General features: G+C 40.1%; 2 protein-coding genes and 1 non-coding gene across 3 annotated transcripts; 2 read left to right on the top strand and 1 right to left on the bottom strand.

Annotated features, from left to right (window-relative positions):
- Window positions 1-14,230: 14,230 nt before the first annotated feature.
- Window positions 14,231-34,563, top strand: LOC104609636 (UDP-galactose transporter 1-like). Its single transcript, XM_010276003.3, has 5 exons — window positions 14,231-14,894; window positions 28,875-29,124; window positions 29,210-29,417; window positions 33,866-34,097; window positions 34,191-34,563. The coding sequence occupies exons 1-5, from the start codon at window positions 14,784-14,786 to the stop codon at window positions 34,410-34,412; spliced, it is 1,023 nt and encodes a 340-aa protein (XP_010274305.1). The 5' UTR covers window positions 14,231-14,783; the 3' UTR covers window positions 34,413-34,563.
- Window positions 34,564-36,787: 2,224 nt separating this feature from the next.
- LOC104609637 (uncharacterized) lies at window positions 36,788-38,647 on the bottom strand. Its single transcript, XM_010276004.3, has 3 exons — window positions 37,843-38,647; window positions 37,319-37,440; window positions 36,788-37,215 (listed from the first exon to the last, which is right to left on the bottom strand). Exons 1-3 carry the CDS (start codon window positions 38,236-38,238, stop codon window positions 37,065-37,067), a joined length of 669 nt encoding a protein of 222 aa, XP_010274306.1. The 5' UTR covers window positions 38,239-38,647; the 3' UTR covers window positions 36,788-37,064.
- Window positions 38,648-43,105: 4,458 nt separating this feature from the next.
- On the top strand, window positions 43,106-43,179 carry TRNAN-GUU (transfer RNA asparagine (anticodon GUU)). The gene has a single exon. It is a non-coding gene; the product is annotated as a tRNA-Asn (tRNA).
- Window positions 43,180-72,089: the final 28,910 nt, after the last annotated feature.

Raw genomic sequence — 72,089 nt, forward strand, 5'->3', positions numbered from 1 at the left:
GACTTGCTTTATTAGAAAAAAAGGTTTTTACATAGTCGAAAGAAGTTGAGCTCTTGTGGTCACATGGTTCGGCCTGCGGATGCAACCGAGGTAGAGGTGATGGCAATGACTGATTACGGCAATGGCCATTGAGATAGGGTGATGAGATCGGTTTCAGTAGCGCCGAGCTGCTTCCCGTTGTCATTGTCATCATCGTGGTTGTCCTGTCATTGGTGATCGCCATGGTCGATATCGGCGTTGATGTTGACGTCGGCCTCTCCACTTGGGCGTTCGCCGGCCGAGGCTTCTTCGGCAGCAATATACTTCTATGCCTTTTCCATAAATTCTGCTTTGGTTTTGGGCGGCATTTTGGCAACAGAGTTCTTAAGGGCCAACCCAGGGAGGAGGCCTTGGATCGCTATGTGCACGGAGACCATGAGGTCGAGGTCACAGACCTCCATTTCTTCTTTCTTGAAACGGTCAATGTAGGACCGTAGGCTCTCGCCACGTCGTTGTCGGATGGCCATGAGTGAGACGATGCTCTTCTGGTGCCGCCGGCTGCTGGTGAAGTGGGCGAGGAAGAGATGGGTGAACTGGTCCCAGGAGCTGATGGAACAGGGCGGGAGCTTGGAAAACCTTCGTCGAGCTGCCCCCCTGAAGGTCACCTGGAAAGCTCGGCACTTCGATGCATTGGAGTACCCATAGAGGAGCATGAGTGTCTGGAAGCTCTCCAAGTGTTCGTCTGGGTTCGAGGTGCCATCGTAAGTTTCCAACATGGGAGCTTTGAAATGATGTGGAAGAGGTTCCGAGGTGATGGCAACGGTGAAGGCGTCCGTCCTGGTGGAAGGGTGTTAACGGGTCGAGGCGTCGCCTTGACTCTCCTTGACTCGTCGAATTTTGTCCTTCATTGCCTCGATCTGTGCTCGTATGTCAGCGATCTGCTGGCCGACGAGTACTCTGGCTTTGTCTTGGTCTTCGCGGTAGCGGGACGGTTCGGCTGCGTCTCGGTTCCTTTTGGCCCGTTGGTTGTTGAGGTAGTCTCGGAGGTCCGAGGTGTGAGGCTGTTGGAGGGTCCTTGGCGGCTGACTCACACTTTGGCTGCTTCTGTTGGACATTGAGGGGTCAACCTTGAGGGGCGTGACAGGGTGCTTAGTCGGCCGAGCTCGCGAAGGGCGTCTGTGGTGATACCCCCGGTTTTCAGCGGGGCAGCCACCCTATGGGCGGCCTCTTGCTGGTTGCCGCACCTCGTCCAGCCTCTATGTGAGGTTGTCGAGCCGGTCAAGGATTGTCTGGAATTGGTCCCTGGTGACCAAGTTCTAAGTAACTTTCCTATGCCTAGCCATTTCGTTGGAAGCTGAGTCGTTGGGGGGAGGGCTTAGTAGTCAGTTCCCATAGACGGCGTCAATTGTTGGTGCTCGGATTGGCTGAGGACAACAAGGTAAATTTGCTCCGCTTCCTAGACGAGCTGACTAGGAGGATCTGAGGTGTGGTCGACGAGGTAGAGTCGAGGCCGAGGGCCGGTGTTGTCTGAAGAAGGTTGAGGCCGAGGATCGGTGTGTTCGAAGAAGGCCGAGGCCGAGGACCAGTGGGATCTGTGGAGTGTCGAGAACCCGCGAAAGAAGGAATGTTAGAGGCCCTGGGTGAAGACCCAGGGCGGGGACTCTGACGGTCAAGTTAGTAGGGCGTAGTAGAGAGGGCGGACGAGGTCCAAAGGGTTTGGACGAGGTCGCTTGGAAATTGGGGAGGTAGAGTGCAAGTTTTGGGTCTGGATCCTAAAAAATTGTTCCAAAGAAAGACCTCTTACCTTGGGGGAGTGATGCCCTATTTATACTTGAGGTCGCCTGATGGCGGACGCTGCGGACGATCAGGATGTGATCCATCCTTGAGCGGGCCATCCAAACTCGTCATATGTAGTCGTGCCATTGGTCCCTAGTTGGGCACTGACCCCTGCCTTGTTTGACGTGCTGATTCGCTCCGAACCCAGCCACATGTCGACGCGCGAAAGGCCCGCCAAATGCGCCTACATCAGGCCCCAACAGCCAAAGTTAACCCCGTTGCCATTACTACCAAAAAGCGTATAATCTCATTCTAGAGTGTTTAATTAGGGTAACAAGCAGTTGTTAACCCGATCACCTGAATTCCATCCCAGAGTAACACAATTACCCAAACACGTTTTTTTCTCTTCATTCCGAGTTCTTTCTTTCTTTTTTCTATCTTTTCCTGGGCAGCCGTTCAGTCCAGAAGTCATCCAGGCATCCGTTCCATTTTATTCCTTCATCATTCTTTTGCCACAAATCATAAACTTGGTCAACAATCTGGTTGAATCATCAACCTATTCAACCCGGATGACATTTCTTAACCATTTTTTATTTTAATTATATTTTTTAAATTACAACAGGCCATCTGTTCGGATTAAACAGTTAAATTTCAGAAATCAGTGGCCAAAGCTATTCTCGTATCCGGTTGGTTTCTAAAACATTGTCGTTACCAACCAACCAACCTGTATCACGTTCTAAAACCTAACAAGCGGGTTGACCCAAAAAGCTTCTTGGTGGAAAGTTGAAGTTGAACGGCTCAACCAAATCCCAGGGCTAAGTCAGCTGTCCGGGTCTCCGGTTTGACTGATAGAGTCAAAACCGGTTTGAAAGGAAAAACTAATAATGAGCTGCCGGGCTGCCAGACTTTTTTAAGCACAAATGATTCCAACCTGTCCAAATCGTTAGGTCTTAAGTCTGGACTTCCCAAGTTCCCAACCCCAACCAACCTTTGACCTGTTGCTATCCTGCGTGTGCATTTTGAGCAGCTAAAAAATCTATAATATTTGTACAGCCATAAATATACGTTTGTGGTTCTTCCTTCTTTCATATTAAATAAAAAATTTAGTGAAACAGTTACGACTATCCTATTTAAATTTACGGACAGGCCCTGTAGATTTGTGAATCCTACTGCAGAACTATAGACAGTCAAAATGTCAAATACTCCCATTCTATACGAATTGGCATCAATTCCGAGGTAATACCTACCGCAAATATATTTTATGACTAAAAATTCTGATCCTGGACTGAACCATCATTCTCTCTTAAATTTATGTCATTTATATAAACACTAAAAGATCATTTAGGCTGTGTTTGTTTTGAAAGAAAAGGCAAGGAAAGGAAGGAAAAGACAGAGAAACCTATACAAGGTTTATACATGTTTTCCTTCATTTCCTTTCTTTTTCATACCTTTTCCTTCAAACCAAACATGGCCTTAAAGAATAAGGATTGAACAATTAATGGACCCATAATGGACTTTATTAACTAATTAACCAACCGATCGATAAAAATAAAAAGAAAAAACAAAACTGAAACATGGGCTGAAAACCATCTGGTGATGCTAGTTTTCAGTGTAGGTTCTCTATATATTATTAATTTAATTGGATAATAGTTTACCTCAAAGCAGGTGGATGACAGTGCTTAGAGAGAAAAAGGGACAAAATAGTAATATTTAAAGAAGGAGACAAGGAAAAAATAGGAATTTTAACTGATTTATTTATTTGCAAAATAATACAATGTTCTATAAGCTTTAGCACTCCACACGCTTTGTAACTATATTTTATAGAGTGGTTGTTGGCTCGAGACTTGTGTTGTTTAAAATTAATTAGGCTGTATGCGCATGACGTGAAACCCTAGCAATGGAATTTCTTTTTTTTTTTTTTTATTTCATGATTTTCAAATTTTAAATAAGACTTGGGGGACCAGACAGTGAATTTAGTGAAATCTCTTTGGGAGCAGAATTATGACAGCTGGAAGGGATTAAAAAGAAATGTAGGCATTCCATCAGTTTTACTTGGGAAAAATAATAAATTAATATAAGTAAACAAGAATGTATTTTAAACTTTATTTTATTAATGATAATTAAATTGGTTAACAAAAATTACTAATAATTTGATAGTAATTTGTTAAATCATTCGTCCCATTCAATAATTTTTTACTGTTTTTAAAATTTTAATTATTTTTTTTAATTTATTGTGTCAAAATGGGCCATTCATTCGGACCGAGCGATTAAACCATCGATCCAAAAACCGATGGACAAAACATTAGGTGGGCCAATGTACACTGACCTGACTCAATCAAGGTAGGGTTGGGCCAATCTTAATTGGGTTTTGGGTCAAGGTCAGGTTGGAATGAACCACACTGAACACACCCCATTATCCTTACAACCTTGAAATATATGAATTGAGTATATATACCTATAGTATATATATGAGGTGTGGATGCGGGGCGAGGTGGGTTTAGTACCCTATCTGCATTTATTCAGGTTGGGTCAGGTTTAGGTTGCTTTAGATCGGGTTGGATTGAGTTAAAACCACACTAAACCGGACTTGTTGACATCCTAAGTACAGTCCAACTCAAACATTGCTTTTTTCAACATTTTTACCCACTGAGAGTGGGCAATTTCTTATATCCTATTCAATAATTATTTATTTTTATTATCTTGAATAGTTTTTAAAAAGAAAAATCTAGATTAATATAACTCAATTTAAAATTAGAATAGAGCATAAATAAGAGAGAGAAATTGATAACGACTGAACTTGCTCAACCAAAAGACTTGTTGCTTTATTCTTTTAGTTGTTAAATAATCAAGTAAATAAAATTTTCGAGGGATATAACGATATACTTATTTGCTATTAAGACTCCTTAAAAACTTATTTGTTGAAAGGCAAAGCAATAAGATTTGCTCATGAACTAGCTGTATGGTGTCACCGGTCGGTCAGAACATTTTTTAATGAAGTATTGTCTTTTCACAGCAAAAAAAAAAGTTGGGTTAGGGTTATATTCAAATTTGAGGTCTTAATTAACTTTGGATTGGGTTAAAATTGAGGTTTTGATTAATTATATTTTGCCCAGCTTGAACCCAATTTAGCTTCAGACTTGTATGTATGTGCATATAGCACGTATGTATATGTGTAACTACACATCCATAAATAATGTATATATACATTTATGTATGTCAACTATTTTATGTTTAAAGAAAGTTTTTAAAAAGCATGATCTTATGCATATGCATACGTATATAGCAGGTATCCTTTACACCAGTATATAATAATGCTGAAACTAAATTTGTCTCGGCTCTTCATTTTAGAAAATAAGAGCATTAGCAAAGGTAAAAAAATCGGACCAACCTAACTCAAAAACTTCAGGTGGGGTTAGGGTTGACCTCAACCTGACCTTATTTGAACTGATTTAAACCCATAATTTTAACTGTTTAATTTGTAAATTATCTTTAGGTTCTATTTGATTTGAAGGAAAAGATAGGAAAATCTATACAAGATTTGTTTTATTAAGTTTTCTAACTTCATGTATATTTACTTGTTTTGTAATTTTTAGACCGAATGCCATTGAACATAGTTGGAGTTTGGTTTGTTGGTTTGAAAGTATCTCTCAAGTAGTCAAGCTGGGCCCATTTGATGATGTTGGTGGTTGGCTTATTAACTTGTCTTGTTTTGTTTTCTAATTTCTGCCAAATCCAAGTGATTGTCTTAAAAAGACAAATCTAGGTCCTTCTAAGCTCTAACTTCACTTGGTGAAGGTAACACCCTGTGTACTTTTGTACATATCTTGATAGGACAAGGAAAATGTAGATAAGATCAATTATTGGGTGGTAAGCTACCAAAGTTGGTATTTAGATAGGTGGAAATTCAGGGCAGAAAAGGCTTCCCTCCCCCCCACACCCCCCCACCCACCCCCACCCTAGAATTTTAGGGTGCATTTGGTGTGAATAGAATTGGAATCAAAATCTCTCATAATCAAAATTAGAATTGAGTGCCTGTTTGGTTCATAGGAACAAGGGTTTGGAATTGGAATCAGAATAGCCTATTCTGATTCCAACTGTTTGGTTGGGTGGAATTATAATTCTATTCTCATTCTTGATGGAATAGCATTTTCCAATTTGAGGGAAATCCCATTCCAGCTGATTCTAATTCCCATTTTGCTTCTTGTTTGAACTAAACAGACTATGGGAATGGACCATTCAATTCTATTTCCAATTCGATCTGTTTGTGAACCAAATGGATCTTGATTGGAATGGATTCTCATTTTCAAGAGGGGAAGGCAATGGCCATTTCGTCAAATTAGAGAATGCTATTCCACCAAAAATGAGAATTGGATTCTGATCCTATCCAACCAAACAGTTCCAATTCTGATTCCATATTTTAGTGTTTTAACTGAATTTAAAATCCCTCAATAAAAAAATTGGAAAACCATGATAAGGGCGCAGTCATTGAAAATCCATCTTTTCAAAGGAATTAAAATATATATGGAATTTAATTCCTGTTTCTACATCATAACCCAAACAAAAGGCAGAGAGATCCGAATCAACCGAAGAGAAATTCTGCTTCATAAGCTAAACTGTTAAAAAGAAAAGTTTCAAATCATTGTTTAAATCTCCTATCAGTATTTTCAATTATCTTCTTCAAATTCATATTTTAACATGTTCGTAATTTGAACAAAGGCTGCAACTTGGGCTGGGTTGGCCTGAAAAAGTCAAATTGGGTTGGGTCGGGTTGATGTTCGGGTTAGGGTTAGGGTTGAAATTCATGAACCCAATTTTACTTCGAGTTGGGTTAGGGTTGACCCCTCAAGCAACCCGACTCACTCAACCCAAACCTGACTCTATAGTACATGTCATATATAAATATATGTTATACATATGATATATCATACATTGATTTGTTTAGATTCATGATAGCTGTATAGCCTCCCACCACATACTCTTATGCCTTTCTTTTAAGATAATCACTTCACTTAATCCTTATCGGAAAGATAAAACCTTATTAACATATTTTATGTTTCTTTGGATATTTTATTCTTCATCTCTTCTATGTTATTAACTACCCACCAAAGATCTATCATAAGTCATATTCATAATAAACTATAGTCATATCATTATTTTTTCTGAATTTTGTACTAAAAATATCAACAGACAAATACTAATAATACATAAGATTAGTATATGTAGTGAAAATTGAGTTAAGATCTTAGATTGAGAAGTCTTACAAGGTTTTAAGGGATGGAAAGAAGGTTGGGTTGGGTTAAGGTTAAAACTTAAGATTGGCCTCAACCCATCCTAACCCGACCCGACTTGCAGCCCTACTTTGAACTGTCTAAAATAATAAGAATCAGAGCTCTAGAAAAAATAATTATTATTTATTTCTTGGGCAAACCATTTGATTCATATTATTTACTAGTTAAGCCCTCCATATTATGATCATTATAACCATCCATGCATCATCCCAACTATATAGGGTCGGCTACGCAAATTTTGTTTCACTAATATGTTTTATTTAAATCCATATCCACCATTAAATTATTAGAATCCAAAGAGAAGAGAGGTGGGCTGATGGTCTAGTAGTTGAGATGGTAAGTTGGCATCCCGCCAAATATGGAGGCACACGATCAAACCCACAAAGCCATAGCCTTTCCATAGTAAGGTCAATGTGCCTCAAGTGCACCCCTGCTCTGACCCCACTTTCTTCCTAAAAAGTGGTATACAAGAGGCCTTTGGTTTTCGCCATTTCAATGTAACTGAAATTGAAGTTAATTGGTAAATGATATCAAGGTTAGGTTAGGCTGGTGATATTAAAAAGAGAAAATTCCACTTTACTACACTAAACTTTGGGGTAGTGTCAACTTAATACCCGAACTTTCAGATATGTCACTGCGGTATCTAAATTTTCAAAAAGTGTCAAGTTGGTTGTCCCTGTTGTTAACCGACTGTTAGCTATTTATTGAAAATGTCAAAATTACCCTTCAAAAGAAGACACTGTTCATTGTCTTCTACCTTGAGACTGAACCAATTATCTTTAAAGAAAAAGAGAGAAAAAACATGAAATATGATGGACGGAAATAATAACTGAAAGAAAAGAAGTAACTAGACAAGAATGTGTTTCAGATCTAAAGGTAGAAGACAATGACTTCATTAGTTTAGAATCTCAAACACCTCAATCGGTTCAGTCTCAAGGTAGAAGACAATTGATGGTGCACGATCTGGCTACTCCTAGTTGGAGGGCGATCCGAACTCCAAATGGGCGGCAAGCTGAATCAATATGCAAAACAGTGAATCAGAACCCGGGGTAGCTAACCCGGCGAGGTCGCTCCGATGCTTAAGTTAGTACTTATGCTGTGAATGCGAGCTGAATGCTTGAGAGCTTGAGTGCTAGTGAGTAGAATAATCACACGTACCTTTGCCTTGAGATTTCAAGTCTTTATATACTGGAGTAGTCGTGGGCCCTATGAAAGAGCTCCAGGATCTTCGGGCTGTAGAGATAAGGTTGGTTCCGTTTTTGAAGGAGAGCAGTATGTTATTGAGGTTTATCATCTACCTCCGATTTAGGCGGAACCAGGATGAGTTCTTATCGTGATCTTGGGAAATTTGGGATATGTTGGCTCATCATGACCTCAAGAGATTTGGGACCTGTTGGGGAGGTGCCTCTACACCGAGGTGGGTTTTGGGTCGAGGTGGCTGAATACCCAAACTTCGAATGTTGCGAACTAGCCTTGCCTGGATGAGTTGTCATCCTTCGATCAGATCGTGCCTATGTGTCCCCTTCTTGCTAGGTCGTGCCAAATCACCCTTCATCAATTGCCCCCACTCCTTGTGCCAGGGGTCCTAACCCTGTGCGGAGAGTTCATGAAAAGTCCAGGTGGATTTGACATTTTCAACTGGTTCATGAAGAGTCCTAACTGAAAGCAAAGAAGTAAGTAGACAAGAATGTGTTTCAGATCTAAAGGTAGAAGACAATGACTTCATTAATCTAAAATCTCAAACACCTCAACCGGTTCAGTTTGAAGGTAGAAGACAATGAACAATGTCTTCTTTTGAAGGGTAGTTTTGACATTTTCAACAGATAACTAATAGTCAGTTAACGAGACAGGGACCAACTTGACACTTTTTGAAAGTTTAGGTATTGCAGAGACACATTTGAAAGTTCAAGTACTAACTTGACACTACCCCCAAAGTTCAGGGTACTAAAGTGGAATTTTTCCTATTAAAAAAGGCCCCAAATGCTATAACTTTTCCATAGAAGTTTTTGAAGTGAAAGGTTTTCAGAAAATCACTTCATATCAAGCAACATAGGTGAAAGCATTACTTAGCTCTTACCATGGTTCCAACCACCTATTGTTTTTTACATTTAAACCTTAAATCCAAAACCCTAAACTCTAAATCCCTAAGCCTCAAACCCTAAAGCCCTAAATTCCTCGACCCTGACCCTAAACGCTAAAATTAACATGTAAAATGCATTTGATTGGATGCTTGTCCTCCAACAAGGTAGGAGGCAAATATTTCTCCATTGGTTATACATGTATTTTTCATCTTCAATAATATTTATTTTATTTATTCTAGGTCCATTAGTATTGTCTTACTTGTGGGGCCTCTGATGCCTTCAATGAGCTTTCCCTGTTTGCATGCTAGATGAAGACAATTCATCTGATGGTGGACCTTTTGGGTTATTAGCCAACATTGTAGCATCTGTGTCTTTCTCCCAAGGTAAAAAAAAAAGGTTCTTGAGCTATATGTGCTTAATTGGTTATAGGCGTTAGTGTTTGTCTTTGGACTTGCCCTCTTTTTTCTAAATGAATGAATCTTTTTCCATAAAAAAAGGGCTATAGTAGGTGGAAAATTACTGCTTCATGGAAGTATTATGGCAGTATAAATGTGGATCACTTGGGCTGCCATTCATCTTTCCTATGTCAAAATTTTGAATAAATAGGATTCTAGACCTCTCCTATGACTGTTGGTTTAGTAGTCTCTTTTGTTGTTAGAATAAGGTTTTGCTAAATGAGGCATTTAGATAGAGAACCCAAACAATCCTAAACAATTGCCAAATCTTAATTTGGTAACATAGTTTGAGGTGGGGTGTGATTTCCACTCCAGTCTCCACCCACAATTCAATGGAGAAGTTTCAGCCTAGCAGCCCCTTTCACATGGACAAACCAGTCCTCTTCCTTGAGCAATTTTTAAGTTAAACAAGATATTGAAATTTTCAGAAAGTGATTTGGGGAAAGCTTTCTTATTTAATGGATGGATTGATATTGCCTCCCATGTATAGATCAATGGTTTCATGTAGAGAGGCAATACACGTGCACATGAGCATATTTCATGCCTCATCATGTGATTTTTCTTAAGTTGTGTTTGGTTGCAGTATAAATTTTATTTGCACTGGTGTAAATAAATGGGAATGCATAATGGATGAGTGTAAATTTTGGTTTGCTTTTGTCTTGGATTTGACTGTCTGTAGAAAGTAAAGCATGAAGAAAATGAAGTGATCTCCACTTTAAATGAGCCAGAATGGAGAGAGGAAGAGGGTTATGATGCAAGGTGATGTGATCCCAACATTATATGAAAAAGATTTGAGGTAGGAGGAAAGTGGTGCAAATACTGCCAGTGAGTGTAAGAGACAAAGAATATAAATTTTGTATCAAATAGAAATGCAAATCATAATTACAAACAAATGAAAGCAAAACTGGACCAAATACAAATTTTCCACCTGATCAAGATTTACACTACACCCAATATTCTTGTTCATGAGTAATAAAGTATGAATACGGGAAATGTTCCCAATGCATGGTGAGATGTTCCTGTGAAATCGATGTGAGGAGAAGATCCAATCTCCTAATTACAATCCCCCAAGCTAGGGGTTGTGAACCAAGGATTAAAAATTTGCAACTATCAGGCATATCAGCTGATACGTATTGTATCAGCGACCCCCCATATGTCTATTACAGTTGTTTTGGGGTCTGACCTGGTTTAAGGGGTAGATATGCCTTATTATCCCTATCCCGAGTCAATTAAAAAAAAGAAAAATTAAGAAGAAAAAAAACATAAAATGCAGCATGATATAGGCCAATACGCTCCTAATAATCAATGTATCAGCCGATATCGATATTTAGAACTAACTTGGAACCAGACCAGATATATAAACTGGGTTTTGGGTTTAATAATTCCAACTCAAAAACAGTGTTTTAAAGCAGACCTGAAAATATAATTACTCTTTTTTTTTCCTAAACAATAGATCAATGATTTAATTATCTGAATTAAATGGGTCAAATAAAATGATCCATCACACGATGAACACATTACGAAATACCACTTTAATTGAACCAATTTAAAATAAAGAAATGTTCTGTCACAGACTCACAGATCATAAAGGACGAGACCCTACGCTCATTTATTTACGGTTATAATGGTTGTAATGTCCGCTACAAACCGATTACCCTTTTTCTTTCGACTGATTCATCAAACATAATTAATATACTTTACAAATATTAAACTGAGGAATGTGTTCAGCTCTTGGGTCTAGAGCTCTAAAACCCAGAATCTAGGGCTTCAATCATCACAAGTTTTCTCCTATTTAATGGATTGTGACCCACACTGAATGTTTCTGGCTAACAAATTGCCTGCACCAAAAACCATCATCACCAGATCAATTATAACCATGTGGACTGTAATCTCTACATTTTTATGGGGCTGTGTTTTGAGCAGTATTAGTAGTCTTTGTCCATTGTCCCAAGAGAATTTTAGCTTCTATAGCTGATTCTTAGACTTAGAGTACATTTGGTTCATATTTGGAATCGGAATTGAAATTCTTCGAATTGGAATGAGAATGGTCTAAAAGGGATTTCATTTCCAAGAGAGGAGGAGGGATAGCCGGATAGGGAGAGAAGGGGAATGCGTTCCTTCAAATAAGAGAATGACATTCCATCCAATTCTGTCCAACCAAATAGTTGAAATGGGATTCCAATTCCTTTTTTCTGTAAACTAAACGGGACCCTTAATTTAACTAATCTTTTAGGGCCCGTTTGGAATGGCTGAAGCTTTGGTTAAATTGCTTTGGAGAAGCCACTAAAAAAAGCTGCAATAGAAAACCATTCCTTTTTTTTTTTCTTTCAAATTTGGATGAAAGAAAATCAAATTTGGATGTTAAAACTGATACCCAACTCAACATCCGATCCGATCATATTGGATGTTAAAACTTGCATCCATTTGATAAATTGATCTGCTCAAATAAACATCGGAGTCTGATTAATATAATATATAGGAGCTACTCACCATGAAATACATGGCGATTTGTTAAGGTATAAATCATTTAATTGATGAACAGCCATTGATAAAGAAATTGCTTTTTATAACAATTTCTACTGTGACGTAGAAAAACAAAATGAAGAAACAGTACAAATAGGTAGGCTAGGCCCCTTGAATCAAGCTCATAGAGTCATGTTGAATTTGGACCAGGAACATCTCTCTTGGTGTTAGGTGAAGATCCACAGAAGAGGCAATTCCTTGACTTTCCCTGGTGTCCCACATGACTCTTCTCTCCATTCATAGTACCATCCATTATTAGCTTTGGTAAAACTCCATTCAACCCTATAAAAAACACAAAAAAAAAGTTGCAGAGAAGCTATTTCAAATTTATTGTGATCTGTGTGCCTTAAGAAAACAATTGAATCCACTTTTGAAATATTGTGGTGTAATGCACTAATCGTTTTAAAAATCAGACCGGATATGAAACCGTTTTGTAGAGGTGGGAATGAGTCAAGCTTTTCATGAATTGTTCGACTTTGGCTCAGTTCGGTTTTAATCGAGTTTCGAGTCAAGTTCAAATATATATATAATTATAAAAAATAATATATATAATAAAAATATTATAATTCATATTTTTTAAATATCAAATGAAAAATATTTTTTATATATATTTTTTTAATTTTATAAAATATTTTTCCTCAAATCAAGCTCGAGCTTATGAATTTTTGATTTGAGCCGAGCTCGAGCCTTATACAACCTTGGCGAGCCGAGCTCGAGCCTCATACTATTCGGTTCGGCTCGGCTCGAATCCACCCCTACCGTTTTGGCCACTGGTTCCCGGGTCAAACAGTCTGAACATCTAGTTTGAACAGACAGTTTGTTCTGATTTAAAAAAAAAAAACTAAAAAGTTAAAATGAAAAACAGCCAAAAACTGTCATCCGGGTCAATAGGCTGACGGTTTGACCACCTAGATCAGCGGGTCACTGATGAAATCAACAGTTTTTGACCCCAAAACAGTTTTAAGGTGAAACCAAACCGATTGCATAATCGGTTCCTGGGTCAACCGGTCCGACCGTCCGATTTTCAAAACCATGGCATTAAGACCAGGTTATTCTCTCTCTACCTGGGATGCCAGCCTTCTCCTTTATTGCTTATTATTCAACTCTTGACTCATTCAAAGGAGACGGGGATCCCCACGAGTAGGGAAGAGCTTCCTTTGATTGAGACTCACATAAAGGGCCCTTCCCTTGTTTCCCAAGGGTCCTACACCTTCCATCATGTGCCCTCAACCTCAAGCTTTGCCCCAACAAGGGACAACCTAAGCTACTGAATGGCTTTGATTGAAAGCATTCTTTATCTTAGTACATGACCAATTATATTTGGATAATGTGTGGCCCCACACCCACAATGAATTTAACTTATGAACATGCTGTTACCCTCTGATTTCTATCAGATGGTAATCAGTCTACACTGGCAATTAATCAAAGATTGTTGGGCCCCATTCCATGTATGGCCTCAAGGGTCATCATGATTTAGAATGGGTCAGGACTGATCCAAATCGGACTGCATTTCTGCATCATGGAATGGTCTCTTTTGGTGGCTTTCGTTCCATTTCCATTTGGAAGGGAACCGGGGAAGGGCCCCACACATGGAAAGAATTGGATTTGGGATCAATGATTTCAAAACGCCATTGACCCGGATGGCTGAACCATTCCACCCGGGAGCCCGTCACCTTGTCAGATCTATTTATTGCAAAAATCCGTTGATTTGGTAAACAAACCATTAACGCAGACAGTTACACCGTAGAACCATTTCATTCGGGTAAGGGCAACGGTTTATGAGCTGATAATGATAACTGTTTTTATATTTTAAATATTTCATTATGTTTGTAATGATCCCACGGTCAGACCCGTTTGAACCAGACAATTGAACCACTGGCCCAACCCGGAGGCATAAAAGGGGTCGATTTTTAAAACATTGCTCGGAAGTTGGAAGTTGGAACCCACTTTGAGAATTGTCGATAAAAAAAGAATGTGATCGAATGCTCGTGGGCTCTTGATGATACCATATAGAACAATACACACCCTCTGATCAACGGTTTTAGAAGAAAGTATTTTGATCAGATGGTTATAAATAAATTGACTTTGTTCATAAGATCTCCTTTTAGTGAAGTCCAAGTCAGAGAGCGAAGGCGGAAGGGGTCAGGTTGGGTGGATTTTGAAGCGGAATTTTACCAAACAAAGAAAACGAGTAGAATTCAGAATTCCATCTCTCGGGTTAATTGTGAATTTGTGATGAGAAGAAAGCGAAGACGATTGGAAGTCTTCGTTCAATAATAACTTAAATTTCTGGGGAATAAACTTACATACACTTCATACCATCTGACCATCAGCGTCACATGGGAGAAGAGCCACCTCCACCGTTACACAACTTTTTCCTCCACGCCTTCCTCTCTTCCCACTCCTTCAGAATCCTTCTCCAGAGCTCAATTTAGGGTTCTTGTTGTTCCTCTGGTGCCATCTTGCTCTTCTTTTGCACTTGCAGAGCCGTTCTAATTGTTTCCGTTTGTCCCCTTCTTTGCGCGCTCATGTTATTTCTCTCAGAGTCGGGCAGAGCAGCATTCATGTGGGCTTCTTTGATGCTATCGTCGTTGTCCTCGTGTCACTGATCTTTTTTTTTTTTATTTTTCATTTCCATTGTTTTATTTTGAGTTTTTGATTTGGTGGGTCTTTGTGGATCGATGGAGGAAAGTAGATTGTGTCAGTGGAGCGTGTTTCGGTCTCTTCTCGCTATTGTTCAATGGTGGGCTTTCAATGTTACAGTGATTATCATGAACAAATGGATCTTTCAGGTGAGTAGTCGCCCTTAGTGATTGTTAAATTTCGCTCCTTTTCCAACCCTGTTAAATGGGTATGATTAAATTTCTGTAAATATTTCTGGGTGTATTTAGTTTCTTCGTTTGATGAATTTTTTCTTGTTTGGTGATTTTGAGTGTTGAAGAATGTTTTTCTTTTTTCTTTTTCCATTTTTAGTTCGTCCTTGTTTTTATCTGATTTTCTGGATGTAATTATGTTTTCTTTATCAGATTTCTATAACGAGGAACAATTATGGATTTTTATATAAAGCTCGATTATTTATGATATGAATAATGGTCACTGTATAGACCTGATAAAAGAGCGCCAATTGTTCAATTATTCTAGTTCTCAACATTTTCCTTATCCCCTTTTTTAACTATCCAGTGTTTTACGTAGAATGTAAAGCGGAACTTTCAATATTTTGTCGATTTTTAATAGTAATTACGTAGTTTAGATCAGGAAGTCCATCCAGGTGTGCTGCTTTCTGATTGTTTTGATCTAACTCCTTTGTTTCTCTTGGATTTGGATTCAACTTGCCTTATGCAGCAGATTTGCATTCATCATGGTTTCTGCAACAAGGGTTTAATGTATCGGAATCTTGAAAAATTAATTTCTAAATAGGAGATTTCCTGATGTGCCAATTCATTGTGTTAGGGTTTACTTTGGAATTTTGGATTATAATTTTGAGATGGAATGATGTTCCATGGACCTCATTGAGTAAAATTCTCTATTGGTTGTGTGCTAAACCATTAACCTGGTAGTATATGTGCAGAAATTCTGGTGCGTCTTTAATTTTATTGTTAGATTTCTCTGGTTTTATTCATCTGAAAAGATTCTTGTGATATTTAAACAGCATGGATCTTGTCTGGGACTGTTATATCCAGAGAAGCTCATCATCTAGAATATCAGTGCATAGATTGTCTTTTAATGTTCAGCAAATGATGTTCCGGGTAAAGGAGTGCATAGATACCAATAACAAGGGGCTTCTATAAAGAATAATCTTAGCCTACCATGTCAATGTAATCTGCTCCTTGTGCTACAATGAAGATTCCATTGTCAGCACTCCTTGATGGAAAACCTCTACTGAGAGGCCACTTAATCACAGCCTCAACCTGCTTGCTGCCAGTATTTCCTTGGTATGTGGTTCAAAGGCCCATTTAGGTGTATATAGGTGTCCAATACATCAATCTCCAAAAATCATAGAACAGGAACATCTTACATACACATTTCAAATATATATATCAAAATAAGAAATTTAAAGTTTACTCTGACTTCACTTGGTGCATCTCTGAGATGCTAGAAAAAGTATCATGTTCATGCATAAAAGCATAATGCACATGCTTCACACTTTCAGGTGTATTATGTCAAGAACATAAAAAGACCATTACCCAATTTTAGTTCCAGCTATATGGGGTCTTGGGAGGACTAGACTGGATACTACCCTAACCTTTATTTTTTTTTTCTTTTTTTTGACAAAGTGGCCACTCTCAGACTTGAACCTGCATTTTCATCATAGTTGTCAAGGTGACGCCTAGGCAACAAGGCGCCCTTTGAGGCTCACCTCGCCTCGCCTAATCGCCTAACAGTTTTCTACTTCCTACTATAAAAAACTTTTTTATTCATTCTTTTTTGAGATTATAGTTATAAAATAGACATTATTAGTAGAAATCACTAATTGCAGATTTAGTCGAGTTTCTTATGAAAGGAAAGAGGGGAAAGATGAAAATTTCAGCAGTAGAGAAGAAAGGAGAAGAAGAAAAGAGTAGGAAGTCAACCAGGATTGTAAATTAACCCTAGCCGCCTACCTCTCATTATATTTATACTTAACTTAAAGGATGAGATATTACAAGGATGCCCTTAGTAGGGCGGCTACTAATATAGCTGAACAGTCACAACTTAAAAAGAACATAAACTAATGGGCCTAAAGCCCAACAACTTCCTAACTAAATAAAAAACAAATTGGACCAACTCAACACTCCCCCTCAAGTTGGGAGTAAATGTCACACATTCCCAACTTGCGTAGATTGCTCCAGCTTGTTCTTTGCAACACCTTTTGTGAGAACATCAGCGAGCTGTAGATCAGAAGCAATGTATGGAAGACAAACTTCTCCAGAAGTTACCCTTTCTTTGATAAAATGTCTATCCACTTCAATGTGCTTAGTTCGGTCATGTTGGACTGGGTTATGGGCAATGTTAATTGCTGCCTGGTTATCACAGTATAGCATCTTAGGTTCTTCTGCCTGTACACCAATTTCTTCTAATAGGGAACGGATCCAGAGAAGTTCTAAAACTTCATGTGCCATGGCCCTGTATTCGGCTTCAGCACTTGATCTTGCCACCACTGTTTGTTTCTTACTCTTCCATGAGACAAGGTTACCCCCAACAAGGGTGCACACTCCTGAAGTTGATCTCTTATCATCAAGGCATTCTGCCCAATCTGCATCTGTATAAGCCTCTAGTTTCAACTGTCCATGATCAGTAAACAATATGCCTCTTCCCGGGTGTCCCTTCAGATAAGCAAGAATCCTGTCAACTACCTCCCAATGCTGGACTCGTGGAGCATGCATGTATTGACTTACTACACTTATTGCATAGGAAATGTCTGGTCTTGTCATACACAAGTATAGCAGCCGACCCACAAGTCTCTGATATCTCCCAATGTCCTTTACTGGTTCACCTTCTGATGCATTGATTTTATGGTTATGATCAATAGGGGTGCTGATTGCCTTTGTTCCAAGCTTCCCTGTCTCTTGAAGAAGATCCAAGACATACTTCCTTTGAGAGATAAAAATTCCATGTTTTGATCTTGCAACTTCAATGCCTAAGAAGTATCTCAGTTCTCCAAGATCATGAGCAACAACTCAACATCGTTGCCTAGTATGACCAAGTAACGAGCCCATAAAGCAGCTTGCTACATCGTAGCTCGCAAAAGAAGGAGCTCGCCACAACGCGAGCTTCGGGTTCCCCGAGCTACCCTGAAAGGGATATTCCGAGGCAACTTTAGCTCGCGAGCTAGGGAAACCAGCTCACCCGAGCCCCCAAGCAGATAAGTCATCCCAGGGACCAATTCTACTAAGGGTAACCCTGAAGCATTCCGAGCTCGCTACAAAGTAACTCGTGAATGAGCAGCACGAGCGTTCCTCAGGAAGCTTCCATCTGACAGGTCGTACCGATCAGACTGCGCCACGTCCCTTAACTGACGGCGCAGTCCCTGTCCTTTCGACAGGCCACCTACGCAGCACTGGCAGGTAACGACTGTGGCAGGGGCCCAGTGGCGGTTACGCCCGATCTGACAAGAACGCCCCTATAAAAGCCCTTAGGGCAGAAGAGAAACTTCTTCTTCAGACTTCTAATCTGTCAAGCATAGTGAAAAAGCGCGACCTACACTCTTAGCTATCGCACACTTCTTTTCTCTTTCCCCTGCGTTCTAACTTAAGCATCGGAGTATTCCCACCGGGTAAAATCCCCGGGAATCCTTCCTTTCCATCTTCTCAGGTGCCGTCCGTCGCCAACAAGGAGCCAGTCAGCAACCAACTAGGAGTGCCCGGATCGTGCCGCATCAGTGGTCTCTGTGAAAACTACAATACAAATTTTTATTTCTTTCATTGGGATTCCCCCTCAGGCGGGGTGGCCACTTCACGTATGGGGCAGGTCGGCAAGGGGAGCACGGTAAGGATGCTCCCGAGTCCAGCAGCAGGTCGGCCGAGCAGTAACAGAGGCAGCCTCCGGAAGAGAGGCCAGTTCGGGGCACCATCCACATGATAGTGGGAGGCTCGATCATTGCAGGTTGCACCTCAGTGGCAGCTCGGACGTTAGTTCGCGAAGCTGCCAGAGAGGAACAAAATCCTCCAAAGCGGTCGAAGACGGAGGACGATGCGCGCGGGGTCTACTACCCCCACGACGACGCGCTTGTCATAAAAGTAAGGATCAATGATTTCGAGGTCAGGCGCGTCCTCGTTGACTTAGGTAGCTCGGCGGGCATCCTCTTCAAAGCCGCGTTCGACCAGCTTTAGTTGCAGGGAAGTGACTTGAGGCCCGCAAACACTCCCTTGGTGGGCTTCAGCGGAGAAGAAGTCAGGCCCCTCGGGAAAATAACAATACCTGTGGAAGTCGGCACATGGCCCAGCGTAGTCAGACTCAACCATGACTTCCTAGTGGTCGCGATCCCCTCCCTATACAACGCCATAATAGGCCGGCCGATCACCCATGTCCTACGGGCAGTGGTCTCCACTTACCATTTGGCGATGAAGTTCCCTACAAACTTCGGTGTGGGGGTAGCGCGGGGCGACCAACTTGAGTCCCGCAAGTGCTATGTCGCCGCCCTTAAGGGGAAGACCAAGGCGGCTGACGACCTCGAACTGGAGCGACCTACGGAGCAGAGCGAAGAGCGAGCTGCACCCATGGAAGAAACAGTTGATGTTCTGACTTCAGCAGCGGACCCAGCTTGGACACTTCAGATCGGTGCTTCAGTCCAGGAATATCACGCCAAAGCCTCAAGGATCCGCCTCCTCGTCTTCGTCCAACGGAGAGTCAGGCTCCTCTTCCTTCACCTGGTCCGCCGTCTCGGGAGACAGGCCCTTCATAGTGATGCTGTCAAGGTTGAGCCCGGAGAATTTCTTCCGAACCAACCACCGGCAGAGCTTAAACCCAGAGCGGTACGAACTCGAGCCGTATTCCACCTGGAGGTCGTGATATTCCTAGGAGTCCTTGAAATCCCAGACCGCCTTCTCTCGCTCAGCCTCCACCATCTGGTCAAAATTTCGAGTCCGATCCAGAAGAGTAGACTCCAAGTCTCGCACCTGCTGCCGGAGGAGTTCCCTCTCCGCCACCACCCTCGACGACTCCTCCCTATAACGCGCGCTCTCTTTAGAAAGCCGGGCAATCTGTGCCTTCTGGTCGTGGACGAGCAACTCCTGAGATTCACTCCCCTTGCGAGTGTGATGGAGCTCGCCCCGAGTCCGGTCGAGCTCGCCCTGGAGCTTCTGATTGGTAGCCCGCTGGTCAATGGCGTTGTCGCGGCGGATGCGTGTCTGGAGGGCCACTTGGCGACGAGGTCGCCGGGCTTCATTTCCCCCCACTTGGTGACCTCGTCGTTACAGATCTTCATCCGGCTCTTCCGTCGAGCCACGACGTAATCATTCACCCCCTCCCAGTTCCCCACTAGGAACCGCGGATAAGGGAATGGCTGGAGAGGATTACGGGGAGTCACCCCCTTCCGTGGGAGCTCGCCCCCTTCGAAGCCAGCCCCACTAACTCCTTTGGGGGGAGGTGGAGGGATTTCAGGTGGTGGAATCTCAGGCGGCGGAGAGGATAAGAACGGCTCGGCCGATCCGAACTCGATGCCCCCCGAGGGGGGAGTCCGATCGGAGCGCGACCTCTTCTCTCTACGCCTCTGGTTGCTTGAAAGGAGGCGGCGCGAGTTGATACTAGACATGATGGCTGCCAAGAAGAAACCACAAAGTGTTAGTTCGGTAAGAACAAAGTATATGTATATAAACACAACGTTATGACAAGTACTACGCGACCTAAAAAGGCAACCTACCCGGGCTTAGGCCGGCCTGCACGAGCTTCTCCTCGGTCAAGTAGTCCGAACAGTGGAAGCCTATTGATGCCTAGGACAGCATCGTTTTCTGAGTATCGGGGTCCAGCTCGACCCCGGAGTCCTGGATGGTGCCCCTCCAGGAAGTAGGGAAGGGCCACCCTTCAGGGTTGCGGACCAAAAAATAATCCCGCTTCCAAGCAGGAATCTTTTTCGGGAGCTCATGCAAGAGCTTGTAGCCACGGCGGGGAGAGAAGTAATAGAGACGCCTCTCCGGTGGAGCCCCGGGGTTGGCATTCTTTATACAGAGGATAGTGGAAAAAATATTGAGATTCAAGGGAAGACAGTATTCCCAACACAAGGATATAGTCCCAACCATGTTTCGAATGGCATTGGGATGGAGTTGATCGATAGTGACATTAAAGTGGTTTAGCACCTCCACTATCAAGGGGTGTAGGGGGAGACGCAGGCCAACTTCGAGCTACTCCTGGTAAATGACTATCTCATTGGGACCATGCTCCCACGGAAAGTTACCGGTGGGAAGGCAGTAGAGGAGGTCCCTGGGGAGGTGGAAATAACTAATTATAGGCCTAAGTCTCCCCTCTGTCATGGAGGAAGGGCCAAAAGTGTCGGGCTCCCTTTCTCGGGAGGTGGAGGCTCCTTCGCCGGAGGCCTCCCTGGCCCCCGGAACCTGCTCCCAAGCTCCCCCCGAGCCCGAGGGAGCATCATCGTCCTGGTCACCGCCTTGGTGACGAATATGGTACGGATACCCCGACATGATTGACAGTAATTGAGACTCACCGGAAAGGACGGGGTGAAGTGAGCTGAGGAACTCGAGTAGACTTGACAGATGCGCAACCTCAGAATCCGAAGACAGCAAGATGGCGTGAGGGAAAATGAGACCCATAGGGCCCTCCTATTTATAGCCCCCACGTCTCCGAATCAATGGCCTAGATTAAAGCAGATCCAACGGTTCGCAGGCGTACTGACCGCACGCCTTCTGAAAACCGAAAGCGATTGGCTGCACGTCTTTCATGATTAAGGTAATGACAGCTGCACGACCTACGAAATGGTGACACGTGGACCTGACTCAGCACGAGCAACAACTCAACATCGTGGCCTAGTACGACCAAGTAACGAGCCCATAAAGCAGCTTGCTACATCGTAGCTCGCAAAAGAAGGAGCTCGCCACAACGCGAGCTCCGGGTTCCCCGAGCTACCCCAGAAGGGATATTCCGAGGCAACTTTAGCTCACGAGCTAGGGAAACCAGCTCGCCCGAGCCCCCAAGCAGATAAGTCATCCCAGGGACCAATTCTACTAAGGGTAACCCTCCGAGCTCGCTACAAAGTAGCTCGTGAATGAGCAACACGAGCGTTCCTCAGGAAGCTTTCATCTGACAGGCCGTACCGATCAGACTGCACCACGTCCCTTAACTGACGGCGCAGTCCCTGTCCTTTCGACAGTCTGCATCCACGTCTCTTAGCAGGCGGAGGCGCGCCTGCCCTTTGGAGACGTGTCACTCACCCGGGCAAGGAGTACGTTGCAACGGACACCTGCGCAGCACTGGCAGGTAACGACTGTGGCAGGGCCCAGTGGTGGTTACGCTCGATCTGACAAGAACGCCCCTATAAAAGCCCTCAGGGCAGAAGAGAAACTTCTTCTTCAGACTTCTAATCTGTCAAGCATAGTGAAAAAGCGTGACCTACACTCTTAGCCGCACACTTCTTTTCTCTTTCCCCTGTGTTCTAACTTAAGCATCGGAGTATTCCCATTGGGTAAAATCCCCGGGAATCCTTCCTTTCCATCTTCTCAGGTGCCGTCCATCGCCAACAAGGAGCCAGTCAGCAGCCAACTAGGAGTGCCCGGATCGTGCCGCATCAGGTTCCTTTTCAGACCATCAATCTCACTCAAATCATTCCCGGTTACAACAATATCATCCACATAAACATTTAGGACTGACACCAAAGATCCCCTTCGCTTCACAAACAAGGTGTGATCGGATTGAGTCCGAGTGTAGCCAAAAGCAATCAAGGCCTTTTTGAATCTGTCAAACCATGCTCTGGGAGATTGTTTCAAGCCATAAAGTGATTTCTTAAGCCTGCATACCTTTCCCTTTTCAGTATCATTGTAAAAGCCAGCAGGAAGATCCATATACATTCTTCTTGCAGATCCCCATTTAGGAAAGCATTCTTCACATCAAGTTGAAACAAGGGTTAAGAGTATGAGGCAGCAAGAGAAAGAAGTATCCGAACAGAGGTCATCTTTGCAACTGGTGCATAGGTCTCTAAGTAATCAATGCCATAGGTCTGTGTGTACCCTTTTGCAACAAGTCTTGCCTTGTACCTTTCTATACTTCCATCTGCCTTATATTTTACTGTGTAAACCCATCTGCATCCAACTGTCTCCTTGCCTTCTGGTAGATCCACAATGTCCCATGTCTGATTCTTAATCAAAGCTGCCATCTCTTCCTGCATAGCTATCTCCCACTTTGGTTTGGAGAGAGCCTCAGTAACACCCTTGGGTATAGACACTGAATCAAGAGAGGAAAGAAAAGCATGGTAGGAAGGAGAAAGTCCATTGTAGGATAAGTACTGTGAAATACAATGAGCAGTACACTTTCTCTTCCCTTTTCTGAGAACAATAGGGAGATCAAGGTTATCTGTAACAGTGTTAGTAGGATCAATGGAAATTGAAACAGTAGCGGGACCAAGAGGAATACTTGAATCCATGTCAGCCGAATCTGGAGTTTCCAAGGAATCGACAGGAAGTGATGTGAGTTCTGTTGTAGTGGAATCCACCTCCTTGTGAAGTCTCTGTCGTAAGTAATGCTGAGAAGCAGAACGCAAAGGAGGTGGCAAGGTAGGTGGCACAGTGTGGTGGTCAAGCACAGGAGTAGACACAGGGATTGGAACTGGGAGAGGAATAGACTACTGACTCACTTCCCCAAAACACTCCCCCTGAGAAGGATTCTTTGAGAAGAAGTACATGGATTCAAAAAAGATGACATCCATGGTAACATACTGGCTCCCAGAGACTGGATAATAGTAGTAGTACCCTTTCTGATTCTTTGCATATCCAAGGAAGATACACTTCTTTGCCTTGGGATCAAGTTTCGAGCAGTGAGGACCAAGGATATGTGCAAAGCAAACACACCCAAACACCTTGAGAGGAATATGAAACATCTCTCCCTGAGGAAAAAGGAGACTGAATGGAGTGCTGAATCCAAGTATACGAGAGGGCACCCTGTTAATCAGATATACTGCTGTGAGAACTGCATCACCCCAAAACGAATTGGAACTGTAGATGTGATCATCATGCTTCTTGCAATCTCAACAATGTGTCTGTTCTTCCTTTCTACAACACCATTCTGCTGTGGACTGTAGGGACAACTGCTCGGATGGACAACACCATATTCTAACAGATATGAGGCAATGTGTCTTTCAAAATATTCCCTGGCATTGTCGGATCTGAACACCTTTATTCTTGTTCCAAACTGTGTTAGTACCATCTGATGAAATTGCCTCACCAAGGATGGTACTTCATTGTGGGATCTCATCATGTAAATCCAAGAGTATCGTGAGAAATCATCCACAAATAAGAGAAAACAGTGATAGCCTCCCATAGAAGGAACATGGTAAGGGCCCCACACATCCGAACATCAAAAGAAGAAGAACATCTTTTATTACTAGGTTTAAATGAATGTCTACAATGCTTGCCAAGTTGACAACCTTCACACTCCAGACTTGACAAACTAACAGACTCAAAAAGTTTTGGAAACAAAAAACTCAAAGAAGAAAAAGGTAAATGGCACAAACGATTATGCCAAAGCATAATTTGACCCACAGACCCTGACTTACTATCCTTGCTGACATGATGACTCTGATGAGTAGGAAGTACATCCAGGAGGTAGATTCCATTCATTTCACGACCACTCCCAATCGTCATCTTTGAATCCAGATCCTGCAAAATACAATGACCAGGAGAAAAAATTACTGAGCAGTTCAGGTTCTTAGTCAAACTACTAACAAATAACAAATTAGTGCTCAATCTGGGAACATGAAGGACAGAGGGTAGAGAAATAGAATCACTAGTCTTGACAGATCCCTTCCCAGCAATAGGAACATGGGATCCATCAGCTATGGAGACCCTATCTTGGCCATAACAGAGCTGGTAAGTTGAAAAAATAGTAGAGCTCTGGGTCATGTTCTCTGAGGCTCCAGAATCTATAATCCAAGGAGGTCCCTCCTTACCTGAAGTAGAAACATAATTTGCAGTGACGTGTGAACTACCTGTGTGAGCAAAGGAAGTAGAGTGGACTCTACCAGTGCCACCTGTACCTTGCTGTCCGCTTGCGGCTGAACTGGAATTGGCTGTATCTCGTTGGTTCAGAAGTAGCCCATACCTCTCAAGTTCGGCCCTTGCTACAGCAACTGCAACAGACTCCAGAGCAGTTGTAGTAGGAGGGGCCGGAATGTCACCAGTAACTGCCATGTGTGCGTTTCCCTTCTTATTTTTCAATCTAGTCGGCACAAGATGTGGGTGAAGCTTCCAGCAAGTATCTCTTGTGTGTTTAGGCTTCTTGAAGTAGTCACAAATCAAATCTTTTTTATCTTCCTTCTTGATTTCACTGCCACCCCGATCTCCACTTTGTTTAGGTTTCACAACAGTTACCATGGTAGACTGATCAGGAATAAGGTTTTTCATCATCACATCTCTTTTGCACTCCTCCCCTGACACAAAGGCATATGCCTGGGAGAGAGTAACACTGTCCCTGGAAAGAAGGTGCTGTCGTGCAATATCATACTCAGGATTAAGGCCAGCAAGCAATTCAAACACCCTATACTTCTCTAGATGTTTCTGATAGGTAGTTGCATCCTTAGTGGTTTCCCAAGCAAATGTCTTTAAATGGTCAATCTCCTGCCACAGGGTTTTAAGGGCTGAAAAATAGGCTGCAACAGATCTATCTCCCTGCCTTGTAGAAATAATCTGATTTCTCAACTTATAAGCCCTAGCAACATTCTCCCTCTGTGAATATGTTTCTGCAACCCCATCCCATATTTCCTTAGTTGTATTTGCCCATAAAAAAATTTTACTTATATGGGGCAACATGGAATTACACAACCAAGTCATCATCATATAATTCTCCTGTGCCCACCGGGAGTTGCTAGTTTCGGGTTTCACCTCTTCATCAGTGATATACCCTAATTTTCCACGAGCACTAATGGCCATCTTTGCAGATTGTGATCATTCTAAGTAATTTGCACCATCCAACCTAACTGTAGTAATGGTTCCAGCTCCGAAAGGGTCTCCAACACCCCCTCCCACTGGTCCCATTTCACTCCCAGGCTTATTTTCAACTCCGTGGCCCTCCGTGCTTCTCAAAAAATGTAAAGAAAATAACTGAAATTTGCAACAAGATCAAACAAAACACTTTTTGGAACCAACAACAACTTTCTAGTGTCCTAGACTTTCTTCTCACAAAAGATTCATTTTCTGTGGGACTGGAGAAGAGAGAGAAGAGGCAGCCGCTCTCTCTAGAAGCCTCCAAATCAGGCAGGACTTGAATCGCCCCTTACAAAAAACTCCAAGGAACCCTAAAAAATTAGGGCGCCACTTCCTAGGTCAAAATTGAAGAGTCCAACAGAAACAAGACTCTTCCCCTTTCTTCAATTTTTCCTGATTTTGATGAGAAACCCTAGACCAGCTACAGGGCATACAGATCCACCAAAAAAATCCAAAAACTGGGCTTACCTGAGAGCTTCGATCAGCCTCTTAAACATGCAGTCGGCCGATCTAGTGCTGCATGAGAGAACAACTTCAAGGAACCTTCGGCCCGCTCTCATACCAAGTAGAAATCACTAATTGCAGATTTAGTCGTGTTTCTTGTGAAAGGAAAGAGGGGGAAGATGAAGATTTCAGCAGTAGAGAAGAAAGGAGAAGAAGAAAAGAGTAGGAAGTCAACCAGGATTGTAAATTAACCCTAGCCGCCTACCTCTCATTATATTTATACTTAACTTAAAGGATGAGATATTACAAGGATTCCCTTAGTAGGGTGGCTACTAATATAGCTGAACAGTCACAACTTAAAAAAACATAAACTAATGGGCCTCAAGCCCTACAACTTCCTAACTAAATTAAAAACAAACCGGACCAACTCAACATTATTAAACTAAAATAATCATTTTGTGTGTTTATATACTACTTTCTTTTTATTATTTTCTTATTTATTAGGTTTTAATCAACACAAACATTGCTAAATGCTGTATTGAACCCTCAAAGACTTTAAAAAACCTGAAACTACTTTTTATTTTCTTCTTTTCCTATAACAAAAATAAGGGTTCAGCCCTTATCTTTTTTGAATTTTATTTTCCTTCTTCCTTTTCTTCTCATGAATATGTTGATTTTCTATACTTTAATATGAAATTTATACTTTTCTTATGAAAATCACGAATAATTATTAAAGAAATATGGTTATGGTACCTAGGGAACTACGATTTTCATGCTTGCTAGCCTGAGATTATGATATTCCCCAAAAGAACTATGAGAAAGCTCTTGCTATTTTGTAGTCTTTGTTTATGTAATTACTAATTCAACTATAATTGATTGATAAATAAAGGTAATTCATCAATACATTATTTTATTGTTAGTAATTCATCTATACATTCTTCTTATATAATAAGATAGTCCTTTCTTCATAGTTCTACACTAGTCAGTTTTAGTTTTCATTTTTTTTTTTGAAACAACTTAAGGTTTACCTCAAGCATCAGAAGAACCTACTGCCTTGCTTCATACCTTTGTGTTTTAAAATGTTGGGCAGTACTAAAATTGGTTCTCATCACAAGACCCATAGACTGTCCTCTCTGAGTGGCCTGCCATTGAAGTCATACCCTAGAGCTTATGTCCTACAATCCATGATTTCTTTGGTATCCCTTGGTTCTCCACAATCTCAAGTCTTTTTTTTTGAAAATGTAAAGTATGGGATTATATTGATGATTCCACTATGAGCATCTACAAGTGTGGGCCATATACAGAGAAACTATACAGAAAACATGCCATGAACTAAAATGGCTTCTACAAATACTAAAAATGGCACTTCATTAATATTTCACTTCTTTCTCTAGAGCATGCCAACTATGATATTTGGATAGTTGTACATGCCATACACGTATTAAACAAAGTATGCACCTGATATGACACCAAATAATTCATAGACACTGCTATGTCACAGTTCATAATCTTAACTTGTTTATTTTCCAATTCTGAAAAGGGTAAAATAAATACTTTTGATTAACAAGTCATATGATAAATTATGCATATATTATAAGTTCAATTGAATTTGGCAATTTGTAATTGTTGAAAAATAAGTCACCTTCAAAAACTAGATAGAAAACCAATAACCTTACCTTGGTATCATAGTATTTTAATCAACACATAATCTCACCCTATTTGAGACATAGATTGATGTTACAGATTTGTGCAAAAGGTTCATTTCCTATAATAGTTAAATATATTCAAAACAATGTCAAATGGGCATAGAACTACTCAACACGATACAGCATGGATCCAAGCAGGGAATATGGCACATACAGACCATGGACATGTTAATAACTTACATTCACTTTAGATTTGAAGGGTACATGAAAATATAGGAAAAGGAGCTTAATCCTATATACCATTTCAACTACTTTCTGTTCATGAATTTATGAATACTAATTTGAATCATATAATAACAGAAAAATAAAGAAAAAATGGAGAACTAGAAATTTTCATAATTTAGACTCAGACAATGAAACAGAGTAATAAGTTGTTGACAAGACTGGAATATATGACAAAGAAGGGTTATGTTAGGAAATTGATATGATACAGATACCCATATCTATATCCCCCAGTTTTCTGAGCACAAAATGATACCTCTTTTCCTTCTCTCTCTCTCTCTCTCCTTATTTATATCCATGCCTGTAATCATAGTTGAGAAGGCCCCATTGTTAACTTTAATATTTTATTCTTTATTTTTTCTTATTTTGTCAGAGAGTATCATTATAGGATATCATAAAATATCTATAGTGCTTCAGTAAAAAAGCAATCATTTGATTGGCAAGCTAATTATGGTAATCAGTAACTTGAGGTTTCAAAAGTGGAATAATAATTATGATTTGTGATGGACTTCCATTAGGTTGTTCTTTGTTATGAAATTTTTTGTTGTTGCTATTTATGTGAATCTATGCATCCATGTAAATAATTTTCAAAGTTAATCCCTTCAGTTTTTAAAGCTTCTGTATCCAATTTTTTCAGTCTTCAAAATCATCTTTTTAATATTGTGAGATAGCAGTTGATGGGAAAGGGAATAAACTGTTAGTCTCCACCAATTTTTTTCCCTTAAAGTTTATTTTGTTACTGTTGGATCTTACAAACTTCTGATTCATGTCCTAAACACAGAAATTGGATTTCAAGTTCCCTCTATCAGTATCATGCGTCCACTTCATTTGCTCAGCTCTTGGAGCATACATAGTAATTAAAATTCTTAAGCTCAAGCCACTGATAGAAGTTGATCCTGAAGACCGTTGGAGAAGGATATTTCCCATGTCATTTGTTTTCTGTATCAACATTGTCCTGGGAAATGTTAGCTTGCGGTATATTCCAGTTTCCTTTATGCAGACAATAAAGTCATTCACTCCTGCAACAACAGGTTAGATTGAGATCTTCCCAATGAATTTATCCTATATTTGGATTAATTTATCAGAGCCATGTCTGACGCCAATGATGTAAAACAGTTCTTCTGCAGTGGCTGGTTTGGAGAAAATACTTTGACCTGCGCATTTGGGTTTCTTTGATACCTATTGTAGGAGGAATTCTTCTTACCTCTGTTACAGAGCTTAGTTTTAATATATTTGGATTTTGTGCTGCTCTATTTGGTTGCCTGGCTACATCTACAAAGACTATCCTTGCAGAGTCTTTGTTGCATGGCTACAAGTTTGATAGGTAGTATCTCTGTTCTTGTTTCTCTATTTCTGTTCTTAAGAGTAAGGATTGCCTCTTACTGCTGATTCAATGTATGTTCTTGTCATCTTTGGTATTTAGCTTGCTTAATACTGTTTCTCTGAAATTTATAATTCTTACTTTATAGAGGCCTGGGGAGAACCATTTCACCTCATAGACCAGTATTGTAATTTATGCTTACTTTTTAAGTTATTTTTAAAATAGTATTTGAGACATATATAATGCTTTCCGGTGCTTTTGGTTTATTTTACACCAAAAGCTCACTGATCTTGTGATTTTTATTATGTACTGTAGCCTAGTTTCAGAGTTAATCTGATCCATTGTGTTCCTAGTAGAGGACTTATTAGCTTGCTTCTCATGTGAAACCTGTTATTTGTTGTAGCCCAATCCCACAATTAACTGTACTTATGCTGAAATGTTTTATCAACCTCTATATAGAAGAGTCATCTCAAAAACTTGTCAGACATGTGAATCCAGTTGTCTATTATTGCTCTGGGTGCAAGCTGGGCAGGCCCCAGTAGAACCTGGCGTGACTCAAACCAAGCTTTTGCATAGGTTGGGCTTCAAGTTTCAGCTTTGGACTGAACCTGTAAATTTGTGCAGTGATCTTAGTTCAGGTTGGGCTCAGGTCAAGGCCTCAGTTAACTGCAATGTTTTGAAAATCTTAATCGTATTGTAAATCGTAGAGAAAGTTGAATCAAATTGATTAGTGAATTGTATCATAAATCAAATATAGATATATGAAAAGGTTAAATATATATAGGAAAGTGACTTTACCCTATTTTTAATCCATATCTACCAAATATGTACTTAAAACAATAGAATTTACCACTTATACAATAGAAGCCTAAGATGATATAATCAAGTTTGACTTGAAAATCAAACAAATCTACATAAAAAGGCTCTTTAACCTACATATGATGGAAAATAAACTCAATTTCTAGTTTTAAATAATGTAAATAGATCATTTTCTAGTAAGGGCTTTAAAAAATCTCCCTTGGCAAAACCAAATATAAACAAAAAAAGTAGAGAACTAATTTCTAATTGAATTTATGTGAATCATAGTGAATCATAGAAATCATATAAATCATTGGATTTATGAATCAAATCGTAGGATTCAAAGAAAAATCGTAAGATTTTTGCAAAAAAGGATCCAGACATAAGATTCGAATCAAAACCCTTGAGATTCATGATTCAAATCGTGAATCATATTGTAAATAGTGAGATTTTGACAACATTCCAGCCAACCATTTATTACTATACATACACTGACTATTGTACTATGCAAAAAAAATATTTACACAAGAACAACTCACATATAAACTATGTTTACATTATGTATAAATATGTAGAAAATGATGTTTCCATGTATATTTCTTTATTTTATTTCTAAACTAGATTGCACACCCCAAAATATATATAAAGCAACAAAAGATACTGCCCAGGCCTGAGTTAATCCAAGTTGTGGTAAAACTTCATTCAGCGTGGCCTTTGGCTTGTCAAGATTGGCTTTACCTAAGGTAGGTAACCTATAATGAGTGGCCAAATTTTATGGTTGGGTTTGGGTTGGCTGCAAACCTAGCTCCATGCTTGTAAGTTGCACCACTGATTATAGACTAGTTTTAAAATTTGAAGAATTTATGATCCACCTTGTGCATGGAAAACCACCTACTGTACTTATAAGGAGTAACCTTGATGCAAGTTTGGAATTCTAAAATGGCAAGGGGCTGAATTGTGGATGGTTGAAGTAGTTCAAAGGCCTCAAGTCTCACAATTTAACAGGGGTCATGACCCTTGGTAGGGTGGAATTGTGAAACAAGACTTGGCTATAAAAGCCAAAACATCTTGGACAAGGCTTTGTTGAGTTTGATTGAGTCCGTTTGATCAACCATGTTGCTAGCAGAAGCTTAAGTTTTTCTACATCTAGATATAATACAATGCATGTCATTTATCCAAGTAATGAATCTTAGATTGTTCTTTTTCTTCTTTTTTCTGGAGGGGATCAATAATTGTGATAGAAATATATTTGATTAATGAAGAGATGAAAGAGTACTGCTGAAAGTTTAATTGCAAGGAAGAAAGCAATTTACATACAGCAGTTGACCAAACAAGAGATAAGTCTGGGTATTGTGACCTTCAGAAAAGGTCTGCTCTTCAAACTCTATTTACAAGTGAGTTAGCTAAGGTGTTAACCAATCTGGGGATCCACCTTAAAGATGGTCTTTTAACTAATCCTCTTCTAAGTGAATCTCATCCTATGCATTATCTACTTTGTGCATGTGCTAAAGTTCATAGTTGTAACACCCATGTAATGCATGGTAGCTTCGTTTTAATCATCATGCACCCAAGGTTTTAAAAGGCATGCCTCAGGTGCACCTAGGCACTTTTTGAGGCATGCACCTTACTTGAACCTAGGCAACCCCACTTTCAGAAGGTGCACACCTGGCATGAAATGCACACCTAGGCTTAGGCACAAGACAACACAGGCTGACAGGCATGCACTTTTTGCAAGTTAACTTTTATAGTTATTTTTTTTTTATATTCTAATATGTTTTACACCTGTATAATGGTCTATTTACTTCTAAATAAACCCTCTGCCTCTGTAAAGGCCCCAATCTGTTGGGATTAGAAATGTAAGACACTTAACATCACACGGGCTACTTGAAGTGGTGTAAGTAGGAGATAAACAAATATTTTAAGAGTTTCATGAGCTTGAATTGTTGAATGCCTGAAGCATTTTGGTGTAGTCCACTTTGAAAAAAGTGGATATAATTTTCTTTCTTTCATCATTTAATGAGTGGTCTATTCTTTTTCTTTCTGACTTTTAAACTTTGATTTTGACCTTCTTAATATTTGGGTTATGGAATTATGACATTGTATTAGATATCGATTTATCATTTATTACAGAATATGGCTATGGATAGGTTTATATACTTTTTATTTGACTGAATCCATATTTGTGTATTCTTATTTGTCAAGTTTTTTTTATTTTTTACTTTTTTGAAAAGTTGTACCTTGCTTTGTTCAGGCACCACCTTGCCTTCAGTCATTTTGAGGCCATTGCACTTTTGTTGCACCTCTCACTTTAAAACATTGCATTATCTTCTTATCAATTGCAAGATTGGGTGAGGTGGCATCTCTTACAGATGACCATGACATTAAAAGCTTGCTGAATTTAAAGGACTTTTTTGAAAATACCAAATTAGCATATTCTTGCAAAAAAAGGGTACTGTGCATTTTTTTCAAAATTTTAGGAAATGACAATTCTTATAACACGTATATACCATTTAGATAGTTTGCTCCTACTAGATCAGGTGGTGCAACATAAAAATGAGGTGGCTAAGTTACTTGCTCTTTTCTTTCTGGAACGGGATGTGTTATGCTGAGGCAGCATTCCAGAATTTGGAAGATGAACAAGCAAGTTGGTTGGAGGGGATTCTTCAGGATGCCCTTTCCGATAAAAGAGAGAAGATAGGATTGAGGTGGTTCAAACTTGTTAATTAGAGATATAATGAAGCCACATGTAGCATGAGGAGGAGGAAGTAAAAAGCTTGAAAGGTTTTAAACATTGGGATTGAACCAATGAAGAGAATGAAGGAGATCAAGAAGTAATAGTGGAAGATGTGAATCCCTTTCCTAGTTACTGTTATTGATAAAAAAAAAAAAAGTGGAAGATGTGAAAGAAGGAAATGAGTGCCATTGGGCATGCCTGTTGTGCCCTGTGGAACATTGGCAGCTCAGTTATTGATGTTGATAATAAGTTGGTCTTTGTTGTCATGGTGTTCCTGGGGTTTACCCAGGCCTTGGATTTATTATGGGGCCTTCTTACTCTTTGTTGCTACTCCTTGTTCTTTTCCATAAGTATCATTATATTTTAAAAGCCAGCAAAGTGACGATTCTTTTCAGAAAATATGTCCAGAGAAGCTCACCATGTAGCTTTTGGACATTATTATTTAACAAAATAAACTTCTTGTACCTCCTCATAGGTATAAGATGTTAGAATTTGAAAATATATCCGTTATTTTGAGTGTCCTGAGTCCATTTCCTTTGTCTTTCTGAGTCAGACTCCCCAGCACATGTCAGATTCTGATTCTAGTTTCTTTGTTCATGTTGCCCAATAAATTCGTGCATAGTTTATTAGGTTTAGTATGTGCATAACAGTCATTTACCAATAATGTCTCAGTTCATATTTTCTTCTCTTGGGTGATATCTTATCACCTTTCATTTGTATTCTCTTTTTATTTTTAATGGAATTCTTATTTACGTTTCAAAGAAAAAACAAGTCATGTTTGACGAAATTGAGTTATGGTTTAATGCATTAAGTCATTTCTCCTAAGATTTTGCTTGGATATAAGTATGAGAAAGCTTTCTTACTATAAGACCTATTCATGCAATTCATGTTTTATGATTTTTCCTTTGTATTTTTTTAGCATAAACACAGTGTACTACATGGCACCTTTTGCAACCATGATCCTGGCAGTCCCAGCAATTATGCTAGAAGGGGGTGGAGTCATGAACTGGTTTTACACACATCAGTCTATTTGCTCTTCGCTTGTCATAATTTTCAGCTCTGGGGTGATGGCTTTCTGCCTCAACTTCTCCATCTTTTATGTCATTCACTCAACAACTGCTGTCACTTTCAACGTCGCTGGTAATCTTAAGGTGAGATAAAGATAGATCAGTTCCATCTTACTAACCTATGTAATTATCTCTACAATTTCAAGTTCTCATGGGTTTGGTTGCGCAATTTTACAGGTTGCAGTTGCTGTCATGGTTTCTTGGATGATATTCAAAAATCCAATCTCAGCATTGAATGCCGTAGGATGTGGAATCACACTCATCGGCTGTACATTCTATGGGTTTGTGAGGCACAGGCTTTCACAACAACCTCCAGGAACACCTCGAACCCCTCGGACACCGCGAAGCCGGATGGAAATGATCCCTCTTGTAAATGATAAACTAGATGATAAAGTCTAATTTAGAGTTTTCCAGTTATATATCATTTGGTAAAAAGAGTAAGTGAAAACAACCATCTGTCATGTAAACCTGCAATAGGTGAATAGTAAGATTGAGTTTTCCTTCTTATTATAGAACATTATGCCTATACGGATTCAATTTGATGAGAAAAGTGTGGTCCACTGTTTAAAGTTGCTTGGGCAATGCCCTTGTTCAATGACTAGATTTTATAACCTTGGTTTCGGCACCCATTTTGACTGGCATTGAAATCAATTTGTTGAGACTTTGAGACTTGTAATTTGGCCAAGACCAGGTGGAGAAGGTAAGAGATTTGTGGAGCTGTTCTTTTGGGTAAAACAAGAGATCAAAGACTTTGTCACTTGTGGTTGTGGGTTTCACGAGTCATGACCCCAAAAAGAGACAGATTTATTGGGAAGTGATTTACAGACTTTGATTATCACACTTGATATTTAATTAACCTAAATGCCAGAAGGTCAGCAAAGCTCAAAATAGTTCTTCGTACCGAGTACAGACTACCAGACGGAAGCATCAAGGAAGCTTAAATTCCACCATTTAGATGATTCCAAACTGCTCTTTGATCAATTTCCTTCAATCAATTCAGTGTCTTTTACTCATAGTCTTTCTCCAGACAAAAGTAACATGTAATTCTGTTTCTGGAGAGCATTGGACCTTGGGCCACTGGTCCCTTGGATGCAGTTTGGGCCCCATGATTAGATGCCTGTCCAATTCATCCATCATCATCTACAATTTTTTGGGGTCCATAGTACAAACAACCCCAGATGCTTTACTGGGTCCTACACAGTTCCTCTATTCCTATATGATGACCAGGATTTATATCTAAAGAATCAAATTAAGCTGGCTAGGGTAGCTTTCATTTAAGTGGGTTCCTAACAGTTCCCTTTGCCTTAGGACACAAGATGACAAATCCCTGCCTACGAGAAATTCCTTTAGACCGGGTCTAAGATATTGACATATTTTAATGTGCTAAGCTGACCAGTTTGATTGCCAACAAAAACAAACTCACCAGTTTTGATTTCAGAGATGAATTGGACAACCTTCAAATAATTACATAAACTTAGGGAAGTCAGTGGGTCGGGTTAAGTGGTAAACCCGCACTGACCCGACCCTATTGGGGTTATGGTCGGTTCAGCCTTGATTAGTTTTGGGTCAGGTTCGAGTTGAGATGGACCCATCTTAAACCCAACCCGTTGAGATATAGACTTGGTTTAGTATACACATACCATATATAGAGGTTGGATCTTGGAACTGATCAGGTCGATCCCTCCTTTTTCATTGGCATCCCTAACTAAGATAGGACCATTGTGAACCCCATCCGTATTGTCATGTGAACCGGATTTCCAGAGTAACAATCTAAAAATCCGGATCATTTTGTCCTAGAGAGTAGAGACAATCTTTGGATTAAGGGGATGAATAGGTGGAGAGATGAGTTTAATTGACTTGAGATTCTGGTTTGAGACAGTCCTCTAATGGGCCCCAACTTCAGAAATATTTGTCCCTCTCTCACAAGTGGGTCCATCTTCTTTCTTTATTTTTTGATGGGCTCCTCTGGTGGGTCCCCCAGGCAAAGGCTTTGTTGGCATTCACAGAAGATTCAAAAGATTTTTGTAGACCGAGATGAGTAGAGACAATCTTTGGATTAAGGGGCTGAATAGGTGGAGAGATGAGTTTAATTGACTTGAGATTCTGGTTTGAGACAGTCCTCCCCAACTTCAGAAATATTTGTCCCTCTCTCACAAGTGGGTCCATCTTCTTTCTTTATTTTTTGATGGGCTCCTCTGGTGGGTCCCCCAGGCAAAGGCTTTGTTGGCATTCACAGAAGATTCAAAAGATTTTTGTAGACCGAGATGAGTCCTGTCCCCAGACTGACTCGCAGATTCATGGGCGTTCTATGCCATATTCCTTAAGACACTAGCATAGGGACAAAGAGCTTTGCTTTCTAGTACGCGGGATTACAGTATGATGACACAACCACAGAAGCATAACTTCCGATGAGCTCAAATGTGGCACCAGTCACTCTCCCAACTCCTCGTTTTCATGGTTGCTCATGTGCAGTCCCTGACAGATGCCATGGCTGAACTGTTAGAAGCTCTACTTTCATGGCTTAACATCCTCTTTTAAACTGTCACTCTCTTGATGGTTAGAAGTTAGAACATTTTGGGTCAAAGCTTGAGAGGGACGGCCTTATTTGATGAGAAAGAGCAGAACCCAACTGGCAGTTCTCCAGGGAAGTCTCTTTAACATGGCCAAAACCGCCCTAAGATTAGCAACCCAGATCATGAGACTGAAAGATATCTATCCACCCGGAAAGTTTTTCATGCAAGAAAGAACATCTGATTTGATTCATGAGAAGAGACTAGGAAACCAAATAGAAGAGAGATGGTTTTATTGATGAATGGAGCTAGATTTTGGGCCCGAAATCCACATCTTGCTCCAGATTTGAACACAGTACAAGCTTTTACATAACATCTGGTTTAAAGTCACACAGAAAAACAAGTAGAACAGGAGATCTGTAGTTGCAGTGATGATAATAAATTAGAAGAAGATACACAAGTTGTCAACAAAGGGAGACCAAGAACCAGTTACACACACGTTTCTCCCTTTCTTCTATAGTTAAGTCTTGTTAGTGGTTGGTTAAGCCAAGAGCCAGAAGTTCTTCTGCCATCTGGTGCTGATAAGATAGCCACCCATGCCACTGCTTTGCTTCCTCACCCCAAATGTAAGGCATTCTGCATTGTTGATGCACTGCTCCACGAAGTCCTCCTCACTGCTGGTCCCACACAGGCTGCCAAAGCCCAGACAACAGAATTACACAACTAGGTATCAAGATTAAGATCAAGAAGGGATACTACTAGAAATGCAACTCATGAAGAGAGAGATCTACCCACCAGTTGATGAGTGGAGAAGGTTTCTTCTGACCCAAAACCAGAACAGATACATCAAGCTTCTTCACTTGGCTGATCACTGTGGACAGCTTTGGTCCTTGTATCACTAGAGCCTCCACTTCCACCTATCAACCCACAAAGAAGTAAGGAGCAAACGATAGAAAAAAGGAAAAGCCAAACAAATAAAAGAAAAAGAAAGAAAGATAAAGAGAACCATAAAGCACAGGGATCAGAGGGATTCAGAATGGAATCTGACCCATCTGTTGAAATTCAAAGTGAGGGGAGAAAGAGAGGGAAGTAACAAGAAAAGTTAGAAACTAAAAGGAAAGAACAAGCAAGTTAAAATATGGTTATAAAAAAAGTAAAGAAATTAAATAAAAGAAAGTGTAAAAGAAATGGACCAGCATGGCATCTGTGAGAATACAACTGTGAAATGCAAGGTTAGGAGAAAAGAGAAAGAGAAAAGAAAGAAAAATAAATGCATGCATCTCTCTCTCTCTCTCTCTTGCACAGAGAAGGAAAAATACCTCAGGTTTGCAAGCTTTGCAAAGGGACCCAAGAGAGTTGGCAAGGTAAGGAGAAGAATCAGACATCCTTTCAGAACATTTGTAACTGTGAGAAGGGGGAGGAACAATGTGGAGGAGAGTGAGCAGATCACCTTTGTTGGTGACATGTGTGAGTGCCCACATCATAGCATGTTTGGCACGAGCAGATTGGTCAACCACAACCATCACTCTCTTCCTCATCACCAACCCACCATTCTCAACCACACCTCCACACATCCTAAGCCCTTCCATTTGCTTCAGACTTCTCTGGCACCCTTCACCACCACCATATTTGCTCTTCTTGCTCCATCTGTTTGATGATGAGCTCCAACTATCTCTGCCACTCAGCTGCCTAAAAAATGAAGCTGCACTAGGCATCTTTGCTTGCTTCCTCAGCTCTCCTCCTCTCCCTCACTGTTTAAGTAAATCTCCAACCCTCTGAGCAAACTATTTGAACTGATGTGGATTCTTGGGGTTCTAATGGAGGCAAGAAGAAGATGGGGAGAGAGATCTTGGAAGATTGAGACTGGAAATATGGCTGGTGTACTATATGTTCTTATAGAGAGAGACAAAGAAAAGGTAGAGGAGAGAAGAGACAAAAAGAGTGAAAGGATGGGGAGGTGATGAGTCTATCCATGTTTTATACTTCTGCAGGTGAAGGTCACGGGAAATCACTCCATTTAACCTAAATGGGTATTTGTAATTTGATGGTAAACTAGAAAGAGTGGATTCTCTTTTCCATTCTCAGACCCAGACCCAAAACCCTCTCTCTCTCTCTCTCTCTCTAAATACAGAGAAGTGTGTGGAGAGAGGGTAAAGGAATGAACGTTTAGTAAGCTTTCATGGCATGCTGCAAACAGGGGTCGTATAAAGAAGACCTGATCTAGACCATTCGATCGGTGGGCCACCATACCAAACTATAAACTTTTCAGAAAGAATATCAGGACACCTGGATACAAAATTTGTGGGTCTCAGACTCTCAGTGTCTCGCATGTGTGGTCTATTAAACTAATTGGATCCAATCGGATCATTCCACTGTAACATGTGAGTTTTATCTCCTTTTGTGTCAGGGTACCTCTAATGAAGGGTCCACCCAAATAAACTCCATGCCCTCAACCGTCCAATTTAATACGGATCAGTGGTTGTGATCATTCCAAATGCTGGCTAAGAAAGGCCCATTCCACAAACCCATTAAATTTTAAATAAATGGGCCCTGATCCCTACACGCCTGCCACGTGTACTTTTATTAACCCACATCACACTAGATTCGGGAAATCCTTTAATGATTTCTGCAGGCCTGACCAACTTCTGTTTCTCTTTCTATCCTACTCCTATTTCTATATAAAGTGGCCTCTGTACCATACATAATACAATAACATTCTAAAACCTAATTACTTTTAAGAGGTTAAAATAGTAATTTTGTACAACTGCGCATCTTAAATGTTGCTTCTCATCCACTCCTAAAGTTCATGGAACTTTATAATAATAACATAATAATAATATAAAAGTGATTAGGGGCACATCTCATTTTTATATTACATATTTCAAAACATGGCAGGGTCATGTATGGGTGCAGATTGGATACCCGATTCAAAGATTTTCCACTGCATCGGGCCTAGGTTTCTGGTCCGAATTCATTCAAATTTTGGCAAAATCTCAATCCAATCACACATAATTCTTAATATAAACAATCTTTAATTACACAGATTCGATCCTCTTTTTCTTTTGATCCTGAGTTTTCAATATTTGAGGCGATGCTAAGTGATTATTTCAACTGCTGTGTTTAACAATTGTTGATTCGAATAGTGATTATTTCATTTGGCTTTGAAAATCGTTTAGGCAATCAATTCTATTTCATCCCTGAATCGAAATTTTGTCAAAAACTATTGATTTGGTTAGCAATTCGTTGAGACGAACGGTTAAATCCGCCATTTTTTTTTTAAATGGCCCATTTAAAACATTGTTATGGATTATTGTGTCATCATCAAAAATCTAGAGTTGCAGCTTGAGCGGGCTCAAATTGAGAATATGGTAAAATTTGGATGAACCCACATGATGGAAGTAGCCAAGTAGGCCCATGTAAGAGAGAGAGAATTTGGGGTGGGTGTATGTGTGCCCCACTTTATTAGGACGTGCCCAAATCAGTATCGTATAAAATAAGGGGACTGTTCATTCCAACTAAGAAAAAAATAAGGGCTAACAGGACCTCGTGAAATGGGTGATGTTGAGGGGTCACCAGAGGGGTGCCGCTTTCAAATAATTGCTCCCGAATAATTCGCTACCTCTGTCTGTCAGAAGACTCAGAACTCAGAAGATACCACACTATCCTTTACTGTTTATTATTCTTTTATATTTAAAGAATTAGCAATAGTTGTAACTGTATGTGTCACTGATTTTTTTTTTTTTTTTTTTAAAGAAAAAGCAAAAATATGCTACATAGGGCGGGGGTAGCACCATGGTTTTCAAAACCGGGCCAGACCGAAAAAACTGGGAACCAGTCAGGTGACCGATTTTGCTTTTTCCTAAAATTGGGATTTCTCAAAAAATCATTGATTTTGGTCAGTAAACCACTGATCCGGGCAGTTAATCAAACGAACGGTTTTGACCATTTTTTATTTTTTTAATTGTTTGTATTTTTTTGTCAAAATGGATCGACCGCTCCACCCGGTAACCGGATCCCTGACCTGTTTGGTTTTAAAAACCATTGATAGCACGTCCACGTCCCCGTCCCCGTCCCCATCAATCACCCCAACAAATGTTAACTAAATCCCAAAATTGCACGACGCTCGAATAAGCATGAGTTTTATTTTCAATCCAATCAGCGGCTTGATTCGCTTAGGGGATGTCTCAAGTTTCAATTGACATTTCAGCTTCCAAACCAAGGAGTTCCAATTGGTACTACAATCTGTTATGACAAAGCTCATCGCATTCTTTCTTATAACCCAACTTCATAGAAAACAAACCATTTGGGTTTATCCTGCAAACTAGCCTATCTTCTTTGTCATCCGATGGGATGAAAATAGATTTGATTTTATTCCAACAACAAGAGATAGGAACGAAACCATGGATTTTGTCCTCTAACCAAACCCTCCTATCAGGATCAATCACGTTATTTATGCACAGATTTTCATTTCCCCCTTGCATTGAGCTAGTACAACCATCCATCCATCTATCCTTCCAAAATTGATAAATTTCCCAACTTCCCATCTTATCCCCTTCTTGAAGAGCTTTCTAGCATTTACAATACCTCTCCAACCCAAAGACGGGGATCCTAATTTCGTGATATGAAGCGGCCTTTATGGGGGATTTGGGCATATTACTAAATATGAAAAAAATAAAATAAAACAAGGGTATTTTACATAAAGTTAGAATATACTTAAATTCAAATTTGATTTATTAGTAGAAGAGAGTTAAACATTGAATGTTAAAAGAATCCCAATGCCACAAGTAATCGAGTTGAAATCAGCCCCCTACAACATAGTTTCCCATAATGTCTCACAAAACATTCCCGTTGTGTATTAGGAATATCTCCTATTGATACCTCACTGTTTTTGGTACTTATCATCGGAAGATTGTTCCTGATGAAGGCGTTTATGACAGACTAATGGCATGCTTGCGTGTGGTAGAGGGCGGCGTACAGCATGGACCCAATAGGGACAGTCGCTTGGAGCAAAAGTTGGCATGCGATGCAGGCCCAATGGCACGGCTGCATGCGGCGACCTCGGATGGCCACGCACACAAGGCTAGACCGCATCCTGGCCATCTACGCCCATCTACTCCTAGGCGGTCTCAAGTATAAATAGGAAGTGACCCCCCAAAGGTGAGGCATCTAAACTCTCCACTATAGAGAATTCAATTGTTTCCATTGTGATCTCGTCTGAGCTGTCCTAGTTCAGGCCTTGTCCACCTCTCATCAATCCCTCACTAATTTGATCGTTGGAGTCTCTATCTCGGATTAGCATTTGAAGCCTCTAACGTCTTCTCTCTCTATAGGACCATCCTACAGGCCCTTAGCCATAACGGACCTCGAACTTATCAATCAATCCTCGATTCAAAAAGCGAAATTACCTTATTACCCTCGGGCCATTTAAGGGTGCAAATTATGTTGTGGGGGCTGATTTGAACTCGTAATCGGGATTTCTAATAGGAATGCACCTTTGAACATGTATATTCAGATTTCAGACCATGTACCGTTTTTAGTTTTTTACGCGGCAATCTGTACTAAAATGCTTAAAGGTAAAAGGGTCCCACCAATTACATAAGTAGCAGATCTGGAGTGTTTGGAAAAGCTATGAAACTTGATCCAACGAAAATGTTTTATCTGATGTTGGGTGCAAATCTAATGGCCTCAAAAGAGGCCTATGTATAGTGCAATGGTTTATTCCATCAAGCACCTGAACACTGGGAAAAGAGTGAAAGAGAACGTTAGTTTATGGGAGTGTGTGTTTGTTGTCAATTAAACGCCAAACAAAAAAACAGAGATTTTGGTTTTTGAAAAGGTGAAGTGAATAGAGACGGAATTTGCATTCGGCACCTTTCTTCTCTTCTTTCGCCAACTGATCTCGTGAATGGTAAACCAATTGGCAATTGCAGGTCCACGCCTAGGGTAGCGTAGCCTCTCTTATGTGGGCCCTCCTCTCCTCTCCTCTCCGGGGCGTTATTTTGTGGGCCCTATTTGACGCGTTGTACTAAAAGCGCAGCATTCAGCTCGGTCGGTTCAAGACAAATTCGGCTTAGTTCGGGTCTGCTCATGCTTCGGTACAGTACAGATAAACCCTACCCCTAAATATTCATGTTAGGGTTGATCCACATGTCGAATAGGTTAAGGCTTAAGGGTTCAACTAAAATGTTGGTGTAAAAAGAGGTGACCCAACAATGATCCGATCAAAATTGAGTTTACATCTCCTCCTCACAAGAGGCCGCCCCACAATATTTCATAGAACATCTCCGCTGTGTATTGTGAACATCTCCTGATAATGACACTATTGATTCTGATCTATCATTGGGAGATATTCTTAATACACAGTGGGAATGTGCTGTGGGACATTGTGGGGAGGAGATGTTATCTCATTGAAATTTTGTTGGGATTGGCTCGTTTCGACCCATATCGCCTTCTGGTTGAAGTCACTAGATAATGACCCTAGCTCGCTTTCCGCTTTTCGGACGGGGTGTATTTATAAATGTAAGATGGGTCGACTCTTCTGTACTGCTATAAATAAAATGAAATATAAACGTAAAACAAAAAGCTGGAATAGCTCAGTTGGTTAGAGCGTGTGGCTGTTAACCACAAGGTCGGAGGTTCAAGCCCTCCTTCTAGCGATTGTAATGTTTTTCTAAGGATTTTTTCTTTTTCCTTTTCGCTAGAAAAAGACTTAAAAAGAAAAGTACTATCCCTAATTATGAAAAAAAAAAAGAATACAAAATGAAAGGAAAGGAAAAAGAAAGCCTTACTATTTCAGTCTACGGTTTGGCAGTGATTGATTCAATGCGATAGGGTTGTCCTCTTTTTGGGACAGAGTCTTTTATAATTCATGGCTTCAATGATAGACATGTACTTAAACTTTTTAGTATGGCGAGTGTCCCATAGAATGTCTACTTCTATGCTGTCTACATTCTACAGTCATGGCTCCCCATGGGAATCACGGGGCTGTCGACATTGATGGATCAAAGAACCACTGAATTCTGCTTGCCCATGCTAATTGCATTACACCTAATGAAAGATTTCAGCGATTTGGAACTGTTTGTAGCAATGTTTTTAAACTATGGTTGATTCAGATGGTCGAACCGTTTGCCCTGGAAATTGTTCAGCCAAATAATTTGTTTTACCCCAAATTTGGTTTTTGGTAAAAAATCGTTGAATTGGTCACTTGTTGACCAATTCAGCAATTTTTGACCATTTTTTAATTTTAATTATTAATTATTATTTTTTATTTTTTTGTCAAAATAGGCCATTCATTTGAACCGGATGGTCAAACTGTCAACCCATAAACTAGTGGTCAGAATGGTTCCTGATGAATGGTGACTTGACACGACCTAGTAAGAAGGAGACACGTAGACGTGATCTGCTCGAGGGGTGACAATTCAGCCAAACGAACCTAGTTCGCAACATTCGGAGCTTTGGTATTCAGCCACCTCGACCCAAAAACCACCTCGGCGTAGAGACACCTCGACACCCAATCCACTTCGGGACTAAAGAACCGAAGTGCCAGTTCGGAGCTAAAGAGCTGAAATGCCACGTAATCGACTCCAAAGGCCTCCCCAACGGACCCCGAATTTCTCGGGATCACGATGAGACTCATCTTAGCCCCACCTTAATCAGAGGTAAATGATAAATCTTATCAACACATTGCTCTCCTTCAAAAACGGAATAGATCTTATCCGCACAGCCCGGAGATCCCGAAGCTCTTTCGTAAGGCCCACGACTACTCCATTATATAAGGGCATGAAACCCCAAGGCAAAGGTACGCGTGATTATATACTCACTAGCATTCAAACATTCAAGTATTCAGCTCGCATTCACAGTATAGTACTGACTTAAGCATTAGAGCGACTTCGCCGGGTTAGCCACCCCAGTTCTCTGATCTACTATTTTGCAACTTGGTCCAGCTCGTCGCGCAACTAGAATTCAGATCATCTTCCAGCTAGAAGTATCTAAATTGTGCACCATCAGTTCCAACTTATCCTGTTACATGAACTGATAAACCCGAAATGCCATGAAGTCATGTTTGTCAAAAATCTAAAAAGCTAAAAGTAGACTTAGATGAACTGTAAAATCAACTTGATGGTGAAGCTATCTTAGATAGCAATTTCTTCAAAGCAGCTCACTCAACACAAAAGCCCTCCGAAACAAGAGGTTGCTCGGTTTAAGCATCATTTTAAAATCAACCTAAAGGTTGAACTGTTTTATTTTTGGGTCAACAAATCGGTGGTTCAATCATAAAAATAAAAAAAAAATACAATAAACTTTTTTTGGGTAAAAAACCTAAACATACATTAAGGGCCTCTTTGGCATGTCTTTCTGTGTAGTCTTTCAGCTGTTTATAAGATGAGCAGACCGATTTTTGGTCTATTTCCGTTTGACTCAAGGAAGATCTAACCACCAAAAAGACACGAGAAGCTTATTTTGGGCTGATTTCGGGAAGCTCCAAATGAAGCTTTTTGTGTCTTTCGCATTTTATTCTCGTACGGAAAGACACAAAAATACGTACATCTACCAAACTAGCTTCGGGCTACTCAGACCTTCATGCAAAAGCTCAATGCGTCTTTTAACCGTTAGAGCTACCAAAAGATCTTCTCAAAAAAACGTACCAAATTAACCCTATGTTTTTCAAAAAGACTTAAAAATACCTTTGCCTCTTTTACCTTTCATTTTCTTTCAAATTAAAAAAAAAAACCAAAGAGATGACATCTGAATATAATGAATGACCCTGCCCAATTCAAGTCTAATTTTGGCTATACAAATTCTGACATTGGATGTTTTAACAATGGTAGATATCGCCGATACCATTTTAAACCCTATACAAATTTCAGCATTATTGATTGATGATTCCAATATCCAAAATGTGCTCTCTTATATAATCAGAAGCTCTCATTTCTCAATGTTTTAAATTAGATCTCTTTTACAACCATAAATCACATAGTCGGATCTCTTTACATCCATACAACTATTAAAATATTTAGTTCCAAATTTCAAATCTTGTTGAATAACGATTTGGGTGTCTGGGATTTTTGCTTAAGAGACTTTTAGGTCAGTTTAAATCAATTTTGCTTTGTTTAAGAGAAATTCAGGGTATGTTTAAGTCAATTAATGAAAATTCAGGGTATATGTAAGTCTTTTATTTTATTTTTTTTTTTGTAAATAGTGAGTTAATATGACCAAATGGGGATTTTGGTGGGTCACCAGTAGACTTGTTCATGGGTCGGGTCGGGCTAGGCTCAGGCCGGGCTTTCACTCTGTATTAACAGATTTTTCTATGGCTCGAGCCCGAGCCCAGCCCTCATAAAAAGCCCGGGCCTGGGCCCGAGCCCAAAATTTAGCCCATGCTGTTACTACTACTGAAACAGCTGAAGAGAGAGAGAGAGAAATTATAGAGAAAAATAATAAAAAATGTATATATTAAATTATAAATATATATTTCAATAAATATTATATTATTTATATATTTTATATAATATATCAAATACGTATTATGTATTTTATAAAATATATAATGCTGAGTCGGGCCAGGCCGGGCTCAGGCTGAGCTTTTTTGACAAATCTCGAGCCCGGCCTGAAACACAGTTGAGCTTACTATGTTAAGCTTGAGGTCAGGCCCACGGGCCTAATTACATGACCAAGCCCGACCGGGGTGCAGGCCGGACCAGGCCATCGGGTTACCCGACCCATGAACAGGTCTAGTCACCAGCCGGACCAGAGGTTCAATGACCAGTTGAAAACATTAGGTTGAAGCCCATAAGATCTTAATCATAAGAAAATGAAAGAAAAGAAAAAAAAAGTTAAAACAGTTCAAATTATATTTTAAGGGTCATTTAATAAACAATTGAAATGGTAGGACTGAATGGTTTATAATTTTTCTTGTAGTGATAAGTCATTAAGGCTAGCAGGTTGTAAGCTCCTTAATGGCTGAAGCTGAAATTGGGTTCACTACTATATTCTCAAATATTTCCATTTTGGAAGGAGTACAAATACAAATTTGTAGAGTACAAAACCTTGCATTTTATATTATTTTGTATGTATTTGTACTATAAATATTTGTATTTGTACTCCTTCCAAATTGAGCTTAAGTAAAAAAATCATTAAGCCATTCAATTCATCTCTTAATTAGCCAAGAAAGTAGCACCATTTGTTTTATCTTTCAGCACTTAAAACTGTTTCATGCACCAAATCACTTTATTGTAGGGGTGAGCGAGAAAAACCAAAAAACCAGCTGAAATCGAACCAAAAATTTAGTTAACCAAACCAGTTGATTTAGTATTTTTAAAACAAACTGAAGGTACTGGCTCAGTTTTAATTCAGTTAATCAATATAGAAAACTAACAGTTAACCAAACCAACCAGTATACATATATTTTTATGTATTCTACGTATATTTATGTATATTATATATATTTTATATTTTCTATGTATATATTATAAATTAATAAATATGTATTATATATAGTTATAAAATATAATATTATATATATTTATATATTTCTATAATATATATTATAAATATAAAAAAACCAAAAAACTGAACCGATGATTAATATATATTTATATATTTCTATAATAGGCCCACGGTTCTAGTGATTTTTTATTTTTTGTATAAATTTCAAATTCAGTAATTTTAATTATGAAAATTTCAGATGATATATAATTACATTAAGTCATGCATTTTGTTTTTTTTGCAAATAGTAAGAGAATCCCAGGAAGGTGCTTACATGTCTGCTATCAGATATATAATGCAAAATTTTGGTCCATTTGTCTCCCCCTTCCCCCCTCCCTCCCTCTCTCTCTCTCTCTCTCTCTCTCCCAACCACCCCAAACAAGTAGACATGAAAAAAGGAAACATGGATTTTTCATGATGGGTATGTTATTTAAAGATGCCACCTGATAAAGTGGAATCATGTCTAATGTTTTATTGTGGGAACATGGGACCACACAACGGTGGAGTGTTATATACTCTATACCCAATTAGCGAAGTTAGGGTTAGGATATGGACCCTTCGGTCCACCTTTTATATGTACCCACCCTCCAATAATAGTTTGCCCATGTCTTTCAGAATGCAAAAACAAAAGCTAACAGAAATCTAGTACATAACAGCCATTCCGTCTGGACTCCAAATCGAAATTGAATTTGGTTAGACATTCTCTCATTCTTCTTTCTTGTCTCTTACTCCTCTCAAGGGGGCATCAATGTGGAGATCAAATCAGCCCCCCACAACACTGCGCCCCACAACGTCCCACAGCATATATCTACCGTGTATTGAGAATATCTCCGATGATAATATCAGAAATGATAATGTCATCATCGAAAGATATTTCCAATACATGACAGGGATGTGCTATAGGATGTTATGGGGCGCAGTCTTGTGGGGACTGATTTGAATTCATCATTGTGAGCTCCAACAATTATCAAATATGATTTAAAGTCTCTCTCTCTCTTCCACCTCTGTATTCAATGATTCTTATTCATTTTAAGTCGGGGTGTATGTTATTTATATTCTAAATATATTATTATTATTAGTCAAAATATAGAGATTAGAAAATGATAACTAACTGAAACATAAAGCCTCAATCACACACAAACATTTTTGTTGGGTCCATTGCCCTTAAAACGTTTTCTGCTCTATTTAGGTGCTCAATTAATTATTTTCAGACTATATAATATGAAAAGTAAATTAAATAATTCAGTTGCATACTGTAGGAGGTTTTTTAGTACAACTCAAATCATAGGGTAGGTTTTAATAAATACATGAAACTGAAACTATAGGGGTGTTAGTAAATTATAGGAAAAAATAAAGCAAGTTAGTTTTGTTTCAGAAAAAAACACAATTCACGTTTTTGAAATCATCAAAATGAAGGTTTTTAAAATAAAAAACATATTTTAGAATACAGATATTGTATAATTTATAAAAGAGAATGAGAGATTATGAAAACATGTTTTTCACACTAGAAATTTAAGAACACATTTCTGGTTTTAGTTTTGAAAAAAAAAACACTATACAACCAAGTACATGTTTTTCTTTTTTTTTGTTTTAATTAAGAACCAATATATTTTCAAACCCATGGGTTTGATTTGATTTAGAAACTCATAACAACAAAAATAATTCACATTGAAGAACACTCCTTATGGTATGTTTGGTTTTCATGAAAGGGATGGGAAGGGAAAAATGTTTGAAGAATATTTGATTTTCCAATTGTTTGTTTTGAAGGGAAAACTGGGATGGGAAGAGAAAGACTTGAGACGCGATTTTCCAAAAACCAATACGCGGGGTCACACCAAAATGGTGAGACCTCACTGATAAAGGAAAATAGAGGCTTTTTGTGTGAAAATTTTGTTGAGCTAGCAACTCAGAGAGCGTCGTCTTCTTCTCAAATGCTGTCCAATGATCATCTCACTAGCACTATCTCTGACAAACTTTTTGAAAGGTAAGCTCAGATTTGGCATTTTCTCGTGATTTCCACCCATTTTTGTACCATTTTTGTCTTCTTTCATTGAATGAATCCCCCTTCAAATCTCACATTTGTCTACAACCATCCCTGGTCTTTCAGACCAATTTCCATTCACAGAAAAAACGGCAGATCTACTGTTAGAGGTGTTGTTCTTCCAGGTTGACAGTCATTTCTGTTCATTTTAACGTCTGATCTCCAAATTTGGCTTCTGGTGTCTGCCTCTTCTAGATCTGGCAATTTTATTAGCACTAAACGTTAAAATGAAATCAGATTTACCATTTCCTGTGTTGGTTTTATTTTTGATTTGTTTTAAGTCTGGAATTTTGTTGGGTTGTTAATGTTGTTAATATTGATCTCAGACCTACCTTATTTTGTCATTTTTAATTTTTGATTTGTTTTAAGTCATCCTAGGCAAACCAAGAAGGTGATTTTTGGACTGAGGTATCAGTTTTACATTTTTTGTTTCGTTTTTTCATTTATTTGTTGCTTTGGAATTGGATCAATAGACTTTGTTTATCATTTGTTTCACTTATTTGTTGCTTTGGAAGTGGATCAATAAACAAACAAAACAACGTTTATCATTTGTTTCCTCATTGATTCTTCAATATAGGAAGACAACCAAGAAATTGTTGAATGTTTATGGATTTATTCAAGTGGACTAAAATCAAACATCCTACAAAATTTTCTCATCAACCAAACTCTTGAAACAGATTCTGTAGGATAATAGGTCCTAGCAAATAAATACAGGATACCAAAAATGAAAAAAAAAAAAAATCTTTCTCATCCCATCCTTTCCCATCCCATCCCATCCCTTCTCATCCCATTGTTTCTCGGCAACCAAACAGATCATAGTGAAATAATTCAATCAACCTTAATATCAATTCTTATGGGTTACAAGTGTATAATCCCAGCCCAATAACTACTTCATCCAAGATCTTGGCCCAAATATATACCTAGTTTCGGGTGGTCTGATCCAACCAGACCACACAAGCTGGACAGTCGGGGCCTTTGTGACCAAACCTCCTATATATTGTTGGCCATGGATCAATAACATGATTATTTTGGAATTTGGTTTAACCAAGAGCCAGAAGCAAGTCAACTCAATTAAGAGTGCGGAGAATCAGTTTTTTAAACCGTCATTGACTTGAGCAATGGAATTATTTGGGCCTCGTTTGGTTTGTAAGAATAGGGTTCTGGAATTGGAATTGGAATTGGCTATTCCCAATTCCAACTGTTTGGTTAGGCGGAATCGGAATCTCATTCCCATTCCTGCTGGAATGACATTCCCCCATTTGAAGGAATAACTATTCCCCGCCCTTCTCTTGAGAATGAAATCTCAATTTTACTGGTTTCAATTTCCATTCTCATTTCTGTCTGAACCAAATAGACTATGAAAATGGACTATTCCGATTCCAATTCCAATTCCAAAAAACTTTGATTAATATTAATGATTCCAAAAGTTCAAACCATCACCCGGGATCAATTTTGATTTAACCCCGAGATTTGGTCAAAGAACCATACATCCCGGTGATTCAGCCATCAAACTGTCTTACCCAAATAACGGGCCATGAGTTATAAACTATTTTATACATATTATGTATGGTAGCTTCTAGTTACCATAACTGTGCTTTGGGGTCAGAATGTTTTGTTTTGGTTTTTTTTTTTTTTCTTTTATTTTGGGTAACTTTTTGTGATCGTTGTAATAATCTTACTATTTTCCATAAAAAAATGCTATTTTTTTATTTCAAATCTTAATTTTTAATAAATAAAAAATGATGTATATATCCATTCAACCTAGATGATTGAACCGCTAAAACACAACCTAACGGGTTCAGCCTTTGAGTTAGATTTTAAAACACTGCCCCAAACCCGAGTTAGAAGAAAAAAAAAAGATTGATTCAATTTTGCTCAAACCAATTAATACATGCCAAACAGGACCTTGCAACTTGGCTATAGGTGACAGATGAATACTTAGGGTTCTCCATATTATATTTAATAAACCTTTTCCAAGGAACACTTAAACATAACTAACCATGACATATTGAGGTCCCTGCTTGGGTCACTTTTTGACTTTTTATTTATTTATTTTACTTTCTTAGCTCTTGTGGTCTTCTCGCTAGGAGTTGATCTTTTGAACTTCAACGGATGCAACCTCTCATCTTGAATTGAACTTTAGATTGTTTGAAACAGAGGTTGAATGGCCAGGATGAAGATATATGGGGACAAGGGGTCTCCTTGTCTAATTCCCCGGGATGGCTTCAATCTTCCTCTTTGTGTATCATTTATGCTGAAAATAAATTCCACAGAGCTTATACGACTTTCAATGAGGTTCTGCCAATGTGAATTAAAACCCAATTTCTAAAGAACCTTAATAATATTCAGATTTCTAACTGATCATAAGATTTGTTTAGATCGATTTTAATGGCCATATAAAAATTCCTGCCTGTAATGGAGATATTGTAGATACTGTATATATTTAGAAAGATATTATTTAGGAAGTTGCTAATATTGTGGATAGAGTTTTAGGAAGTTGCTAATTTCTAGAGTTGCTAATTTGATCATGATGTAATTGTATATATATGGGGTGATTGCCTCCATTGAAAGACAAGACAGAATAGTCATTCCTTTGAATTTCGATCCATACAGTTATTCTTTATGGTATCAGAGCCATACTTACACTATGGCTGATTCGAAATCTCCTTATTACCTTGGTTCGCAAGATAACCCTGGCTTGGTCGTGACCCCTATCGTCTTGAAAGGGGATAACTATGACGAATGGGCCAAAGCTGTGAAAAACGTGTTCCGAGCAAAGAAGAAATTAACTTTCCTTGAAGGAAATGTGACGAAACCTGGTGATGATGCCAGCGAATTGGAAGATTGGTATAGTGTGAATTCCATGTTGGTAGCATGGATATTCAATACCATAGAACCAGGGCTCCGGTCTACGATCTCCTATATGGAGACAGCAAAGGAATGGTTCGCCATCGAGAATGATCTGCGGATTCACCAATTGAAGAGCGACTTGGCCAATTGCAAACAAGAAGGTATGACTGTATCCGCATATTATGGGAAGATGAAGACCATGTGGGAGGAGTTGGCTGGGTATGTGAAGAACCCACAATGCACGTGTGGTGGATGCAAGTGTGGAGCGGCGATTGAGCTGACGTTGGAGCGGGAAAAGGAGAAAATTCATCAATTCCTCATGGGTCTTGACAGTGCAGTTTATGGTGCTGTTAGATCGAACATTTTGAGTACATAACCTTTACCTTCTTTGAACCGAATATATGCAATAATTGTGCAAGAAGAACGACACAAAACGGTGGCTCGAGCACGTGAAGAATGAGCAGAGGCTGTAGGGTTTGCTGTGCAAACTAGAAATAGAACCAAATCTCAGAACAAGGATGAGAAGGCGTGCTCTCACTGTGGGAAAATTGGACATGAGGTACTCGAATGCTTCCAGTTTGTAGGCTACCCAGATTGGTGGTTTACAAGCAAAGGAGGTCGCTCTGGTGGTCGTGGAGGACGAGGAGGTTGAGGCACGGGAACCGGAAGAGGTCGAGGAGGATCTGGTTCAGCAGCGGCCAATGCTGTCTAGACACCAGGAAACTGCGGCACCAACACCATTGCTGCGGCTGTATGGACCAGCGATAAAGTTGGTTTTCCTAGACTTAATGATGAACAATGGGCAACATTAATGGTGATGATCAATTCACACAAGGAATCCACTTCAGAAAAATTGACGGGTAAAAAAATGTGGTTGATTGATTCAGGGTGTTCTCATAATATGACTGGGAATTTGGAGCTATTGAAGAATGTGCATGAAATCGCTCATTGCGCCGTTGGACTCCCTGATGGAAAGAATATGATGGCATTGAAAGAAGGAGAAGTGCAGCTTGGGAAATGATTGAACTTAAAACATGTTTTATATGTTCCCAACTTGAAATGCAATTTGATATCTGTGTCTCAATTTATTGATGAATTAAAATGTACAATCACGTTTTCTGACAATTTATGTGTAATGCAGGACCCCACTTCGAGGACAGTGATTGGTGTGGGTGAGAAGCGTGATGGGGTCTATCTTTGGCGTTGTGTGGTAAGGACAAGTGCATGCAGGTTGGCAAAGGTGGACTCATATGAGCTGTGGCACAGGCGAATGGGACATCCCTCAAAACAAGTTATTAGTTTACTTCCTACTATTAAAAATAAACTTGCTAGTCAAGAAACATCTAGCGAGTTGTGTGATATTTGTTTAAGAGCTAAGCAAACTCGTGATGTGTTTCTTCTAAGTTCTAATAAAGCTTCTACACCTTTTGCCTTAATTCACTGTGATGTTTGGGGACCATATCGTACTCCTGCTTCATGTGGTGCTATATATTTCCTGACCATCATTGATGATTACTCACGGGCAGTGTGGATTTATTTAATGGCAGAAAAGAGTGAAGTTGGTGCTAATATTGTGAAATTTTGTGCCATGGTAATGACCGGTGATAAGAAGTGATAATGGGTCGGAATTTGTAGGCTTGAGTAATTACTGTAATATTCATGGCATCATTCAACAAACATCTTGTGTAGGGACACCTCAGCAAAATAGCAGGGTGGAACGCAAGCATCAACACATTCTGAATGTTGCACGTGCTTTGCATTTTCAGGCAAATTTACCGGTGAGTTTTTGGGGTGAATGTGTGTTGACTGCCGGGTACCTAATTAACCGTACTCCAAGTTCTTTACTTGAAGGAAAGAGTCCATGTGAATTGCTGTTTGGGAAGGAACCAACTTACAAACATATTCGCGTTTTTGGGTGTTTATGTCATGCTCATTATCAGGGGCGTGACAAAGGCAAGTTTGGTTCTCGAAGTCGAAGGTGCATATTTGTTGGGTACCCTTTCGGTAAGAAAGGATGGAGACTCTATGACTTAGATACAAATGAGTTCTTTGTATCTCGTGATGTTGTATTTTATGAACATATATTTCCTTATAAAGCTGTTGTTTTTGAATCCCTTAACCCCGGTGTGGCCGAGCAACCGTCTGTTTGTAATAATGATGCACAATTCTTTGATGACCATGAGGCGAACAATGCAGAAAATTCGAATGATGAATCAACTCCTGAAGAAGATGTGACTCCGGAAGCAAGGGGGAGTGGTGAAGATCTTAATGAACAGAGAGAGGGCAACATGAACTTGGAAAGCAACAGTGAAGGAGAAAACCTTGGCCGAGGATGTAGGGCAACATGAACTATATATGCCACACAGCGCAACACATTAATGACCCCCTCGCGGATCATGCCACATCATATCCTCAGGTGCGTCCTATCCTATTACACGTTACGTGACTTGTACTAACTTTTCTTTGAGACATAGACAGTTTTTGGCAGCTATAACTGTAGGGAAAGATCCCACATAATTTTCAGAAGCAATCCGTGAGTCACATTGGAGACAAGCCATGAAGGAAGAAATTGAAGCACTCGAGCACAATGGGACCTGGACCCTTGAACCATTGCCCCCCGGGAAGCAAGCCATCGAGTGCAAATGGGTATACAAGACCAAGTATAATTCAGATGGAACGATCGAAAGACACAAGACAAGATTGGTGATTTTAGGGAACAACCAGAAGGCTGGGATAGACTATAATGAGACTTTCGTACCAGTGGCAAAGATGGTGACTATTCGGTTGTTCTTGGCTGTAGCAGCAGCACGAAAGTGGGAGCTTCATCCGATGGACGTGCATAATGTCTTTTTGCATGGTGACCTGGCGGAAGAGGTGTATATGCGATTGCCGCCCGGTTTTTCATCTACACATTCAAGGAAAGTATGTCGTCAGCGCAAATCTCTGTACGGATTGCGATAGGCACCCAAAAACTAGTTTGCCAAAGTAGGTACGGCGTTAAAGACGTATGGTTTTACTCAATCACATTCAGACTATTTTTTATTCACTTACCATAAAAATGGAGCTACACTATGTGTTTTGGTGTATGTGGACGATCTTGTCGTGGGAGGAAACAATGGGGAGATGATACATCAATTCAAACAATATCTGAGTCGGTGTTTTCATATGAAGGATCTTGGAACACTAAAGTATTTTCTTGGCATCGAAATCGCCAGAGGAGATGAGGGCATCTATCTCTGCCAATGAAAATATGCATTAGATATTATTTCTGAAACAGGACTGCTGGGGGCTAAACCGGCCCATCTGCCCATGGAACAAAATCATCGACTTGCACTGGTCGACGGGAAGTTCTTGGATGACTCAGAAAAATATAGACGTCTGGTAGGGAGATTAATTTATCTTACTATAACACGGCCTGAGATTTGTTATTCTATGCATATATTGGCTCAATTTATGCAACAACCACGACAAGAACATTGGGATGCAACTCTACGGGTGGTCCGACACTTAAAAGGAAATTCAGGACAGGGAATCATGTTGAGCGTCAACAGTGATCTCAGATTATATGCTTATTGTGACTCCGACTGGGCCAATTGTCCTTTGACACGACGCTCTTTGATTGCGTATTTTGTAATGCTTGGACGGTCTCCTGTTTCCTGGAAAACCAAGAAGCAACATACCGTCTCACGGTCAACTGCAGAAGCATAGTACAGGTCTCTGGCTGCTGCGACGTGTGAATTGAAATGGTTGAAGAGTGTCCTTCGTGATCTTGGGGTGGAACATCCCAGACCTATGAAATTGTATTGTGATAGTCGTGCCACTATGTATATTGCGGCTAATCCGGTGTTTCATGAGCGCACCAAACATATAGAGGTTGATTGTCACTTTGTTCGTGATGCCTTGCATGCCTGGACTATTGAGATTGCTCATGTACGGACTTATAATCAATTGGCAGTTTTTTTGACCAAGGCACTTGGGCGACGACAGTTCGATTTTCTTCTTCGCAAGTTGGACATACGTGACCTACATGCTCCAACTTGAGGGGGAGTAATGGAGATATTGTAGATACTGTATATATTTAGAAAGATATTATTTAGGAAGTTGCTAATATTGTGAATAGAGTTTTAGGAAGGTATGGTTTTAGGAAGTTGCTAATTTGATCATGATGTAATTGTATATATATGGGGCAATTGCCTCCATTGAAAGACAAGACAGAATAGCCATTCCTTTGAATTTCGATCCATACAGTCATTCTTTAGCCTGTGGTATGATTCTTGATGAAGTGAGAAGCCTCATGAGCTATTCTTACATTATCAGAAATCATTTTGTTTCACATAGGCGCATTGAGAGTCATCTACCAGCATAGGCAAAACTTGCTGTAATCGGTTCACCAGGAATTTAGAGAAAGTCTCGTATGTCACATTTGTTAAACTTATCGACCTGAGCTTGCTCATCTCTTGGGGGCAACGACATTTGGGGATGAGAGGAATGCTCGTGAAGTCGAACCTATCAGGGATTTTTCCTTTCCCAAGTCGAGAAGCCATTCTGGGTTTGGAGCTTTCAACACTCCAATAGAGAAAGCCACTCTACGAATTTCCTTTGCATTTAGTGGCTCACACTGAAAGAATGGTAGGATCCATCTAATGGACGCCATAAAGGTTGCGGAATGGGTGGGGCGAATTTCAAAAATTTCCTACCTTCTCCCAACTGGGAATCATATTCCCTGAATTTAGAATACAATATTCAAGGATCTACTTGAACCCTAATCAAACCAGATCTGTACCAAAAGATAAATGGGAGGATTATACCTGATCCGTAGAAGCAGTATCTCCCAAAGTTGGTGTTCACGCCCAAAGAATGCTCCAAGATCTGTCCCTGCTGAAGATGACACAGCTGTGGATGGAACAGAACCAGCAGGGTGCGTCCTACACACTGGATCCTTCACAAGAATCCCCTGGATGTACTAAACACTGAATTCTTTCAGTCTTTCTTGCAAGACTGATGTCAAGAACTGGTTTCTTGACTTTCTTTTCTGCAAAGATCAAATCTTGCAACAATGCAGATGGCGGCGGCAGGAGGAGATTTCCAGAAACGAAAAGGCTGAACTGTTTTCTTTTCTGGAGAGAATGAGATCTAATCTCAATTCGCAGGAACCTTTCTTGCTTACCAGAACCTCTTGGATCGAAATCTTATTTCTCTCTCTTGGTTCATTCGAAAAAATCTCCTCTTTTCTTCTTGATTAAGAAATCTCCTAATTAGGAGTTATCCCAATCCAAATCAGTATTTGGATAGGGGATAATCTTAATCCCTTTCCCAGATAGAGTTAGCTTACTCCTGATCTTATCAGGAGGTTACCAGATTCAAATCTGATTTGAATTTGGTCTCTAAGAGTGGATAAGGCTAAGAGCCCAATCCTTTTTGCTAACTTCAATCTCAAATTCGCCCCATTGATGGGTGATCATATCAGCCCACTTCGAAATGGGCTTTTGGCCCATTAAGTATTCAGTGTTTAATTAGTTTCCAATCTGCTGCCCAGTTGGGCTTCTTTGTATGGCGTGGGACCCAAGCATTGATCTACACACCAGCCACATGGGTTCGGCCCAGCCTTTAATACAAGGCCCAGCCAAATTCACTGAAAATCTCAATGAACCCCTTGAGTCCATCGTATGAACCCTATGGGCCCAACACTTACATTAAGTGGTCCCTGGGCCAAGCCATCTTATAAAAACCCAGGGACTGTGGGCAGGTGCAAGATTAGCCCATCAGGTATTATCCTAAATGGTCTTACACTTAACCTCTCAGCCCTTAATGATCAAGCACTGCCCGACAAGAGAGGACCTCTCCCTCGGCTGCAAGGAACAGTGCCGCACTCTCCTCTCACATGGATCCCGGGAATTAAAACCATTTGCAAACATTTTGAAACCGTACATATATATGTAAATATATTAATTTTGCAAAAACAAAATTCCAACGATTGAAATCAACTGCCGGCAGTTTGGTTTCCATCAGAGAGAGTGCATTCCCGATCATTACCCTTTGTCCGACAAAGTGGCTGATTCTGTCACTATGACCACCCACTCAGATGAATTCTCAAACTGCCCCAACATACCCAGGTTTTGATCCCCACTAAGGATCTCACTGATTGGCATATCAAAGGCAGCCTGATCCAACACCTAGTGAAGTGTCATAATCGAGTCTAGGGGTCAGGTGTAACTTTCCAGTTTTGCCCATTTATCTCTAAGGTCCAGGGCAAGACTGGAAATCTGGTCCGGTTCAAGGATTCAAGTAATCTCATGCTGTATGTGCCTCGGGTCTTACCCTGATGGCTGAGACAGGCCATCCCAACACTTGGTGGCACACCAGTATCAGCCTTGGCAGGATAAATCTCCCCAGACTTATCCAACGGCTGTGAACATTTAAAACTAACATGAGTCTCTACAAATGTCCAGTTTTAGGGTTTTACACAGAATTAAACCAAACAACATGAATCAAACATGCACTTTATTTATTTCCACTAAATAACAAAAGTACATCAAAATGATTGAAGCTAAGGGCATACAAAACTGTCTAACAGCTCCCACTTGCACTTAGGTCCAATCTGGTACAAGCCGGAGTCCCATACTTTCCACGTGTTTCTCAAACACCTTCTGTGTCAGTGGCTTGGTCAATGGGTCTGCCACATTATCCGCTGATGTTACCTTTTGAATTAGGACGTCCCCTCTACCAACGATCTCCCGCAGTACATGGTACTTCCTCTCGATGTGCTTTGACTTCGAGTGGGCCCGAGGCTCTTTAGCCTGGGCGATCGCTCCATTGTTGTCACACAACAACGGGATGGGTGATGTGCTGGATGGAATCGCTCCTAATTCGTGTATGAATTTCTTCATCCACACGGCTTCCTTGGCAGCTTCACTTGCGGCAATGTACTCGGCCTCGGTTGTGGAGTCTGCAGTGGACCCCTGTTTGCTGCTTTTCCAGCAAACAGCACACGATCCTATCGTGAAAACATACCCAGATGTAGACTTTCTTTCATCTGGATCCGACTGGAAATCGGCATCGGTATACCCTAGAACTTGCAGTGAACTACCATCGAATACCAGACAAAACTCTTTCGTCCTTCGAAGGTATTTGAGTATGTTCTTCACAGCAGTCCAATGCTCCTGTCCTGGGTTTGCCTGGAATCTGCTTACCACACTCACCGCCTGAGCTATGTCCGGGCGAGTGCACAACATGGCATACATGATGCTCCCCACAGCTGAGGCATAGGGAACGTCTCTCATGCTCTCAATCTCCTCAGAAGTCTTGGGAGACATCTTCTTGGAGAGAGTGACTCCGTGCCTGAAAGGAACGTTTCCTTTCTTGGAGTTTTCCATGCTGTATCTTTTGACAATTTTGTCAATGTAAGCAGCCTGGGATAATCCAATTATCCGCTTCGATCTATCTCTATAGAGTCGAAGACCCAGTATGTATGAAGCTTCTCCAAGATCTTTCATGGAGAACTGCTGTGATAGCCATACCTTGACCGAAGTCAACATTCCTACATCATTCCCAATGAGTAGGATATCGTCCACATACAAGACTAAAAAGGTGATCTTATCCCCACTGGATTTCCTGTAAACACAGGGCTCATCCGGATTCTGCTCAAAGTCAAACGTTTTGACTGCAGAATCAAAACGGATGTTCCAACTCCTAGAAGCCTGCTTAAGTCCATATATGGATCTATTAAGTTTACATACCATGTGTTCCTGACCAGCAGCAATGAAGCCTTGCGGCTGCTGCATGTAGATATCTTCACTAAGATCTCCATTCAGGAACGCTGTTTTGACATCCATTTGCCAAATCTCGTAATCATGGTACGCTGCTACAGCTAGCAGGATCCTAATGGATTTAAGCATGGCCACCGGTGAAAAGGTTTCCTCATAGTCGATGCCTTCTTTCTGAGTATACCCTTTCGCCACCAAACGAGCTTTAAAGGTCTCAATCCTGCCATCGGGGCCCTTCTTCCTCTTGTAGATCCATTTGCAACCAATTGCTTTTACCCCGGAGGGCGGATCCACTAGAGTCCAGACTCCATTGGTCTCCATTGAGTCCATCTCGGCTCTCATGGCCTCCACCCACTTCTGGGAGTCTATGTCTAACATAGCTTCCGCGTAAGACACTGGATCCTCTTCACTAGTCAAGGCTTCCACCAGGTAACTATCCTGGTCATAACCATATCGGACTGGTGGTCTGGATACTCGGGTGGACCTTCTAGGTTGGTCATTACCTGGAACTTGTGGGTCATCTCCCACTGCTCCTGAGCTCTCCTCATCAAGAACTATTTCCTGACGATGGGTGTCCAGGATGTAATCGGATTCTAAGAATCGGGCGTTTCGACTGCAGAACACTTTCTGCTCACTTGGGTCATAGAATAGATAACCCACCGAATCCTTTGGGTAGCCTATAAACAGGCAACGGCTGGTTTTAGATTCCAACTTGTCCGCACTTGTTCTTTTAACGTGTGCAGGACAACCCCAAATCTTCAAGTGTCGCACACTTGGCTTCCTTCCGGTCCAAAGCTCATATGGAGTTTTCGGAACTGATTTGGTTGGAACCCTATTCAGCACGTAGATAGCAGTCTCTAATGCGTATCCCCAAAAGGATGTGGGTAATTCTGAGCGTACGAGAAGTGACCGGACCATGTCTAATAAGGTCCTATTTCTCCTCTCTGAAACACCGTTGAGTTGAGGTGTAGCAGGAGGAGCTAGTTGTGACACTATCCCATTGGCCTTTAAGTAGTCCCTGAATTCGTCAGAGAGATACTCGCCACCTCGATCTGATCGAAGGGCCTTAATTTCTCTCTCTAACTGTTTCTCGACTTCCTGTCTGAACTCTTTGAACTTTTCAAATGATTCAGACTTATGTCTCATTAGGTACACGTAACCATATCGTGAAAAATCATCTGTAAAGGTGATGAAGTACACGTGTTGATTCCGTGTCCTAACACTCAGGGGACCACATACATCAGTATGTATTAGGTCAAGTGTGCCTGCACATCTTTCAGGCTTACCGTCAAATGGCCGCTTAGTCATCTTACCTTGGAGGCAAGGTTCACAAGTGGGAAGATTTTCTACGGCTAGAAAATCCAAAGGACCATCCTTTACCAGTCTTGTGATTCGGTCGACACCGATGTGGCCAAGTCGGTAATGCCAGAGGCACGTGGGATTTATTGTATCACGAGTCCTTTTCTTGGGATTTTCGACCGACGTAGTTTCGGTTAAGTTAGTTTCCAAAGAAGGATGCAGAACATAGAGACCGTTCTCTAGCTCCCCGCATGCGATGAATTTATTATTCCGTTTAACAGTAATCATATTACTAAAGTAAACAGTATATCCATCAGCACACAATTTTGAAACAGAAATTAAATTCCTTCTCAAGTTCTGTACATAAAGACAATCTTTAAGTACAAGGACTCCTTCTTTAAAAACTAATTCTACGGTTCCTATTGCCGCAGCTGCAACACTTGCAGTTGTTCCCAAGAACAGTGTCACCTCACCTTCACTCAACCTTCTGCTAACTTTGAACCCCTGCAGTGAGTTACACGCATGAGTTGAAGCCCCGGAGTCAACACACCAGGACACAGAAGTAACTAACATATTAGTTTCTATGACACAAGTTTCGATATTACCTTTCTTAGATTCCAGGTAGGTAGGACAGTTCCTCTTCCAGTGGCCGGTCTGCTTGCAAAAGTGACAGACATCAGATGCCTTGTTCTTCTTCTGCTTCTTGGGTTTGGTAGTCTTCTTCTGGGGCTTCTTTGCCTTTCTCTTTCTCTTGCCCGATTTGTTAGCTTCAGCAAGCATAACCACAGGCTCATCCTTCTTGAGTAAATCCTCGGCCCTCTGCAACATATTGCTGAGTTCCTGGACGCTGACATTCAGCTTATTCATATTGTAGTTCATAGTGAACGCATTGAAGGAAGAGGGCAAAGAATTTAGGATGGCATCCACTTGCGTGCCAAGATCTAGCCCGGATCCAAGAGCTTCAAGTTCGTTGATGTATCCCATCATCCAAAGACAATGGTCATGAACTTTCTGCCCTTTGGTCATCTGCGCGGTCATGAACAATTTCAGGACCTTCTGTCGAGTAGAACGGTTCTGCTCCTCATACATTGTCCTTAGACTGTCCAATATGTCCTTGGCAAGTTCGATCTGATCGAACTGCCTCTGTATTGAGTTGTCTAATGAGGCAATGACAAAGCAGCGGGCTAGGGAGTTCTTATCCTCCCAATCTTGGTAGTCCCTCCTACGGGCCTCAGAAGCCCTATCACCCGGACGTTCCGGGGCAGGATTTTTCACTACCTTGTCTAACTTTTCAGAAGTTAGGACCAGCATAAGATTTCTGTACCAGTCGGCATAGTTTGGGCCCTTAAGCTTGTTATCGTCTAGAAGCTTTGCAAATTGACCGTTTGCCATTTTTTGATAAAACAGCAAAATCATTAGTCCACAACCTTAGTTTGATTCATGTTTACCTACATAGATATGGCTTTTAATCTATGTTCCATTCCCATTTGTTCATCTCTGAGATTTCCCTCCTATCTCAGTGACGGAGACGACGAAATGTCTCTGGAAATGTGGGAAATCACATGGGGTGCGTGAAGCCAACTGTTTCAGCTGCATAACCCCACCACCTTTCTGTGACGGATCATATCCACTCATCAAATGAGTTTCCCTTTGGCCTCTGTCAGACAAGGTTCAGAGCCGTTTTCAGGTAAACCCTTCTGTCAGTGAGTGCACACCCATCATATTCAGGTTACGCCAAGGTACCGTGAGAGAATTCCCATTTTCTGGTGAAGCCCCTCCCACATCGGTCTATGACGCCCCTATCATCTTATGAAACACTCTAACAGATCGAACAGCAAATGGATAGCCCAATTTTATGGTGCGTTTCCTCATTACTGATGGACCCATCATTGTGCTAATGACGGAAGGCCTTTAGAGAGTCCATCATATGGATCTCCCTATCACTTGCATTCATATTTGCTGGAGGGAACAAAATCACGGCCTAGTTCTAATTTAGGTCAAACCAAAGTGGCTCCCACTGACTTTCATAAAGTCAGATTTCTGGTGGGCCTTAATCGGCTAGGGGTTCCGTACGCATCCCTTTTCAGGGTTGTGGGGCCCACCAGGCAAAGAGGGGGTCATCCAATGACCTTCAGGGACACCATGGCAATGATGTGCATTCAGCCATGGTGTGCGCAAGAGCCACTAACGAGTCATCACGGGCCAAGTACTTATGGCCCATGGTCGCAGCACATCAAACATCCAAACATCACATGTAAAGGAGGAATTGATCCAATCAATTAATTGCTGTAAAGCCCATTCAACGGCCCATTTAAAAACCAAGTCATTAACGATTAATGTCCACTAGGTGTATGGGCTGAATCGCAGATAGCAGTTCGGCCCATACAGCTTATCTCACAATAATGGGCTTTTGCAGTTTTAACCCTTTAAAACTGGGCTTTACAGGTGGGCCGAATTAATCCCTGTAATTGAACATCAGATTTGGAACAAAAGTGTGAGACAATTGGACTGAGAACAGCCCCTTTCGAAACCCAGATTCGGTCCAAACAGTTTTGGTCCAATCTAGTCCGAAATGGTCCAAAACTGATTTTCAATTCAAGAATTAATTATTGAATGATCTGAAATTAATAGTTTTGATTTCTAGCAAACACAAAACAATTATGGACTGTTCGCACCACCTGCAAAACAGAGGTTAATCACAAGGGTTGCAGTTTCATAAACTGCAAATCGCAGAAAATGATTTCTCCATCTGCAAATCTCCTGCGCCGCCATCTTCTTCCATCTTCTTTAATCAAGAAAAATAACAGAAATCCTATTTCTATTAATTACATTCTTGATCAAATCCTATACATTCAGTCTAAAAAATAAAAAAAAATTATTTACAGACCGAATTGAATGAAATAAATAAATAGAAAAGAAAAAGGGTGCGCAGACCATCTGCGCTAAAACTGCACTGCGATCTCCAGGTTTGAACAGTCCATTAAATCAAAATAAATAAAGAACAATTCCAAATAAATTTTGGATTTAATAGAAATTAATTTCAGATCAATCGCCCTTAACAAGAAACAGTTTCTTGAAAAAAAAGAAAACAATCTGCGCAAATCTTGAAAGAACACCTTCTATCCATCTGCGCAGGGTCAGATCTGATTTTCTTTTGGTTCAAGATTCGAACCTGTGGCTCTGATACCACTGAAAGAATGGTAGGATCCATCTAATGGACGCCATAAAGGTTGCGGAATGGGTGGGGCGAATTTCAAAAATTTCCTACCTTCTCCCAACTGGGAATCATATTCCCTGAATTTAGAATACAATATTCAAGGATCTACTTGAACCCTAATCAAACCAGATCTGTACCAAAAGATAAATGGGAGGATTATACCTGATCCGGAGAAGCAGTATCTCCCAAAGTTGGTGTTCACGCCCAAAGAATGCTCCAAGATCTGTCCCTACTGAAGATGACACAGCTGTGGATGGAACAGAACCAGCAGGGTGCGTCCTACACACTGGATCCTTCACAAGAATCCCCTGGATGTACTAAACACTGAATTCTTTCAGTCTTTCTTGCAAGACTGATGTCAAGAACTGGTTTCTTGACTTTCTTTTCTGCAAAGATCAAATCTTGCAACAATGCAGATGGCGGCGGCAGGAGGAGATTTCCAGAAACGAAAAGGCTGAACTGTTTTCTTTTCTGGAGAGAATGAGATCTAATCTCAATTCGCAGGAACCTTTCTTGCTTACCAGAACCTCTTGGATCGAAATCTTATTTCTCTCTCTTGGTTCATTCGAAAAAATCTCCTCTCTTTTCTTCTTGATTAAGAAATCTCCTAATTAGGAGTTATCCCAATCCAAATCAGTATTTGGATAGGGGATAATCTTAATCCCTTTCCCAGATAGAGTTAGCTTACTCCTGATCTTATCAGGAGGTTACCAGATTCAAATCTGATTTGAATTTGGTCTCTAAGAGTGGATAAGGCTAAGAGCCCAATCCTTTTTGCTAACTTCAATCTCAAATTCGCCCCATTGATGGGTGATCATATCAGCCCACTTCGAAATGGGCTTTTGGCCCATTAAGTATTCAGTGTTTAATTAGTTTCCAATCTGCTGCCCAGTTGGGCTTCTTTGTATGGCGTGGGACCCAAGCATTGATCTACACACCAGCCACATGGGTTCGGCCCAGCCTTTAATACAAGGCCCAGCCAAATTCACTGAAAATCTCAATGAACCCCTTGAGTCCATCGTATGAACCCTATGGGCCCAACACTTACATTAAGTGGTCCCTGGGCCAAGCCATCTTATAAAAACCCAGGGACTGTGGGCAGGTGCAAGATTAGCCCATCAGGTATTATCCTAAATGGTCTTACACTTAACCTCTCAGCCCTTAATGATCAAGCACTGCCCGACAAGAGAGGACCTCTCCCTCGGCTGCAAGGAACAGTGCCGCACTCTCCTCTCACATGGATCCCGGGAATTAAAACCATTTGCAAACATTTTGAAACCGTACATATATATGTAAATATATTAATTTTGCAAAAACAAAATTCCAACGATTGAAATCAACTGCCGGCAGTTTGGTTTCCATCAGAGAGAGTGCATTCCCGATCATTACCCTTTGTCCGACAAAGTGGCTGATTCTGTCACTATGACCACCCACTCAGATGAATTCTCAAACTGCCCCAACATACCCAGGTTTTGATCCCCACTAGGGATCTCACTGATTGGCATATCAAAGGCAGCCTGATCCAACACCTAGTGAAGTGTCATAATCGAGTCTAGGGGTCAGGTGTAACTTTCCAGTTTTGCCCATCTATCTCTAAGGTCCAGGGCAAGACTGGAAATCTGGTCCGGTTCAAGGATTCAAGTAATCCCATGCTGTATGTGCCTCGGGTCTTACCCTGATGGCTGAGACAGGCCATCCCAACACTTGGTGGCACACCAGTATCAGCCTTGGCAGGATAAATCTCCCCAGACTTATCCAACGGCTGTGAACATTTAAAACTAACATGAGTCTCTACAAATGTCCAGTTTTAGGGTTTTACACAGAATTAAACCAAACAACATGAATCAAACATGCACTTTATTTATTTCCACTAAATAACAAAAGTACATCAAAATGATTGAAGCTAAGGGCATACAAAACTGTCTAACACACACAGAACAAAGAACATCTCCTCGGAGAGAATAGGGTTAATGTTCTCAAAAGTTCTGTTGTTTAAATTTCGGTTCGATGATGTAGAAAGATCACTGAAATAATTTTTAATTACCTCCTCAATTCTAGTCTCAGAAGTGACCAGTTACCCGTCTTTGTCTTTGATGCAGTGAATACGGTTTCTCTGTCTCCGAATGACGGTGGCTCGATGGAAAAATTTGTTGTGGTCAACTTCTTGAAGCCACAAGATCCTTAACTTCTACTTGCACATCAGTTCTTCTCTCTGCAACTCAAGATCTAGTTGACTTCGAAGCTAGGCTACTTGGTGAAAGTTAGAATTGTGAATTGCTTCCTCCAGCGCCATCTCTAGTTGGCGTTTTACTGAATGGATGCAGTGGCGGAAATGGCCAAAGGATTGTTTGTTCCAAATCTTTAGAGCTTGTATACATCTACTCAATCAACTTTGAGCCCAGAGATGACTACCTATTTGAAAATTTTTTTTTATAGCAATGGAGGATAATAGGACCATTTCATTGAAAACCCACCCCAGTTCGCCAATTGATGGATGCCAAACAGCAATCTAACCTCTCCCAAATTAAACCAAAGTTGTGATGATTGCTACACCAAGTGAACCACTGTCAATCGGGTTTACCGCCATCCAACCTCCTCAAGTCCAAATGTTGAAGTCTAATAACATAGGACATAAAGCCGAGTCTACTTCCTACCTCTACTCCATGAGAAGAAAAAATCTGTCATTTTCCACTCCTTGGGCCCATATGTCTTACCTAAACCCTGGGCCAAATCTAATGTTTGTTCGACCTCTGGGCCCATATTCGGACTGTCATTTTTCACTTTCAACTAATGGAAGATCAATCAAGTTGATTGATTGCAAAGGGGTGTTTTAATACAACTTTTGCTTCTACGATGTATTTGGCATCTGGCGGTACTCCCTAAAACACACATGTTGGTTACTATGCAAAATTACTAATTTTATTTTTTCAAAAAAGGCAAGCGAAAAGATGTTTAAAAGGATAATTTAAGTATTTGAAAAAAGGGTTCAATCGATATCATAAATGTCTTAACCAGTCAGTCAACTGGTATTTATGAAAACTCACGGATGGATTTTGATTGGTTAAAACTCTTCCAATACCTTATCTTTCTAGCATCATAGATTGGTTAAAACTCTTCATTAATGATGAAATTTTTACTTTCCAAACAATGTCATTTGTATTTTCAATCAATTCAATTGTGCAAATAGAAAAAAAAAAATAATAATGGAGTCAATCTACAATGTGATGGAAGGAATTTGCATCCTACGGACCCGTCAATCCACCTTTCACATGGATTTATCAATCATTTTTTACCAAGTCATTTAAAAATTTTTAATGAAACTAACGGCGAGAGAACAGCGGTAGAGGTGTAAATCGGGCCGGCACGGTACAGCATGATAGCCCACGGGCCATGTCAGGCCCGACACAATGGTCCGTGTTGTGATGGACCTAGGGTTTTAGGTCCATGGGCCGGCACAACACAACACAACCGAGCGGGCCGTGCTGCCCGCAGCCCAGTCCGACACGGTTCGCGGCACGACCCATATATATTATTTATATATATATATAAAATATATATATATATATATTTATATATGTTTTATATATTTATATAATATTATATATATAATAATATATAGTATATAATATATTAATACTATGTATGACCCGACCTGGCCCAAGGCTCAATGTATGACCCGACCTGGCCCAAGGCCCAATGTATGACCCGACCTGGCCCAAGGCTCAGCCCACGGGCCAGCCCAGCTCGCGGCACGACACAGGCCTGGGCCATGGGCTGTGCCGGGCTGACCCCCAAAATATTCACCGAGAAGGGTGGCACGACCCACTTTACACCTCTAAGCAGCGGTTATGCACTCCAAAGCTAATGGGAGTGAAAATCCATTCCCAAAACTTTACTCCTATGAACTCCAACAACAAAAACCAATTGTAGCAACCTAATTACCCCAACAACCCCTCTCTCTAGGGGTGTCCATGAAAAACCAAAAAACCGAAGCAAATCGAGAAAATCGAACCGCAAAATGCGGTTAATCAAACCGATGGCTCCAGTTTCGGTTTGGAATTTTTGAAAAACCAAAGGACCAGTTCGGTTTTCGGTTAACCTACAAAAAAACCGGTGGTTAACCGAACTGACTAGTATATATATTCATATGTACATTTTATATATATTTTTAATATATGTCACATATTTTCTATATATTATACAGAAAAATATACTTATATTATATTTATAATGATCTATTTATAAATATATTATATATATTATATATTTTTAAAATATTTATAATATATTATATATCATTTATAATTTTTAATATAATATTATACATATATTTATATAATATATTATAAATATAAAAAACCAAAAAACTGAAGAACCGAACCGATCAAAAACTGAAACCGACAGACCAATTAACCGGTGGTACCAATCCGGTTTCGGTTTGGAGAAATGGAAAAACCAATACCACCGATTAGGTTTACAAAAAAGGCCATGGTTCAGTTAACCAAACTGTGGACACCCCTACCTCTCTTTCTCTCTTTAGAGAACGAGAGCAGCGCCCACCTCTCCCTCTAACCCAATTCCCCCTACAACCTATCTGTCTGTAATGAATGAAAGTAGCAACCACTTTGTTTTAATAAATCCAAAAAGAACTACACAAGACGGGGGGTAGCATGTCCCCACACATCACAAAACAAATAAAGGATAGAGACTAAGGCAGGTCAACAAGATTATAGGATACAAACCCGTTCACTCATGTAGAAGCTTCATGGGCCAGTTAGTTAGTAGCTTGATTTGCCTCCTAAAATACATGCCTATACTCCACACCCTTCTCTAATTGCTCCTTCAACTCTCAATAGCCTCCCAAAATACATGCCTTCCTTAGCTTCCTTGGCAGCCCAAACTTTGAATCGCCCTCAACAATGATGAGATGGTCCTTGAAGTTTAGAGCCAAGTTGTGGGCTTCCTAAGCAGCCCAAACTTCAGCTAAGTTGATGGTTGTAGAACCTAGATAATAAGCTTTGAGGTCTAAAACTTCTCCAAGATGATTTCTTGCAATGCAAGCCACCGGGCGAAGCCTACCCTCAATGCACGAGGCATCAAAATTTATCTTTATCGATCCATATTTAGGAGAGTGACACGCAATAAGATTCTAGGACTTTGACGCGTCGACTAACCCCTTATTATTACAATTAAAGTTCTCTAAAAAAGAATCACTAGCCCTTTTTAAAACCATTTGAGGTGGGTCCAAATAGTTGTTGAAGGTCTTCCTATTTCTATTCTTCCATATATGCCATAGAATAAAAACACATTTTTCCAAAGGGGCATCCATATCATTTGGATCCATAATAGATAGACCCATAAGCTGCCATATTTGTCGAGCCATAGAACATTTTTTGAAAATATGATCTAAATCTTCGTCCTCTCTCTCTCTCTCTCTCTCTCTCTCTCTTTCCTCCTTTTCTACAACTAACCCAATCCACCCCCCACCAAACACTGCAGCAGGGCAGAGTTGGAACATCCTTTTCCTTCCTCCAAATGAAAATCAATGGATAAAGTCACTACAAAATTTGATATGGCACTGCACATTAATCATCATCGCATCCATCTCTCATTAAATAATCAATTAAATCAACATGATCTACAACAATTTAATTAGCTAAAGTCAAAGTTGGGAGGGATTGAATTTTATGGAAAAACAAAATTGCATAAATGAAAAGTAGGAATCGAGAGAAAAGCAAGCAACTTCGAGAAAATTGAACAAAAAAAAGGAATGATTAATGCTTCACAAGACAAAAAAAGAATGGTTTATGCTGCGATTTTTTTTTTTTTTATCAGAATTAACAACATCGTCAGAGTCTTGTAGAGGAAGATAAGGAGCTACTGCTTCATCTTCTAATTCTCTAATTCCAGTCTCCATAATCTTTGCATTAGAAGAACTTCCCAAAGAAGAGGCTCTAACATCTTGGTCAATCGTATGTTGTAGGTTTGTCACCATTCACTTCTCTTTTCATATCTTTCTTTTTTTGCCTAACACATACTATTGAATTAAGTCATACTTCAAGAAGCAAAGTTTCATATTGTGTGTTTAATAAATTAGAATTGAAGTTTCTTCATTCAAATTCCCAATTTCTGAAATTAATAGATATAGAACCAAGATTCATTTCTTCTAAATTCTTTTATCAATTCTGCACAAAATTTCAAATACACACAGGGTGAGCACTGGGCTAGCTCTTGACTGCCCATGTGTTATTATTTGATAAATTCATGCATCTCAACTTTCTCATGTCTATTTAGATTCTGGTCTCGTTTAGTTTAAGACATATTTTCCACGTGAAAATATTGTATTAGCTCGATCAATGTATGTAAGTGGCCAATGCCATCATATTGAAGATCTGGTTAATTAATTGCAAAGGATGGAAATAGGAACTGGCTATCAGAGACACAGTCACAAAGTAAAAGACCACTTAAATTAAATGTAAACTATCTAAGGTGGCGTTTGATAATACTTTTCAGATTTTTGAAGTCTAAAAATGTATTGGTTTTCAGACACTAAAGGTGTTTGGAAGTGTATCTGAATTTGGGTCTGAAATGTAATTTCAGATATGAATTAATAAGACCCAAGCTAGGCATTGAACGCCGGTAAATGCATCTCAGACCTGATTGAAAGTCCAAAATACCCCTAATGATCTAACTAAAGACACACATTTCTCCCTCCCATTGCTCTTTTCTACTTGATGTAGCGATGAACCAACGGCGGCAAGTTCCTCCTCCGGCCTTCTTTCTCTCTCTCTGTCTCTTCTTCTTCTTCCTCCTCCTCCTCTCTGGTCCCATGGCTTCCACCTTCCTCTGTTTTCCGTTTTTGACCGCCATTGCAACTCTCGGCAACGACAAATCTGTTTCTCCTCTCCAATTCTTTCTCTCTCCCCCCTCCCTTTCTCTTATTCCCCATTTTATTTTTCTCCCTTCCCTATTAAAGTGATGGTTACCAGTGCTTCTTCATCCCTTGGCCGTGATTTCTGCTTGGATCTTACCAAGGCCAGTTGCAAGGTTGTGACTACTGCACGACGGAAAGATCGGCTGAAGGGCTTGTCTTAGACCTGTTACCGGAAGGATCGATTGAGGGGACAACCTCAGAACTATTGTTGTGGACCTGGATTTGAACGCTAAAGGGCCTATTATTGAGGGTCATTTTGCCAGATTTATGTTTGGAAGTGGAGGACTGATTTTCCAGAATATATTATTTATATTAATTATTAAATATTTTAATTTGTATTAATTATTATAGATATTATTTTTCTATTACTTATTAACTATCTTGTTACTTTTTCATTAGAGTTTATTCATATTTTTTAATATTATTTTGATTTTAATAAATTATTTTATTTTTTTATATTTTTACCAATTAGTCTGTTCTAGGGGTAAAATAGTAAAATCAGGAAATTTTAGACAATGAAAGTTTGATCCAACACAAATAAACTTGTCTATTCAAAGCCTTTAAAAAGTAGAAAAGCATTTATATTTCTTTTCAGATTTTAGACACAAATAATATCTTTTTAACTTTTCAAATTTCAAATTTTAGATTTATCAAACGCCACCTAACTAAAATTACTTATATATTTTCTCTTTTTAAGGTTATGACTTTTATATTAACATAAATTATCTTTCACATTATTAAATACATTTTTCAAATTCAGACTTCTCCATTTATCTACATAGGAGTATAGGACAATTTATAAGACATAAAATATACAACTTGCATAAAATTTATGTATATATGCCCTTCTTCTAGTTCACTACAAAAAGCAAAGCTTCTAGAATAACTCCCACCTTCACTTTCAAAGGGTCCTAAACCCTTCCTAATTTCCCTCCTACAACCACAACAAAGTTTTTATTGTTAGTATATATACAGAA

Source organism: Nelumbo nucifera, chromosome 1, assembly GCF_055504915.1.
Source record: "Nelumbo nucifera cultivar China Antique chromosome 1, China Antique-T2T, whole genome shotgun sequence".
In the NCBI taxonomy this organism is placed as follows: Eukaryota; Viridiplantae; Streptophyta; class Magnoliopsida; order Proteales; family Nelumbonaceae; genus Nelumbo; species Nelumbo nucifera.

What these genes read in the sequence shown, in the direction of transcription:
- LOC104609636 (XM_010276003.3), top strand. Translation starts at nt 14,784, where the DNA reads ATGGAGGAAAGTAGATTGTGTCAGTGGAGCGTGTTTCGGTCTCTTCTC. An exon ending in CATGGCTACAAGTTTGATAG is followed by an intron (nt 29,418 to 33,865) that starts GTAGTATCTCTG and finishes GTATTTTTTTAG; the next exon opens with CATAAACACAGTGTACTACA. An exon ending in ACGTCGCTGGTAATCTTAAG is followed by an intron (nt 34,098 to 34,190) that starts GTGAGATAAAGA and finishes GCAATTTTACAG; the next exon opens with GTTGCAGTTGCTGTCATGGT.
- LOC104609637 (XM_010276004.3), bottom strand. Translation starts at nt 38,238, where the DNA reads ATGCCTAGTGCAGCTTCATTTTTTAGGCAGCTGAGTGGCAGAGATAGT. An exon ending in GCAAAGCTTGCAAACCTGAG is followed by an intron (nt 37,441 to 37,842) that starts GTATTTTTCCTT and finishes GTGGGTTGATAG; the next exon opens with GTGGAAGTGGAGGCTCTAGT. An exon ending in CCTTCTCCACTCATCAACTG is followed by an intron (nt 37,216 to 37,318) that starts GTGGGTAGATCT and finishes GGGCTTTGGCAG; the next exon opens with CCTGTGTGGGACCAGCAGTG.